The sequence below is a fragment of the Spea bombifrons genome, chromosome 11, assembly GCF_027358695.1.
Source record: "Spea bombifrons isolate aSpeBom1 chromosome 11, aSpeBom1.2.pri, whole genome shotgun sequence".
Lineage (NCBI taxonomy): Eukaryota > Metazoa > Chordata > Amphibia > Anura > Pelobatidae > Spea > Spea bombifrons.
In genome coordinates this window covers 30,786,153-30,858,241 of record NC_071097.1, presented here as the reverse complement: position 1 = coordinate 30,858,241, position 72,089 = coordinate 30,786,153, and the positions used below count along the sequence as shown (strand labels likewise).

At 41.1% G+C, this 72,089-nt stretch overlaps 1 protein-coding gene across 2 annotated transcripts; it reads right to left on the bottom strand.

Annotated features, from left to right (window-relative positions):
* Window positions 1-24,171: 24,171 nt before the first annotated feature.
* On the bottom strand, window positions 24,172-61,993 carry TRIM8 (tripartite motif containing 8). 2 transcript variants are annotated; one of them, XM_053450398.1, is made up of 7 exons: window positions 61,382-61,993; window positions 59,369-60,534; window positions 33,582-33,677; window positions 28,253-28,486; window positions 26,614-26,645; window positions 25,630-25,745; window positions 24,172-25,150 (listed from the first exon to the last, which is right to left on the bottom strand). In XM_053450398.1, the coding sequence occupies exons 2-7, from the start codon at window positions 59,936-59,938 to the stop codon at window positions 24,543-24,545; spliced, it is 1,656 nt and encodes a 551-aa protein (XP_053306373.1). In that variant the 5' UTR covers window positions 59,939-60,534; window positions 61,382-61,993; the 3' UTR covers window positions 24,172-24,542. The 2 variants fall into 2 exon arrangements, with proteins under 2 accessions (XP_053306373.1, XP_053306374.1); XM_053450399.1 differs by having other exon boundaries at window positions 59,369-60,530.
* Window positions 61,994-72,089: the final 10,096 nt, after the last annotated feature.

The following is a 72,089-nucleotide window of genomic DNA, read 5'->3' as shown; positions in this document are numbered from 1 at the left end:
CGGGGAAGACGTCGGCGGCGGAGGAGGCAGCTGAGTGCACTGTCCAAGGTCAGGCCAAGGGCATGATTATGACCATCCCCGTGACAAAGTTTTACTAACAACATTTTGTTGGCTTAGACTCCACCCCCAACCATTGTTTTATGAGCTAAATATTTTTACTTATAGATTTTTTTACCTAAGAAACAGAACCTGAAAAATAACGAAACAACTTGTTCAGCTGTTTCTCCCAAAGTATAGAAGAAGAGTTATCTGTAAATGCCGTCCTGCTGATTTATTTGAAAGAAAAGGCAAAAGGAAACCTTAGGTTCCAGATTATTGAATTAATATATCTAACGGCAGCTGGCGGCGGGGAGAAATCGCACGTCATCAGCCAATTTTTATCTGATTTCTCTTTTAATCCTGGAGCTAGAGCAGAATCTGAAGCTTTTGTAATGTGTAGCAATTCAAAAGGGTTTTTCAACGAAGCCAAGGAAGCATGCTTCAAGGCGTGCTGCCGGAGAACACGCATACACGGACAGAGAGGATAAGAAACGTGTTCTGTCTTGTACGTCCGTACGTATGCATGAATGTATGTACATATGTATATATTAATACATGCCTGGGAATTTTCCAGGGCTCGCTGCCCGGAGCTCTTTATAGGGGCAGTGAGGGGGTGTGGCCATGATAAGAGGGTGAGGCTGCTCAGAAAATAACACAGGAAGGAAATAGAAAAGGGGTGTGGCTATGAGACTGGGTGTGGCTAGTGGTGCGCGTGGGTAGGGCTAGGGAAGGGCTAGTCCCTTTTAGACTATGAAGGAGTAGGAAGTAGCCAGTGAGTGGGCGGGACCTTGGCTGGGAGTGGTTATGAACAAACGCTACTCCCCGCCCCCCCACCAGGGATTGAGGAACTAAGGGAAGTAATCTGAAGCCCTGGGAAGTAGCTTTTCACCTGGAGACTCCGGAGACCCGAGCTTTTTGTATATCTGTATTCACATCTTCCATTTATATGCCAGTTTTTGCTGCCAAGATGTCTGCCCGCCTTTGTGGTTTCACTTCGAATATGGAACGTTAAAGAGATGAGAAGTAGGCATATGAGGGAAGATCCTGGGGGTGCACCAGGTGTGAATTAGTGCCCCGGAGAATTTTCACCAGACCCCAGAGAAGGAAGTGTCACAAAAACATTCTCCTCTAGCGAAGTTACCTAACAATACCAATGGCAGAACTGGGAGAACTGACTTCTGTCAAAAAATACTGTCAATAAAAAAGGACATTACACTACATTTTGCTAATTCTTGTTATTTGTTACTCTAACCTTTAGAGACTGTTCGCCAACACCCTTTACTGTACTTTTTAACTCTAAAAAAGGGAATTTTGGCATTTAACACAGTAAGTGAGTACCAGACAATCCAACGGGAAGATAAGATGTCTGAGACGAAAGCTTGCGCATGTTCTCCACAAACAGATTAAAGACCATAATATTGCAGATAATGAACTCCTACCAATCCTATCTCACTTTGCATGCACAGGCCTTCCGTTGGGTTGTAAATCCCCAGCGGTTTTATTCAGTAGGGTTGTGTGATATGGACACGTTCACTGAACAGAACCAAGTCCCCGCGTTTGGGTGATGTTCTTTTGATTTCATTCCATCATTTGAAAGCGTTTCTGGTTATTTTGCTCAGATGTGAAGCTGTTCCCCTTGTGATAGGGAAGAGCCCTTGGTTCATGGAGGTCGGACAGAAACAGGACAATCTCTCCCCTCCTGTCCTTCTACGTCTGGCCCATTTACTCGTTGAAGATACAGGGCAGCTTTGAACCCTCCATGTGTTTTGAGTTGGCTTGGACCTGGCTCTTTCAGATAGGACTGTCTCTTGAAGGAAATGATTTATTACCGAGCTACTCCTTATTCCGAGTACATAAAACAAGTTTTTAAGATGAAGGCACTGTGTGCTTTACGCGCTGCTCATACCGGGAAGGGGAACTTAGCACACTTAAAGGAACCTCGCAGTACTGTGTGTGCATACTATTAAAATATAGAATAGTAATAAATGTCTTCAAATAAATTGACTGTAGAAGAAATGTAAGGAATTGTGGGGTTGAAAAATATAGGCAATAGATTGCAAGGCCAGGCTGGGGGTGACAAACAGCCAGGTCACATTAATACCAGAAGGAGCTACATGTGGCCGATAGCTGGACCCACGTGGCCACCGGCCGCATGCGCACGGGCATTCACCCTTACACTCTCACAGTATGCACTTGTATCCAGTTGGTGGCCTCCATAACCTAAACAGTAGGCTTTGTGGTGGATATTTCAGTAAATACCCCTAAGTCCTTTCCATAACCCTTGTCACAGAGCTTTTTCCTATCTCCGATCAGCTCTCCTTCTATTGTGGAACGAGAAGTCCCAAGACGTACACATCTGCAGAAAGCTATCTGAGAATGATTGAAGCTGTGGTCCGCAAGAGTCACGTCATCTGCGCAAGTGCCAAATATCCTAATGAGGTGGGGGCAACCAGGAGTTTGAAATCCTCAACACTTGTAGCTGTTCCTGTTGGCTGCCCTGTTACAGCTTGTATTTCTGCCATGCTTACACAGTGTAAGTATTTTTACATGCTTGATTCATTTAAAACACATGCTGAATACATTGACTCATTTGGGCTTCGTGGATCTTAGAATGGATTTCACAGAAACCTCACATCATCTGTCGGCTTTAGGTATTTAGCGGCACCCAAAGTTCTGCGCCCCCGGATGGGACAGTAAACGGAAAATATTTGTTTTATGTTTTATTCCCAGCTTTTGGTTACTAGCTTTGTTTTTGATTTTTATTATTGCCGGCAATAAAATGCTCATCGGGTTTCATTTAAAAAAAATAAAGGAAAAACGACGGCATGTATAAAAAAAAAAATCAGCAGAGGAAATTAAGGTAAAGAATGCTGTTTACCATCTTGTGGCAGAAAGCAAATAATTTCATTTGATGTAAATAAAACAAACCATTGTGCGCATCTGGAAGCCTTAAGTTGGAGACGAGACTCATTGATAAGTCATTGGTGACTCTTCCATGTGTGACTAATACATATCTCATGTATGAGTGAGGTATACACGACAGGGCCGGGTTGACTTGGCTTACTTGGCGTTTCATCTGTTTTTTCAGCTTATTATATGAATAGAAAGTCAGAACTGCACTCCAAATGTTAGTAACACACATAGAACAATGGTGCCCATAGGTGCCCTCCAAGCTCTGGTGTATCTACGGGGCTGCCGCTGCAACCCTTTTTTCCTGTCTCCTCATATCGATTCAAAATAGTTTAGAAAGGGCCCTTCTGACCTGGCCCAGACTGGTCCAGGCCGGAAGGACCCTTTCTAAATGGGAAGATAGGACCATACTGTGGTCACGTTACGTGACTGCAGGAGCAGTGAGAAGTAATCGGGGCCGAGAGGGAGATGGGAATCATGGGATGTATGTGCTTGTGTGTATGTATGTGAGCATGTGTGTGTGTGCGTACTTGTGTGTGTGAGCATGGATGTGTCATTGTGTGTGTGTGTGAAAAAGGGCTGCAAGGGTTAAGCCTTTTATAGGGTACGTGTAATTCAGATAGATGGAAAGTGGGCAGTAAAATGTTTGTGATGTGGTTGTTTAAAAGTATCACTTTGTAGCAATGCTGGCTCACAGAACACAATTAAGAAACTTGAAGGAGGAAAGTTAAAAACAAAATTCTGACACAATAAAAATAACCCTTAAAATGCTGACTCCTTTTTGCATTTTAAACATTTAATACAGGTAATTATTAGCATATTAATTATTCAAATATATATTTCTACGTGGGATTGTTCAGTGAAAATAGCCTCCATTGTGAGGAAATTTTGTGCTAAACGCTAAACATGTCCACAAAGCTGAGTGATTGGCACATATTACTTGGCTATGTGTCCTGGGAGTTGAATTATTGATTAGTGAATAATTTAACGCTCAAGCTTCCCACTCCAAGTCATTGAACGAGGCCAATGGTTTCTGCAATTTAAATGGTTATTGGGGAGACCTCTTCGGGGTCCAGGACTCATTGAGTTCAAGTTGGCAGCTGGGATTTCATCAAAGCTTTCAGCAATTTTCTTGAAAAAAAATAAAAAATCAGTCATACTTGGAGGTGTTTTACGGTCAGGTTTTATCTGAATATTAGGAGGCAGGCAGCTGTTCAGCAGCTGTTATTGAAAAACATAATATTGGTTGATTACTCATAATTCCAAGGTAACTAAACAAGTTGGGAGTCAGAGCGTGAAGGGAGCTGGGGCTTATCAAGTGTTCCTCATACTTATGACCGTCATTCGGAAAGCTGCTTTGAAAAAAGTCAGATACTTCAGACTCGACATTGCTCCTCGTCTGAATGCCCCTTTGGATTAGCGTTGTTTGCTCAATTCCACAGATAAGCGCTGGAATGTAACGTAGAAATCATGTAACATATAAATAGTTAGTGGTGGTGATATCGGAAAATGTCTGTAGCATGAGCATGGACATCCCTAGTGGGGTGCGGGTGCCCAGGGCGACTTCGGGGGGCTCCATCGGTAACGTCATGTAACGTCCACGAGTGAAACGCTGCGAGAAAAATATAATAGCATATATAAAGGATGGTCCTTGGTATTAGCCACATATATGAGGATTTTCATTGAAAATATTTAAACAAGAATTCTTTATAAGCGGCAAAGTCTTCTAAAAAAAAATGCCAGCAATGTCATTGAGCACATGTGGCGCTGTTTGCGATGTTTGGAATGCATGACAGGGTATGGTAAGAAATCCCATTGTCTAGGGGCAGAGAAGGCATGTTGGGAGGAATAAGAAGACATTGTAACACATGACAAAGCAGTACGGAACCATATGTTGCTTTGCATTCTCTCCCAAAGTCAGTTGGCTCCTGGGATTTCCCATTCTTGCGTGTTCATCACCACTTTCTAGCTCGTAATAAACTTTTGGGCAGAAGCTGGGATAGATCCGATGGCAGAATAAATAGAACAATTTGCAACGGGGTTAAAAACATACATTGTCCCATGTTTTGGCCTTCTGCTTGGCTGCTTATTCTAGTAGGAAACCCCTGAGCAACCCCATTGAATACCTTTGGGATGAACTGGAATGGAGATTGCGAGTCAGGCGTCTCGTCCAACATCAGCGCCTGACCTCACAAATACTCTACTGGATGAATGGGCAAAAATCCCACAGAAACTCCCCAAAATCTTATGGAAAGCCTTCCCAGAAGAGTGGAAGCTGTTATAGCTGCAAAGGGGGACCAACTACATATTAATGTCTATGGATTTAGAATGTGATGTCATCAAAGTCCCTGCTGGTGTGATGGTCAGGTGTCCCAATACTTTTGTCCATATGGTGCATCATGGTTCAGTGGATGGAGTCCACCTTTTATAAATTTCCAGCAGCAAAGAAAGTTTCTCTGGCAAGTGAAGTTGTAGCACAGCAGGATACGGGGAGGTGAATCCTGGGAGAGATGCGAGGTGTGAATTACACACATAATATTCCTTTACGATCATAAAACCTCCCGAAATTCTCCTTTGCAAGCATTTCTTGAAAGTAACTGCATAACTGTCTTTGTTTTATGGCAAATCTGTGAACATTTGTGCATTAAAAGGCAACCATCAAAAAATAGATTTTTGTAGGTCATTCTCTATCACCTAATTAAGAGACAAGGTTATAGTCATTTTATTATTATTATTATTGTTAATCTTTTCATTGCCAAAGAGCCAAATTACCCGCAGGTCTTTGCATGGGTAGGGATTTATGGCAAAAAGAATTCAAGACATTCGAGGCTGTTCGAAAGGCTCTATAACCCCCATTTATTCTTGGGTCAAAAAGAGGTTATTCTGGTACTTGCTCAATGAACATGCGTTTTATTGCTTTTTAAAACCTTTACCCTGGTTCCACCTTCATCGTTACTGATCCATGAAAGACATTAAGTGGCATAAGAAAATAATGCAGTTTTTGGTTGTTTTTTGGTCGGCTGTTTTAGGCTATTGTTATTTGCAGATCATAGAAGTAATCTGGCAAAGGTTAAGAAATCAGTGGCCCTTTATCACTCCCATCACTCCTGTGTTCCAATGGCTCTTTATCACTCCCATCACTCCTGTGTTCCAATGGCCCTTTATCACTCCCATCACTCCTGTGTTCCAATGGCCCTTTATCACTCCCATCACTCCTGTGTTCCAATGGCCCTTTATCACTCCCATCACTCCTGTGTTCCAATGGCCCTTTATCACTCCCATCACTCCTGTGTTCCAACGGCACCTTGTGTTTGCTGATCCAAGATTACGTTTAAAAGGCTAATTGATTGTGAAAAAACTCTTTGGCAATTATTTTATAGCTGACAATAAAACCAGCTAAGTGACCACAAACTTTTGAAAGGGAGCGCACGTATTAGTGAATGATACAAATTGTTTATTCTAACTTATGTTTGAGCTACATATTGTTAAAAGAAAACAATTAATTATTCAGTTTCATGTATTTAAGTGCTTTTAAAGGGGAACCGACACCAACTTTTCATTTATTTCTAGGTTTCATAGTTCTCCCAACTCGGAACAAAGTAACGGGCAACAGAATAGCATAAATATTTATGTCGAATGTTCCTATACACGCCACTTATTGACGCAAAAGTAACAAAATGCATCTTTATTTGCAACCCAACAAATAAATATTAAAAATACATACTAATAATAATACTAAATAAGCTGGTTTTCTTGTAATTTCCACGTAAAGATTTCCCCATAACCATTTCCCTTATTTTTTTAAGGCAAAAGTCTGATATTTTATTTCTGTGATTTATATATATATATATTTTTAATTTTTTTTGCAAAGGCTGAAGATGAACACGAGCAGTTGGTGAAATCAAAGAGGCTCTGGGGCATGCTTGTCATAGATTGGATACAGAGAGCATTGTCAAAAAAACGATAAGAAATAAGGTTTGTGTAAAATAAAGCTTCAATCAGGCGCTGCTTACTGCATGGTAGCTGTTCTGCAAGCCAAGTGCAACGCGGTCGGCACTGCGGACTCCGGCGTGGAGGTTGGATCCGAACGGAATTCCAGCTATTTTGGAAATATGCTCCTGTTAAATGGCTTCTGAATGAGTGATGGATCTTCGGCCCACTCGTTTACTGAGGCTTCTCTGTGGACCTCGGCAAAAGATCAATTCTTGCTAAGCCTTTCGCCGCTGACAGCACCGCGGTCTCAAAGAGCCTCATTCAGAAACCCTATTTACGCAATTCTTTTTTTGTTTATTATGTGATTAAAAAATATACGTTTATTTTTGGAAACCGCTGACAATAACCACTAAAAATAATTAGTTTAATATATGATATATATATATATATATATAGATATATATATGGCTGTCATATTTTAAATAACCATCTTCTTGAAGATGGGATTCTTTTCCGCTTCCTGAGCTGTTCCTCGTCGATTTGCTCCGTCATGTCAGGAAAGAACACAGATTCAAATACTTGAGATCTCCCAAAACTAAAGAAATACTAATTTTATTTATACCCAAAATATTTTTCGGCTTTGGTTTCATTCATTAGCCCAAGTAGACAACTGAGGAGCTGTTCTACCTAGATAAAATGTTACATGCATGCTGTGACGTGTGTTATAAAGACACATCAGTAGGTTTGTTACATTGCTTTTCCCAATGTATTTCTTTTTAAATAGGCCATGATGGGGTGAGGACCACAGGCTTTAAATTGTCGAAAACATATTGATAGGAGCCCTGTATAAAAAGTTATTAAATACCAGAATTCAGTCACACCAATTTTTCCACTGAGATCGCTTCTCTCGCAGGGATTTGAAAACCTGATCCCACTAGAACGGGGAGGAAATTTAATATTTCCACAGCAGAAATGAAGGCACCTATAATTAGCAGCTTCAGAGGAATTCTGTGGATATTTTGTTTCCATGAATGCTCATATTTTACATAAGTGAATTAAAATGGATTTATCTAGAAAGTTTCGCAATATGTCAAGAAGACCTATTGACGTTATTCTGTATTTACTGTATGATCCTTCTTGCTCATGGCTGTTTTTAGATATTTTCTTATAGTCCCCTGGGGAACACATGTGTATGTATGTATGTATGTATGTATGTATGTATGTATATGTATGTATGTGTATTTATAAATAAAAGATATTAACATAATCACCACCCCCCACACACACACGCACAAGTGTTACAGGTAGAAAAATACCATGAAGTTACAAAGGGATTGGAAAAAAACATTCCTGGAATAAATTGTTTAAAAGAGAAGGACAAGGTAAAGGTTACAAGAAAGGGACACAACAGTTCAGATCAATGGTATCCATGTTTATAGAGGTGAAGATTGATATCTTCTTTATAATTACCTTGGAATTACACCTCTGGAGATTATTCATACCGTCAAGGTACTGCACATCTTCAGAAACTACACACCAAGTGGGGTATTTATCAATGTTGATCTAAAGCCAGTAATGAAAGGGGTGTAACTAGAACCCATAGGGCCCTGGTGTAAAAATTGCCCCAGGGGTTATCAGTACCATCCTAACCCCCAAACAATCCATTTGTGCCATCTTTTCCTCCAGCTTGTTAGTGCCCCCAAACAGCCTATTTGTGCCATTTTTGCCCCCAAACAGATGGTATGTGCCATCCTTCCCTTACAAAACTTGTCTGTGCCATCATTCCCCCCAAACAACTTGTCTGTGCCTTCTTTGCTGCTTGCCCCCCTTTCCAACATACACTCTGGCACACAAAGGGTAACACACTTACACAAATTACACACACTCATACACACACATGCACACATTCATTCTAATTTTCTAACACACGCTTACAACACATCAATGTTAACACACACAAGTACACATCCATGCTCACACACCCATGGAATGAAATGTGAGCGCCACCTAGTTCTGTCCCTGGCTCATTCAATATTGGTCAGGCCCTACCCCTAAAACCTTTCTTTCTTTAGTTAGGATTTGGGAGTCTTGGTCCAGGCATCATTTTGGTAAATAGATGCTTTTCATCAAAAGCTGGGCAAGAGGACAGAATGGAGAGCGTAAAGCACAGGCTAATCTGTCAGGAAAACACTGTTTGAATCAGCCAACTGAAAAGGAAATTTACATTTGAGCAGAACAATGACCCGCAGAACAATGCCAAAGAATAATATTAATGATCCGGAGGGGTTCAGTCAAAACCTTGACTTCATTCCAAAATTTATAGCGCGACTGAAGTCTATGGCCAGTCCCAGCTAACCTTATCAGAACTTGAGCAATTGTCTTGTGAAGAATGGGTTAATATGTCACTGTCCTACCGTACAAAGCTAGAAGAGACCGATTCAAACAGTAACGGCCGCAAAATACACTTCAGTGAAGTACTGACTTGTAGGAGAACACCATCCCGAGCCAGGGAATGACGTTTGGGGTTTAATAGGTTGGGATCAAAAGAACGACAAATCCTTACCTAATATATTATAATTTAATATTTAATAATAAAAAAGACTAATAAACAATTATAGTTGTTGATATTAAGCACGTGCCCCATCTTCATATGGAACATTTTTTTTCCGTTTACAGCGACAGGAATGGAGACGCTGATTACAAGCTGGGTCATAAATTCATACTTTTGACCTGAAAGGAAGATCAAGGACAGTATTCATTCGCTTAATGCTCCATCGGGAATGCATGTTTCCTTTTAATAAACACAAGGCAGAATTATGAACAGGGCTTCAATCAAGCGGCTTGATTAAAACAGATAGGAACCTTCCCTAATCTCTAGATTGTACCGTTCTACATGTTAAATAGACCTATGTACTACTGTTACAGATGTAAATGGGGGGGGACTTAATTCAGGAACCCACATTATACCTATATCCCAAGATAAATTGTCATAGCTTGTGGTTTTCAGGGTCTGGCTGATTATTCCTCCCCATGAAGTCATCCCTCTTCCTTTGATAAAATACCCCTCCTTGGCTTTAAGAAGCTGATTCGGACAGCCTTGGTAAATGTGGAGCGATGATAATGTAAAGGGCATCTTAAAAACAATTACGGGAATGGAAAACCTAACATCCCAAGCTATTGTTAATGTTGGTGAATAGTTTTTTTCATTCATTTCCAGCGTACCTCGCTTTATGTATATCTTTCCATAGCCAGGTACAGAGATGTCTGTTTAATGTGCTTTATAGCAGTAATTACACTCCTGTCGCTAATCTGACAACAGAATGGACAATCCTAAACAAGGCGCCGCATCCATTTGGTTAGAAATCCATTGTTCAAGTTCAGTTACATTGTTTCCACGTCTGCAGCATCAGCACCATTCCTTCCATCACGCCGCTTTTCTATTAGCATCTCATCTTAAGATCGCGACCTTAGCATCTGGGCTCGCTGTGTCCTGTCCCGACTTCTCATCTCATTGTCCCTTCCATCACTATTCAGGAACTACACGAATAAAGGTTTTTTTTTTTGAATGTCGGCTTTGCACATGCCAGGCATACCGTTCATACGACACGTGAATGTAATAATCGCTTAATCTGGTTGGCATTTTGGGCTTTTATTTTTAAAGTGACAGAGGGAGCAGATTTAATATGTGATGAACGTCATCTGTCACCTTCTCCATATGAGCCCAAATACAGTTGTGGAGCGCAGACTATAGGGAACGTGTTTCAGAATGCATGTGGGCTTGGAAACACATATTTCTGGATTAAGCATTAAATATGTTGGAGCGTTGACTGACGTATCAATATCGCACGTGTAATAGAATCTGCGCTCATCTGTGAATACCAGTCCAGATCTGCCACTGGCCACGCAAAACTGGCTTCGATTAGACCGGAATCACGGGGCGCTGGGCAGTGGCAGCCCAGGGGAGACTGAAATCCATGTGCAATCTTTCTAGGACAACAGAACGTTTTGTGTAAACACACAATAATTATGTAAACACACAATGCTATCCGAAATAGAAAAAAAAATCAGTCCTGATCATTTAGCTGGACCAACCTCGACGTATATGTCAAAGAAGCCCATTGTGTAGTCATACACTATATGGACAAAAGTATTGGGACGCCTTACATTACACGGCAGGAGCGTTGATAACTTTGCATTCTAAATACACAGACATTCGTATGAAGCTGGTCCCCCATTTGCAGACATAAGAGCTTCCACTCTCCTGGGAAGGCTTTTCACAAGATTTTCAATGTTTCTGTAGGAATTTTTGCCCATTCATCCAGTAGATCATTTGTGGAATGGAGATTACAAGCGGGGGGGGGGGGAGGACTAAATATTAATGTCTACGTATTTAGAATGTGATGTCATAAAAGTCCCTACTGGTGTAATGGTCAGGTGTCCCAATACTTTAGTCCATATGGTTTATCAACAAACCTTTTATGTTGGGAACTGATCGACTCTGCCAGATGGCTTTTTGTTGTCATGGGGGGGGTTCATGTGAACTGTTATTTATTTTGAAATCAAATCCTTTTTCTTTGTTTATAGTCTAGCATCTGTGGTACCCATCAATCCATCTCACTTTTCCTTACTTTTTATGGGGGGCAGGTATGAAAATAAGACTGATTCCAGGACTGGCCATCTGGCCAACCAGGCAAATGCATCTCCAGTGGCAGATTTGGTGCTGCAGCTTCCAGCGGCCACACATTAGGTGCCACGGCCGCCTCGTAATCTCCACTCCAGTCCTGACGGATCCCCCGCTTTCTAGTTTTCTAATATTGTTAATCTATGTCAGAAGATCTCCACCGAATCCTATCAAGCAAGGACAGCCATGTTCGATGGTAATTAAATCCTAGTTAACCCATTATGTCCCAAATCATATGAGAAAAACAAGTCCATTCCTTTTCACTTTTATTTTAACCATTTATAACCTTCACGTATTTGAAACTACTCTGACTACAGTAAAGATGATCTTAAAAGGATCTTACAAGGGCGCTCCTTATAGCCCCTTCTTTGTGATACTATGTCTCAATAGGAACTCATTAGCAATATGTTTGGAGCCAGAAGGCAGAAGAACTTTATTTACGGTTAAGCTCTATGTTTTATAATTATTATTATTATTGAAAGGTTTCTTTATTTTCAAAACTTTCTTGTAGGTCTTCAAAGTGCTTTCATTGTGTTCCGTTTGCTCTATTATAATGTTTGTCCTCTAGTGATATCTGCTGCACCTTCAAGGAGCTTTGGCTGCAGCTGCCGATGTAGGAGACGAAGACCCTTTTTCATTCTATTGAATGCAGATCATTATATTTTATTGCATGGACTGTATTAATACACAAAATAGGAAACAATTAACTTAAGGCAGATCAGTCACTATTTTCAAATCCTATATTTTACAGTTCTGTCCACAAAATGAACCCAAATAATGCTGTTTACAAAGCAAAATAGCAATATATTTCTTATATATGTGTATACTATGTGAACAACCACCTTCATTTCCTTTTCTCTGAATATGCATAGTTTTTTCTTACCATAACTGGGTTATCTCTCCCCATTCTTAAGTTGCTGATTGTTATTGATTGGTTCAGACAGCCTTTGCAAGGCAAGGCAAGGCAACCTCAGGACACAATATTGATGAGATAATGCTGGCTCCGTGAAGTCAACTTTCAATGTAAATATTTCTTAAAAAATTATACTATAAACCCAAAGGCTACAAATAAGCTCAATATCTTAATTTTCTTATGGTTAACCCTTTGACGGCCAAAAATGCTCTTCAAATTCTAAAAGCCTAATACTCCTGCTAGTTATTACTAGATGAAGATATGGATAATTTTATCATCCATCATCTCTTTACATCTGTACATATAATGGCCACAGGATCCTAATATGGCGTGTATATATCTATCTATATACCGTATTGGCTCGAATATAGGCCGCACTTTTTTCCCCCACTTTAAGACTTTAAAGTGGGGGTGCGGCCTATATTCGGGGTCTAGCGCCAGACGCCCGGGACATGCAGTCCCGGGCGCCGGGCAGGCAGCGGGGTTAGGATACAGATCCCCCACAGCGGTGCAGGGGACCTGCATCCTACTCCCCGATACGCTCAGACAGCCTCCCCTGCCAGCATTTCCCACGGGGGGGGGGTGCACGGGAGGTTGTCTAAGCGCATCGTGCTGATGCGTTTTACCTCTGCACCCCCCCCCCCGGACTTACCGGAGCAGACTACCGGGTGTCTTGAGGGGTCGGCGGGGGACATCTACGCAATACAACTTCCGGTGCCGGCACTGGATGTGCCGGCACCGGAAGTTGTATTGCGTAGATGTCCCCCGCCGGCGCCGCAAGACACCCGGGAGTCTGCTCCGGTAAGTTGGGGAGGGGGGGGCAGAGGAGGACAGTGGCAGCGTATCTCGGGGAGGGAGGACAGCGGTAGCGTATCTCGGGGAGGGAGGACAGCGGTAGCGTATCTCGGGGAGGGAGGGACAGAGTGGCAGCATGTTTTGTGGTGCTTTTTTAAAGGGTGCGGCCTATATACGGGGGCGGCCTATATCCGAGCCAATACGGTATATATGCTACTTTCTTTCAGTTATCATTCGAAAGCAGAGAAGTACATAGATTATGCTTAGATAAGAGTGGGGCAATAAATAAAATAAATATTTAGCTGCACAGTAGTCCCATTACTGGGGGATCTATACTAAAACAATAATAATAAAGCATCATAAAAGGAAACTAGGCTTGGAAAATGCATCAGCGACTAAAGGGCTGCGAGATCTATAGCAGCATTTAATCCATAAGGGCAGCAGCTGTATCCTGGGTTTTGTTTCACTCCATCCAATCTCTTTTTCCCCCGCAGTATCTAAATTAACAGGCTTAATGCCTTTGATTTCTGTACCAGTGGGATGCTTATTATGATAAAGATAAAAAGAAGACAAAAAAAATCTCAGTTAGTGTACGTTTTTTTTTTTTTTTTTCATTTTAAAATGTAATTTTGCTATTAACCCACTTTATAGATTTCTTTACTATACTTATGAGCCGCATTCCTGTAATTACTTAGAAGACAAGATAAGATCGTATTATAAAAATCCTATTTTTATTGCACTTATTGCTTTGCCAAATATCCTGATTATTTTGTTGCCTTCACGTTGCGTTGTGGAATTGCTACCCGCGATGGAAAGTCCCACACCTTTAAATAATCCGTTTTAAAGAATGACGTTGCCTTTGTTGATGTTCTGACAATTTTCCACTAAGAAATAGTTGTTAACGAGGGTTAACGAGAGGTTTAATTACCCCTGTTCTTTTTTTTTTACTTGTGAAGAGCTGAATACCCCTCTGATACTTTAATTATAAGAGAGCCTTATCAAGGCGTAATCATTTTTGAAATATCAAACTCTGCACCAACTAATTAAACCGAACCGCTTTTTTCTGCGTGCGTAGTTATGTATAAACTGTGACGTATATCCCTGCCAATATAAAATGATAGAACCCAGGGCCAGTCTTAGTGCCAGGCAAGTCAGGCAGCCTTATGGGGGCATTATATAGAACCAATACAACCATATGCGTTTCCCTATTTAGTAGTGTGACGGTGTAAACCCCAGGGGGATGCTTAGTGTGGCATTTGGGTACAGGTGCTATCCAGATCGTAAATATGGGTTCCTTGGGGTGGAGCAATTGGAGAGCAGGGTGCGCCAATGCTCCGTTCCCCCATTCTGTGGAAAATCTATGCCGGCTTTTCCAGGAGGCTAGAAGTCTGCAGGATCCGGTCCGGGATTCCTATGGGGCCGGCATCAGGCACAGGTGCTGGACATTAGAAACCCCTGGAGCCTGATACTCAGAGAGACTGTTGGGGGAAGAGGAAGTTCCCTGCGCTCCCAGGGCAAGGAGAGGCCCTGAACAAGAGGACCATCCCGGAGCCAAGTGAGGCAATACCTGCCTGGACATTTTGTGTGCTGTCTGGGGGGAGGTTTCCCAGAGCCTGGCGTAGCTGGGTCTGGCTGGGAGGTTGAGGTACTGGGTGATTAGGCCGGTCAGTCTGGACCAGCATAGTATGGTTAGAGAGGGCTCCAATTGTGAGCTAGGTTTTGTTTTTATGATTTGGTTTTGGGGTTTGAGCAGTTAAAAAACAGTGCTTTATTTGAACTGCTCAAACCTTACCTGCCCCTGAAAATCTCCCAACGCGTTTCGTTATGGACGGTTCTCCTCCGATGAAGTCGCACGCGCTATATTGCATTTATTTATATATCACAATATGGGAGAGATGATTAATAATAACATTTACTCAGCGAGTCGGGGGTTTCCTAGGGACACTTGTGCTGGCCTGATCTTTTTGAGAGACAAATAAGAATATGTTTTTATTGTTGCTCCAGCTGCCGGGATGTATTATTATTATTATTATTATCTGGCTTTGATCATAATCTGCGGAAATCAATAGCAGCGCCATCCGCTTTCATCCTCATCATCATCACATGCTTGAGTATTCTCGTATATTCCTGTTTTTTTTTTCACTGTTGCTTTAACTCGCGATAAACCAAAAATCTGAATAATAACAGAAAATGGATGAGGAATCGTGACCCTTCGTGACCGAGTGACAGTGACAAATATTGGTCAGCGAAGCATCCGACCAGCTGGAAAGTGCAGATATAATGGAGCGTAATAATCATGGAAACGCTGCAAAGCAACCCTCTTACCTGCTGTATCTCTTCTCCGGCATTAGTTGCCCAGGGAATAAATACTGTCCGTCTGTTCCAAGATGTAGGCTTAAGAACTCTGCTTAGCTTGCTTGTTTTTGACACCTTCTATAACAAATAATGCACGCTAATTAAACGCATAATATTAATCAACTACATAAATGCAACAAGATACCGCCATGATGCGGAAAACCAAAGCCACGGATTACGTGTTTTTTTATAGGGGCAGACTTTGCAGGAGGCATGAGAAATAGCAGGTGGTAGGTATTACGTGACATTGTATATGTTCCGTGTACTCTGGTGGGGTAGATGGTATCTGTACGTGATTTGGCTGAACTTAATGAAAAATATACTCCAAGTACAGCTGTGAAGACTAAGGTGACCGGTAATCCACTCCTCGCTCCATGGCCAGCCAGGCTACGTGCCACATGTCTGCATTTAATTAATAAATGCTTTCAAGACAATGTGACCTACTGATATCCAGACTAGGCTTTTCAGAGCGGGGGACTGAGTGGAGAGAGAGAGCGTCCAGAGAAAATTACAGTTTTAGAAACAAGCTGAGAAATGGCGCAGAGGGACTTGCTCAGTAACATGCAAGCCTTAGGCACAAATGGCAATAAGCCCTAGGGTAGCACTGAGAGTGTAGAGGCCGGGCACCTACATGATGCCCCTCTAAAGGGTATGAAGATCCATGAGGCTCTGTCACATGTCCCCATGGCTTGCTCCATTGCAGTGCAGCGCAGAAACACAGAATCTGACAGCAGATAAGACCCATTCAGCCCATCAAGATGCCGTTTTAGGCCCTAAATCAGTCTTTGGTCTTGACTCTTGATTCAGGAGCCATATACATATTCCATGCATGATTAAATTCCCTTACTGTATTTACATTGGGATGTTAGGAGATACCCTGGTTCTACAGACTTGCACATATGATGGATGTTTCACTATGCATTATGAAGCATCAACCCAAGTGAGGTGCGTGTGCAAGACGGGCCAAGTTGTCCGTTCATACTTTGTAGCTAATTTGGGGAGAATTCTCACAGATTAATTTGCATTCCGTAGGGCAAACCCAACCCTTCTTAAATATTGAAGCTGCAGCTGACCTGCGAGTTAAGGTTTAGTTATGAGACCACTCTGAACAAGCAATGGAGGGGGTCGGACAGACTTATTGGCATCCAAGTCAAATACCTTTGCACCTGCCTTACCCATTTCCCAACTTTCATTTTATTGTTCAAAGGACCGGAACAATGAAAACAAAAGGCGCGCGTAAAATGAATGTTAAATCACTTAGGTTATGAGGCCTGGGCGACTTCATTCATTTCGCTTTGTCAAACAAGTTATTTGACGTTGATCAAAACTCATCGTCCATCAACCGCGATGACATTCGGCTCCAGCAATCCTTGGCCTTTATTTACTAAACCCATTTTATCTTTCAACAAGCCTTAAGGCTGAGTTCCGACCCTTCATCTGTTGTCTAAGAAGGTAAACTTTGCCAAAATGAAGGAAATCCAAACAGTATAAAAAAGCGAGCGAGAGACACACCCTGTGTACATATGAGACTGTTTAGTCAGTGGGTGTTAAGATAACAAAATTAATTACATCAAGTGAATGAGTAAAGGCTGGATTTATTTCGTCGGGGTTGTATTTTTGGAAATTGCAAAGCAACCTTGAAGAATTGCTTGCAACATTTTATTAAAACCATTATTCATTCCTGTCTTCAAGCACACATCGATTGTCTACATCTTGGCTGGATAACTGGCGTGATTGAGCCGTAGGACTTTAACTCTCATGAGCCTCAGCTACGCGGGCAGAAGATGTAAAGGCTCAAACCTTAATTAGCCCTTGGTGGTGTCCTAAAATCGGGAAAGCCTTTTGCCATGCATATTGAAATGTCCTCACTCTATTATTTCCGCTGGGAGGCTGTTCCAGTTATCCACCACCCTCTCAGAAAAGTAAAAGATATATATGTGTGGGTGTGTGTGTGAGGCCTTTGAAGGTAGCCTGTATTATAAAGAATGTGGTAATAATTTAATATTAAAAAAATTGTGGGTTATGGTCAAAAATGTGTGTACTCTTATAAGAGGACCTTTCGTCCCTGTAATGACTGTTAATTGAAACCAGCAAACAGAAAAATTCTGCCAGTCAAAAACAATGTTCCGATATCTTGTGCAAAATGTGTCAGATGACTACATTGCAACATTTTAGAATCACAAGCAGTGGAAACGCCACATTGGTTTATGAAAGTCACCTTGAGAAAACATTCATTTTCCTTTAAAACCTTAAATAAGTAGTTTAATTAAAGTCATGCAGATAGGATAAAGGAACAGTCTACAAAATGTTTGTTTCTCACACATGTTAGAGTAACCGATGCATTTTACTGCAAGCAACTCCACCCCTCTTCTGAAGCCAGGAAGTATTAGTAAGCACTCTTCTGCACATGCTCAGTAGCGCTTGGATTACAAAGATATGATTGGCTGTCGCCATCCCCATTGATTTCAAGGGAAGCTGGTCTCTCATTGATTAGAATGGGAGTGCTACTGAGCATGTGCAAGAAATGTACTGATGAATGCTCTCTGCTTCCTGTCGAAGCAACCGGGGGAGGGGTTAAATGAGACAGACGTCTCATATTCCAATTCCAGTAACTAAAGATTGCAATGGAGTCTATGCAAAATGAACCCGTGTGTGATGTCACATTAAAAAACTAATATATATATATATATATATATATATATATATATATATATATATATATATATATATATATATATATATATAGGCAAGTATCAGGTAATAAGCACAGGAACAACTCTCTTCCACTTGTTTGCCATTGAAAAACAAATGCTGCTCAGCCACATGGGGATCTGGTGATGTCCAGGAGTTCCTGGGGCCCCTCCAGCTCCGGCCCCTGATGGTTTTTTTACACGAGGTAGAAAAATGGACAAACTATATAAACCAAAGGGCCCTCATCTGCTTTTAATTTATTGTCTTATATAGCGCCATCATATTCTGCAGCGCTGTACAAGGTTTTCACATATGTAATATTTTTATATCCATTGATTGTTCACTTTTCTTTTTTAAAACTTGGGAATAAAAAATATATGCCTGAAAATTACAAAGGGCTAACATGGGGCACCAGACAACAGTGGGCACCGCACCACTGGCTTCTTCTGCATAGGAATCAACAGTATTAGCATAGTGGTCGTGCGTTATGCAGCCATCATATTCTGTAGCGCTGTACGCTGGCTGCATAACAAGTGGGACATAACAATCAGGACTTACGGGAACAAAGGCTAAAGATGGCTCTGCTCAAACAAGCTTGCAGGGGCTCGGGACTGGACTGGTAGTCCGGGGGCAGCCTGGCACTTTAAGGCCCGCAGCTGCCTGATGACAGAAGTGCGGCCAATGGCTGGATACGCGAGGCTGTACGTTACGCTTTTATGCTCACGTGGCATGCTGGAGTGGCAGATCGGATGACCCCCCCGCCATTTACCCAGCGTGCCAGATGGCCAGTCCGAGCCTGTAGGGCCTTATTTATAAAGAGAAAACTGATATAATGTTTAAAAGTGGTTTTATGTGCCTTTGCAATAAATAAATAAAATGTTACATGCCATTCTATTATTACATTTCCATTCTGTACTTGAAATATTTCCAGCGGCTCATTATTTCCGCCCCACGGGGTAACACATTGTGTCGCCATTACCCGGACTTTACGTTTCTATCACAGACCTCGGTCAGTCTAAGAATCACAATTCTTCTGTCTAAATACCAGCACATTGAATGATTCCAAAGTTTTCAACACCTCCGTCAAACGTAAACTATCTGCAATGCCAAACTGATGAGTTACGGAGACAACATTAGCAGTCGATGACAGTTGTTTTACCGTGTAACATATTAATGACGTTGCAGTAAACAAAGGCATCAATTGATATAACCATCCTAAATGTACTTGGGAGAAATTCAAATGTTTCCATTGGCCTTAAAAAAAAACATTTATTACACATTTTGTCGGGAGAATATTAAATATATGAAATAGTAGACTGTATTGTCAAAAAATGATACAGTGATATAACTAATTATAGAAATAATCATATATATGCAATTAGAGTGGCATATCGGGGGAGTGTGTGGTGCTTTTGGCCAGGGGCCCATCAGGCATTTGCCCGGTGTGGCCAGTATGGGCCTGGAAACCCATAACAGTATTAGAAACACTCTTTAAGTCTTTGGCTAGGAGGAGGTGGCTTGCTTGTAACGTTATGTACATTAGTTCCCGATGTCCTCAGCTTGTCTGGGCTATCACCTGAAACTCCCCACCGATCCATGCTGCCGACATAAAATCTTCGAGGGGGTAGGTTTTTTTCTGGAACAGAAGCGTTAGTCAAAGTCAAAGCAAAAATACTGTTTTCTGCCAAAGTAAGAATCTTTTATCAACAACGCGTACCAACGTTTGTCGTAAATCCAGAGGGAACTATCATAGCACGATGTTTTGACTTCTTCTGAATGCAACTCAACAAGGTCACGTCAATCTCCTATGAAGTCTGGATATAACTGGATAGATGGGGCCTTTTTGTTAAAATAAATCCTAAATTGGCAGTAGCCCCTAAAACTCAGTCACTAATTTAGCCTGAAGCATGAAATATTAATTCAGGACCATAAACAAACCTCCATATTTCCCTCCTCCTTTGGTAACCATTGGATATGAGAAATTATGTTCTCATGGGTGCAGATGGTTCTCATCTCAGAGTTGGTCTTGGGGTGTCTGGTGCCTGAAGCAAACTATTTCACAGATGTCTCCCTCCTCCAGCCCCATGTCCACGTTAAATCCATGTTGGAGTCAATTTTCCATGGACCCCAACATAATTTACTGCATGCAAATCGGTGCAGGCATCCTTTAGTTATTGACGTCAGAATGCGAGACTTCTTTCTCATTTAACTCCTCCCCCAGCCGCCTCTACTGAAAGTAGGGAGCATACATCAGTACACTACTTGCACATGCTCAGTAGACCTCCTATTCTGGTCAATGGGAGCAGCAGCAGCCAATCACACGGGCATTATCTGAACACTGCACAGAATTGGCTGCTGTTACAATGAATTCAGTGGGAGCGCAGTAAACGTACTTCTGGTAACAGGACGCTGAGAGATATTCAGGGTTGGAGTTCCATAAAAAAATAAAGCTCTGGTTTGTTTTTTCTTTGACAGCAGAGTCAGGCCGTGACACGCCAGGGGTTAGAAAATACGGGACTTAATGCACCCAGAGTTAGACTTATTGTTAAACTTTGTTGGCTGGAACACGTAAGCAAATGTATATATATTCCAACACAACTAACACTTCACATGCTGGAGAATCGTGTAAACCGTTACCCTCAACGGGTTAAAAAGCAGAGGACGCCTTAATTTAAAGCTACTGTCCCATTTTACTGCATTGTGTAACATGGTAAGCAAATGCATATTCTTTCCTCGAAAGGGTTAAATCTCGTAAGAACTCTTAAGAAGCATTTTAATTGTCTATGGCAACAGCCTATCGGTGTCACCTTTTTACTGGCACAGAGATGCCGGATTAAAGAGTTTCTGTGTTTCTGTGTTCTGCGGGACGAGGAATTATGGTTATTGTTGCATTTATTCTAAAAGAGTTAAATTAAAAAAAGCAGCAGCTTCTTAATGGGCTTTGTAAGAAAGAGCGGAGGTGTTTTTGACTATATTTGCACCTTGTAGATGAGGGGTTTATGATTTCGGGAAGGCAGCAGGTCTCATTAGAACAAACAGCTAAGTAATCTGTCTAGACGGTAATAATTACCAGATTTTTTTTATTCTTGCAAACACCGACATGTTCCTTCGCACCGAAGCAACCCCAAAGCTCCAGCGAACACTACTTCACTCCGAGGAGTATTTTATCTAGTCCTAGGATTACACGTTTATCTCAAACGGGCGCTCCAGTGTCCCATGCAGCCTGACCAAAAAAACAGTGCTTATTTAAGTACTTTGTAAGTAAATCGATATTTGTTTTCCGGTACAAGAATGCACACTAATAAACTTACCTTTTGGGAGAAACTGCATCTCCAGAGCTGCAGCTCACCCCGCCTCTGTGGTCCAGTTTGTCGTGCCACTGCAGGCAATCCTTCATTTGAAGTCATTGGGAGTGCTTTCTGCGCATGTGTGTATGGGGGGTCTTATTAAACCCCCTGGTGCATCTGGCTACCGGCCAGCATTTGCTCGGAGGGGGGGGCAAGTGCATATGGGGTAGTTCTACAGAATCTCTCCACGCATTTGGAACTGTGACCACCCAGCTATCATATCCACTAAAGTGCTTTTGATGGCTGGAGTGTTCTTTTAACCCTTTAATAATAATGTAAAGACCCCCCCCACACACACACTTTTGTGTGTATTTCCAACCAGACAGCCATGACAAGTACAACGTGGTACTTTAAGGGAGTAGTAGTTGCGTTGCCAGAGGTTACAAACCTTTTGAAGGCGACGTCTGGCATCGACAATGCGCCGGCGCGTTCTCGGCTCTCGGCAGCAGGAAGTAACGTTTTAAATGTGTGTGTAATGGGCTGCTAATGAGATCCATTTTTCTGAAACATCCGGTAAAAATACTACTACTTTTAACACTTTCAGTGCCACTGTATTGTACCAAAAAAAAACAAAAAAAAAACTAATTGTAACACTCAATGTTTTAACCGGTTTCAAATATTTTTTTTCCCCTCAAACTCACACTGAGCAGGTAAACCAGTCGGACGGGTTTACTTTTTCAGTGAATATAGGGTTTTATGAATAGAGGGGTTCACCCCCCCAAAGTGGAGCAATCGCTATGGAAACCAATGGAATATCCCTGAATTTGCACCTGCTCTGCATCCATAACGTCCATCTACATAGAATGCATTCAGCTAACGTAGTAATGTTAGAAGATCTGTGCATTTATTCTTTATACATAACACGGCGGCTCCCACGCCGCGGAGAAGTCGCCATTCATGAAACAAAGAGCTTTTGTTACCCTCCTCCCTACTCTCTCTCATTCAGAATTGGGATGGGACACGAATGCACCTTTTGATCTGTAAAATGGATTATATATAGAGTTACCAAGTATAATGTGCTATGAAAACCGAGATTTTGGGACCACAGGACACATATAGACGATAGAAAGAAGACCTTAAGTCAACAGACACTCCCGTGACCCAAAGTTTCCCGTTAGTGACCCGGAGAAGCGGCGCTCCGGAGAGCTGCCTTATAATATACCCAGCAAGAGTGCTACAGGGGCCATGTCTGCTTAGCACAGAAGCACCCGGGTTGCTGCTCGTTCCCAAACTCCGTTCCCATAATCGCGCAGGAGCTTTTTTGCTCTTTCAACAAAACAATGGAACCAAGGTTACGAAAGCAACGTTACACTTTATAAAAAAGAAATTTTTATTATTTTTTTTTGTTTGTTTGCTTGTTTTTTTAACTGAGTAAGCAGAACTGTTGCTTAAAGAGGAGAGATATTACCCCCAACACTGTAATAAAAGGCAAGGCCAAAAAGTAGATAGAAGCCCGTTACCGCACCTCTGCTGTCCGGCATGCAGTACTTCCCGTATCCCAGATGTCCAAACAGAATAGCAATACCTTCGTTAACGTTAATCCTTAGCAACATACAGTACAAAGTCTTATTGCTGTAAAATTACAATATGGCATTAAATGGATTATTACGTAATGATGCAGTAAAAAAAAAAAAAAAAGAGGAAAAAAGTGCTTGGACCTTATTCTGTACATAGATACATTTTGTTTAATTTTTTTTGTCCTTTTTTTATTATTTTTTATTTATTTTTTTATTACGGTTGTGGCACTCCAGAAATTATACCTTTTGTTTCGTCATGTAAAGCAAAATATTTGTTTAATGAAAAAAAAAAAATTGAATTGCACTTTTTTTTTTTTTTTTGGAATGTTAAAAATATTGTAAATAAAAAAAAAAAAGTTTAAGAAATGATTCCTTTAACTGTTCTTTTTAAGATAAAAGACCATTTACCATTTTCTGGTAGTTATATATAGCTTTTTAATTATAACCTTGGTCCTTAATTGGAAAAGGAGAGGGGGGGGTGGTAATGGACATAAATTTCAATTCGTTTTGCTGTTCGCCCATTTGGAAATTTTTACATTAAGATTCAAAAGTACAAAGCATTACCCTGTATTTGTCTTCTAGCTTTATATACAATGTGTTTTTAAAAACACAATCTCCGCGTCCCTGCATTTTTTTTAATTTTTTTTTTAATTTCCGACATTTGCAAAAAAAATAGAAAATATTTTATTTGACGGGTTTGTTCTCTATTTCTGCACTCATGGGCTGAATAATCTGTTTTTTTTTCACAATAAATGATCATCAGTTTTATTTTGTGTTCCATCCTAAAAATCTATCATTTTGGGTCTTATTATTTTGCTAGGTTCCATAATGGAACAGGCGGAATATTCCCGTACAAGCAATATATTACATCCCTTTTTTTTTTCTGTACTTTGCTGTATTCTATGATCACGGTGTATTTACATTGCTCTGAAAACTTAAAAAAAAAAAAAAAGTGTTTGCATGATAAGTGGCCTTTTAACTTAAAACTCATTCTATCACATATGAAAGTTTGTTTATTTCTAAAGCAACAAAGTAAACCGACAACAAAGGAATAAAAGAAATACACACAGGAAACATCAAGAGCAGTTTGCATCAAATGATAGAAATCGGCAGAAACTACAAAGCATTAAGAGAGGGAAAAAAAAGTAAAGTTCTTTTGGTAGATGGGGGGAGGGGGCAACACAAAAAACAGGGCATACATCATCTCCAAAATAACTGGAATCAAAGAAAAAGAAAAAAAATCCAATGTTAACCATATTCAGTAGCGGATTGGGTTTTCCGTAACTAAAGAGGTTAAGGTTGTTCCATTTCAGAGGGTTGTCCTCTGAATGCATATGTAGCAAGGCTAACTCACGCTGTGGTTAACTGGTAACATAATGCTTAGTGGCAGGCTGCCCATAGACCCTATAGAAATCTTGGCGACCATGCTGCTGGGAAGCATCAATCCAATCTCTGACAGCGAGTCCGGGAAGAGATTGAGTTACTGAAGGGGTGGGTGGAAGAGGATGAGAATACTCTTGAGAAGAGACTGTCCAAGGGAAGTGGCCAGACCTAGGATAGGGTTGGTGGCCACCATGGTTGGACACAGAGGAACAATAACAGTTGTCCACTGAACAGACAAGGATCTTGCGTCCTCCGTACTGGGAGAGGACAGATTGTTGAGATGATGTGCTGTTCGGATAGTGAGAGGGATTGAAGACCGAATTGGAGTGGACAGGCTGTGGTCCACTAGGAAGTCCTACGATGTGCTGGGTGGAGCTGCAAGGCACCATGGGTTGTGCAGACTGGCCTTCACCAGTGGAAGATCCCTGGCTCATATACTGGCCTGTAACAGTTCCGGATGCTGCGTCAAGGAAGCTACCTTCAGGGAAGGCGGCCGAATGCTTGCGCTTCTCTGCCCCTGAGCTGCTGACATTGCAGGCGTACATAGGGATGCTCTGGAGGAACGGCACAGGGGTGCTGAACGGACCTAACAGGAGAAGAAAGCAAACATGCTTACAATGTCCACACATAGTTTCAAAATAGAATCGGATATATTTAATGTTGTGAGGGAGAACGTCTTAATGACGAACACTTGGAGACAACAGCTGGTCTATGGCCTAGTATGCATGTCACGTGATGAAGAGAAGTTTCATCTCTGAACTACACAAACTCCATGCCCCTGTGGACGTGCCTTTTGGTGCAGGCAAGAAGAGGGCAGCTGGGGGTGCATGGAAGGTAAATACGTTGCAGACTGTGGGATTTCTCATTCATTACTAGGATTTGTGTCAAAGCCATTGCCAGAGCAGCAGCCCTCATCTCTTTCAAAACTATTAACCATTCCTATAGGTGTTCTGACAAGAAATAACGACACTGTTCAGCCCCTTGTGCACCAGTTGATGCACACTTCAATGCAAAGACATATTTCAACTCTACGGATTACAATGTAGGCGATTGTTAGTAACATACCTTCTAGCATTTTCCTCAGCTGCTTCTCCTTCTTGGCAATCTCATTCAGGAAGAGTTTGGAGTTCAGGTGTCCAATTTTAGGTGGAGGGAGGCTGCCCCCAGTGCAGTTTTGAGTTCTGTGATACCAAAAAAAAGCATTTAACAAGAAGTTAACATTTTTAATAGCATCATCTCACATTTTCCCCAAATACAAGTCAAAATAAATACAATGTGCTTTGTAACATTGTAATGAGTCTACACTCATCAGCATGCCTGCATCAGAAAGCCAATGGAAAAATTGAGTGGAGAACAACACAACATCAGCTTCATGAATTTTTGGAGAAGTTCAAGAACACCAGTTTGCCATGACCACCTCCTCTGGAGGTTCTAGAAGTAGTTCCTTCGATGACATACTAGGCAACAATGTAGCTTGGTGAGCACCTAAGTTGGAGCACGATGCTTGGGTTGGCTGGTGAAACGGGAAGAGTCAAAACTAAAATGCCTCCTCTCATCCAAACCGAGCAGAGCTTGGGGTCTGACAGGACACCACTTAGCTTGTGCTCTGGAAGGCTGGCTTGCCCACAGCTAAGATGCTCATGTCAGATTCTGAGATTTATTTAAATCTCTATGACGCATATCCTGTTTGTTTCACTTTTTATAATGTTCGACCTAGGCCGTTTCATTTCTGTGGATCTTTTTTTTTTTTTTTTTTTTTTAAACATGCATGGGCTTGAAAAGAGGGTGCTGTGGCTAGTTACAGAAACACAAAACGCAGACAATTAAAAATAAAATTCTGCCTTTTTCTGTTACCTGTGAGTCACAAGATAATATATATATATATATATATATATATATATATATATATAGTTTATTTACTCTTGATCATTCTTTGCCCTCTGTTCCTATCCACGCCATCATTCAGACTAAACAAACTGCCGAGGAAACAGCCGCCGAGCAAATAAAAAAAATAGAACAACACGAGCTGACCGGGAACGGCAATCTTACCTGTCCATCAGGATTTTCACAGACTTGGTATTCTAGGAAACAAACAAAAAGCTAGTTAGTGATGAAACCGCGCATGTACAGCGTGCATTATCCTGATGACAACTGGCTCGCTAGGAGGATTCTGCCTAAGAATAACATATAGATTAGGTGTATGTATATATATATATTATTTTTTTATTTTTTTTATTTTCTTTAAGACTGTTGTCAAAAGTGAACAAAAACAATCAGGACAGGAAGAACTAGAATTCCCTTTTGTTCAATACTTAATGACAAGTTGAATATTTTCTATATCAAGAAAAACAGCTTGCATTTCTTTTTTGTTTTTCAGCAGAAAAAATAACAACCGTCTAACAAAACAGAGAAAGGGTTGGGTCCCGGCTGGGGCAGAAGGAAGAAGAGCCAGAGGCCGTGTATAGAATACATTGTAGATAAGGCATGCAAGTTTGAGCTTGTGCTGTGATTCTACTTGCTCCAGATGTCGCTGACCAGCGTAGACAGCACTAAAAGAAGATACAGTCATGCATATAGCGCAAGTTTCTGTATGCAGTGCTGCACCTAAAAAATAAATACAATAAATCCAAGCGTGGCATTCACAATCTTAATAATTAGGCTTCAATCTGTAAAATACAACAAAAGGAGTGGAAGAGAACTACCACTCAGTGGTCCTTCGGTTGTGTAGGAGCTAAATTGGACTGTAAGAGTTGGAGTTAAACAGCTGGAGGGCCCCAGTTGGCTGGAGGGTCCCAGTTGGGTGGAGGGCCCCAGTTGGCTGGAGGGCCCCAGTTGCAGTTATTCTAGTTCCAGTTTATAGTTGGGAACTTTTCTGATCCAGCTTTTGCTAAATGAGACACCTAAACATAATATTATCAGCGGTGCTGGTGAAACTTGGTAAAACAATCAACAGTAGATGACATTATCAAGGAATTGGTGACCATAAATAAAATGTTCATCCTTCTTGTTTTGGATCCAAGTCTGGGAACTCTGCATCTTTGTCTCACCTCTCTGAATCCCCCTGGCTCCCGATATTCAGGCACCATATAACATAAAGTAACAATTCATGGGGTTTGTTTCCACATAGGAACATATATTGTGATAGCAGAAATCATTTTTATTTATTCTTACTTTATGCACAAAACAGGATTTCTTCTATTCCTTCACTGTTCTTCCACTAAAGGTTTCCCCCATACTTCTACCACCCTCGTTACATGCTCTATTTAGATTCTGCATTTTTATACATTAATACAAAGACATGAGACATGGCAATTGTCCACAAGACCACTTCCAAACTTTGCATCAGAGCAACCGTTCAGATGTAACCTACAATGTATCTCTACAAGCATCTTGAGTGTAACAAACCATATTGAAATGGGGGGCACCAAGGAAGCAAAACCCCAATTACTGATTGTCTGATGTACTCCCTTGGGTATACTACCCTTCTGGGGAGTCGGTTAATGATGGGACAGGGCTAGCTGTGTGTCAAGAACAGCCCCAGGGTGTCTTTAATGGGTGGTGATTGGGAGGGAAGTGGGCAGATGGTGGCCATGGAGGAAAAAAAGTACAAAATGGCACAGTCCCAGAGTAGGGCTTCATCTGGAGACTCGGGGTTAAATCCAGAAGACCTCCAGGCATGCATACATACCTTCATGAAGTTGATATCCTCTGTTTTGTCAAACATGACCTGCACAGAGCTCAGTAGTTTTTTGGCCTCTTGCATACGTTCATTCAGCTGCAGAATCTGTGCTGCGTTGTCATTGCAGAACTTGGCCTGAGCTTTATCCAGAATGTCCATTGTTTTCCTCAGGTCCTCATCCAAAATTTGGTGCAACTTCTCGTACTGCAGACGGACCTCGTCCTTCAGCTGATTGACTTTTTCCTGGAAGATAAAACAGAAACAGAGTTCGATTGTACTCCGAAAAGAAAATATTACGTTGGGGACCGAACTCACGGGATCGGTGGCAGAGGGTCTGGTAAATTGCAAGGTTCTAGATTGTAAGATCTAGAAATAAGCTTCTGTTGAAGTCAATGGACAAAGAAGCGACAAGCGAACTTTAAAATCACAAAACATATTTAAGTCATTTCGAGTCTTTTTTGGTTTTCTGATATATTTTTGCAGTTCATGGCACACATGGCAGGGTCGGATATTGGGAGGAAAGGTAGGACCTCTGATTTATTTTTTTGGCCTTTAAAATTTAAGATTAAGCAAAATGTTTGGAATCACAGGAACAAAAACCTATTCAGGGCAGACTTTTTGTTTTTTTTCCTGGCATTCAGCACCTGAAGAGCTGCTGTAATGAAAACATCCATTAAACAAAGAGCGTGATCTGAGCGCTCTAAACCACATTGTCCGTTCCTACCACGGCGATAAATCCCGAGCGGTGGAAACTGCGTATCTTGCGTAAGGTTTGTAACTAGATTCACGACAGAACAGGTCCCACGCATTCCGCCAGATTCTGAAAAATCGGGCAAATCTCTATGAATGTGTTATAAGACAGACTGTTTATTTAGTGCACACCATTAGAAATCATGGAAAACATCAAATTTATTAAGGTATGCCAGCATTCAATTCAGTAACATTGAAGGACAAAGTAGTCATCATGAAAGGGAAGGGTTCTAGAACAGGTTGGCATTGATTTTTATGTGGAGGTAGAAGATGGAAGACATATTGTACAAAAAGTTCTGTTTCTTATCAGATTCTATTCCTTCTGTACCTAGTCTAGGGCCAGGATCGGGTAATGGGAGTTGTACAGAAAGATATTTCCGGAATCACGCGTCAGCTTATAGCTCCAAGCTTTACACAAAGCGGGGCAGGACGAGCGTCATTGTGCAGTCTGTCATACCATCTGCATGCGCATACAAGAATGACAATGGCGTTCATGGCTCAAGGCCTAAGCATGCACAGAGCTCTTCCGGAAGAAAGCGACTACTTACAAGATTTGCTCCCAAGTAAAATTATTATGATTTATTGTTTTATATAGCGCCATCAAATTCCATAGCGCTGTACAATGGGTAGACAGAACATAACAAGTAGTATGTAACATAACAATATGACTTACAGAAACAACAGGTGAGGTAAAATGTTCTGGACTTCATACATTCATGCCTAAATTAGACCTACAGCCATGATTTCGCTACAGTCTGGTAGAACCTATTTGGTAGCAGAGCTCAGTGAAACTTCTGAATTTGAACCAAATTCCATCCAGGAACTAATAATTGGATTGACATCATTTAAAGAGCTTTTGCTGTATTCGGGCATTGACAAAAAAACAGGTTTTATCAGGTTTCAATAAACCTCATTCATCTGCAGACCTGGAGGACGCAATTGTTGTCAGTCATGTGCAGGCCCGGACTGGGACAAAAAATAGGCCCGGGCATTTAAGCCTGAGCAGCCCATATTTATTTATTTATTTATTTATTGTTACAGCCCACCCTTCATGTACCACCTTTGCATTTAATCATTCAGACAAATCATTAACACATTCATTAATGCAGTCTCACAAATCAAGCAATTCATCCTCACATAAATTCATTGTCATACGCATTCACACAACTCCTCCACACATTTATTCATTCATTCTCATTCGCATTCACACTACCCCCTCTCTTCATCTTATCTGCCCCTTCTCACTATGTAACCCCCTTCCCCACTTCTCAATATGTACCGCCTCTATCTATCCCCTCCCCCTTTCTCACTATCTAACCCCCCTCTGCCCCTTTTCACTGCACCCCCCTCCCTCACCCTACTTACCTTGTTGCCGGAGCAAGCAGCAACTGCGACCGCGCCTGTGCCAGGGCAGGATTGACTTAGGGGCTGATGGAGCTGCAGCTCCAGGCCCCCACCTTAAAATAGGCCCAGTCAGGACTGGACTGACTGGTCCTACATGGCCGCATTAACGCAGAGCCCCTTAAGCCCGCCGCAACTACCCCCTCCTAACTATCTACCCTCTCCCTCTTTGAAGTTCACTTACCTTTCAGGAGTCCTGCGGTGGGGGTGCAAGGCCTCTGCTTCCCAGCTCTGCCACTGTATGGAACAGTATAGAGTGATGGGAGTTATGATGTACTTTTAGAGCATAATTATATAATGAAAAATACATTGGAAATGGTACAGCATAACACCCATCACTCTCACACACTTACCAATCCACACGTATACCAATCCACACATATATACCAATCCACACACATATACCAATCCACACATATACACCAATCCACACACATACACCAATCCACACATATACACCAATCCACACGTATACACCAATCCACACATATATACCAATCCACACACATATACCAATCCACACACATATACCAATCCACACGTATACACCAATCCACACGTATACACCAATCCACACACACATACCAATCCACACGTATACACCAATCCACACACACATACCAATCCACACGTACACACCAATCCACACACACATACCAATCCACACACACATACCAATCCACACACATACACCAATCCACACACATACACCAATCCACACACATACACCAATCCACACACATACACACCAATCCACACGTATATACCAATCCACACATATATACCAATCCACACACATGTACCAATCCACACACATACACCAATCCACACACATACACCAATCCACACACATACACCAATCCACACACATACACCAATCCACACGTATACACCAATCCACACGTATACACCAATCCACACGTATACACCAATCCACACGTATACACCAATCCACACACATACAACAATCCACACATATATACCAATCCACACATATATACTGATCCACACACATACCAATCCACTCTCACTTAATGCTTTCCTACCTTTCCTTTCTTCTTTCAGCTTCTTTTCCTCTTCTTCAGTTCTTCTGTCTTCTCTGTCTTCTTCCGGGTCAGAGGGCACGGACAGCGGTGGGCGCGGCTTCAGTGTTGTGCGCCGGGACCTGAAAACAAACCCCGGCGTACAACAGCTGTTGCCGCGCGGATCACAAGGGAGCGGTATCGGAGGTCTTTAACAGACCTCCGGCTCCCTTGAGTGATTTTAAGCCGGGTTGAACCCGGCTTAAAATCACTCAAGGGAACCGGAGGTCTGTTAAAGACCTCCGATACCGTTCCCTTGCGAGCCTGCTCCTCCAGCGGCGGACATTACTGTCCGTCTCTGGAGGGGTGCCGGGTGCCGCAAGTTAGCACCCCCTGATGAGCGGCCGCCCCCTGGAGTGTGGCGCCCTGTGCGCTCGCACACCCCAAAGGTCGGCCCTGCCCTAAGGGGCCGGGAAGCCCCCACCAGGGCCGTCCTTACGGGTCTGCGGCCGCACAGGGTTTAAATTAAAACATCGGGGTTTTTTTTTTCCAACTTTATTTAAAAGCCTCCATGTTAAATAAAGTAGAAAAAAAAACCCCGATGTTTTAATTTAAGCCCTGTGCGGCCGCAGACCCGTAAGGCCGGCCTTGGTGGGGACTTCCCGGCCCCTTAGAGTGGCGGACCCGGTCGCAGTTGGTAGGGTAGGGGCCTGGAGCTGCAGCTCCATCAGCCCCTATGTCAATGCGGCCCTGCCGTGGACCGGCCCACCGGGCAAATGCCCGGTGTGCCCGATGGCCAGTCCGGGCCTGGTCATGTGATGTTTTGAGTGACTTTCGCTGTTCAAACACCACACTGAGCCAGTTCTTTATGGCAAAGCTAATGAAGTCCGTTAATCTATAGACTTTCATTAGTCAAAGTGTACGGCTGGGTGATTTAGATTCAGCCATTCTATTGTTTCTCACAGGCAGTATGATAAGGAGTCCGGGTATTTGTCTAGTAGATTGGGGCTCAGATAACCGAGCGAGAACTCATACAAGTAGCCGACATGCAGCTGTCCGAAAACATTAATTAAAATCTTACTCTTTTTGTTATACACTAATCAGAATACCAATAACAGTCAGTATGTTGACTGTAAAAAATGTGTATTTGCATTTTCTGCCTCTTACATCCACATGATGATGTCATTCAGTATGCAGTTGATCTCCCCCTTCCTGATTGGTTGCTTACTCAAGTTTAAATCGCTGTTAATGTATTATATAGCACCCAATGCTCAGGGCTTAAACTTCATTGGGGGGTCCCCCCCCCCGATTTTGAAATCTTTCTACTGTCATTATTTTTCATAATTAATTCTATCGCATAAATTCCACCACAAGCAGGTTGACTTCTCAGGCTTTTCTCCAGCACACTGGGTTTTCCTTCGGCCATTAGGTGCCATGATTTCCCCAGTTTGGTTGCGTGAAGATTTTTTTTCTTTCTGCCTATTCAGATCACATCATTGTATCGGTGACAGCTGAAATTAATTGCTTTTCACCAATTCACATTAATTTAAATAGCAAATTTGGTGATGCCCTATTTCTGTTCCTGTAGATAATAGTCTCTAGCTCAAACCGTCGTCAATTATGGATGATAATGACAGTTGCCGAGGAACGCGTCCTGGAAGTTAACAATGGAGAAAATGTAGGCAGTGGATGGAAATGGATGCTTTTCTTTGTGTGCGCGGTTTCCTTAGGGTCAGGTACGACAGCAGAGGAGCCCTTAAGAAAGATTTGTTTCACTTGGGAAAGTAGCTGAACTACACAGATTGCATAAACACTGCTGGCCCTGCGGCTAATAGCCGAAACATGTGAATTCTAAGTATGTCCCAACTTGGTCACCGTTACCATCCGAGACATTAGATACTTTTAATAGAATTTTGACTTGGTGATCATTTTTTTTTAGCTGATAATCTCTGAATAAATTGCCAAATCATTTTCTCTATTGAGCGTGAAGAATCCCATTGGAATCCCCGTATCGGCTCAAGCAGTAAGTTGTAACAAACTTCCCGGACTCTATCGGACTTTGGTTGTAATTGGTTTCAGCTGGAGCAGATATGGTGGGCCAAGCAGAAATGGGGAGATGACCCTCCCCATAACAAGAGACGCTGTCGTTATCGAAGGGCACATACCTCCACAAGTCTCTTGTCAGATTCCAGTTTGTAGAGCTGATCTTCGATGTCCTGCTCCCGTTCTTCCAGACGATCCTGCTGCTTCATTAGCATTTTCTGCGAAAGAATGAAAAGACGCATACGTAAAAATAAAGCTAAGCAAAATGCGTGCCCCCAAACCAAGTGATAACGTCCCAGCCGTAACAGGACTACAAAGTACCCTATCCTCCGGTCTGAAGGTGGCTAAAATAATTGTATTTTACACGGACATCATTTAAAAGAAATAACCAACAAGTTCTACAGGCCAATTTTTTGGTGTGTTTTTGCAGGGCAGAGGTAATATTACATTAGTACAACATTCACGTCACACTAATATTATCATGGTTTCTGGATGACAAATTAGGCCTGGCTGAGTCAGAACGAAAAACGGCGTTAAAAACAGCCGTTGGCCCATGAGCTATGTGCCCGTCACATCAGCCGACGCAAGCGGCAGGTTTTTTTTTAACTTTTCAATTGTTTTTGAACATGTTAATCTTCAATATGATCCTCGTAGGGTGAAAAAAAAAAAAAAAAAAGCACCCAGAACGCCTTGAGCCAACTACAAATTCTGTATCCTCACATCTGCTCATGATATTCGCAGCCAGCGATCTGGAGATACCAAACCCTTGCCGTACTCCTATATTCTCTAGTATCTACATTAACATTTAGCATTACAGCCGCTGCGGATTGCAACTCTCATGAGTCTAGCCAGCCTAATAGGCTCGTTCCAGTAGACCGGCTTTGTCGCATGCGAGTCGCAGTCCACAGCTGCTGGAATCCCAGTTGTATTCTCTGCTTTTCGTTAAGGGACAGGCAACAAGTGACCTTTTTGAATGACTGATTGCACCCTTGAAATGGCAATTTTGACATCCTGCCAACCCCCCGGGGATTTTATCATTCATCTGCAAACTCCAGGTGCACAGAAACTGCAAAAAAAAAAAAAGAACCGTTTCACATGATTGTCCGCACCTATCTGCGAACACCAGCTGTGGTACGGCATCACCCACTTTTACGTATAAAAAGCAGGACGGAGGAAGACTTCTTTGCAGCATTCTACATTCCTAGTTCTTATTAAAGTCCAAGCATCACATTTTGCCTCATTCATAACCCATAACCATGACACACAATCATGCACTGATAGGCTGTTGCCATAGAAACTGTCAATGCTAAATAAAACATAAAAGTGTTACCAAAATAAAGCTCTGTTAAACAGTTGCTCTATCTTTTAGAAGACTTTGGAGAGAAACCGATGCCGACGCATCTCGTATTCCAAGTGCCCCTAAATAATTTGTGAGTCTACTAAGAAGGCTGAAAGAAGAAAATAAAAAGATCGGTTTCAAGCTGGGCAAACTATATAGACCAAGCCGCGTATAAAAAGTATATCGCAGCGTTCCGAGTTCAGGAAGGAGGAGGCATCAAAACACAGACGAGAACAAAGAGAATTGGGTTCGAAACAAAGGTTTATATAAACAGGAATACTCGGGATGTTTGTTGGTGGCTCTCATAGAAGCCATTTCCAAATGTACTCAATGACCTCTACAGTAGCTTATAGGCATCTAGGAACTCTCCGGGTATTGTCCGGTGACTCTGGGAGAAGTGTCCCTTCTCCGGTTCACCCCCGAATCTTTTGGGTTGTGAGACCAGGGTGCAGACATGCCTCACTCCCCCTTAAACCGGGGTGTTTCCACTGACGTCTGCGGGTAGTCCTGGCCGCGTGATGTACAGTTAGGCTCCGGGTAGCCGGAGTCCAAAAGTTCCCAGGTATTCACTTTCTACAAACGAGAAGGGGAACCGCCTCCTTCTAACCCTAGAAACATCATTTAAAGCAGGGCTGTCAAACTCCAGGCCTCAAGGGCCAGAACCAGAACAGATTTTCCAGTTATCCCAGCATGAGCTCTGGCAGCTCAATCACAACGGTTTGAGCCGATAAATCACTTTGCGCTCAAAGCATGGATTTACCGCAATACTGGTTGGGGCCCCGTGGTCCTCAAGGCCCGGAATTCGACACTCCTGATTCAAAAGCGCTCTGTCCAATCTACTAAAAACGCTGCAAGGTCCCTTATGATATAGAAGCCATGCACCGTCTAACCTCTAAGATCTGCAAACACAGACGCAAGGAAATGTATTCTCCTTATTTACATAATGACAATTTACAATTTCATCTCAAGAGTCCTTCCTATGATTTATTTCTCTCCGGAGGAAGCCATGCTCAGATGATCACTGCTAAGAATAATGGATACCTTAGTCAGCTTTATTTAGATCATTTTGATTATGCACATCTGAAGATAGCCTTGGCTGACTGTACCTTTTATCTTTTAACTCCTTTGTATGCCAGACGAGTCTTCTAGATTGTAAGCTCATTTGAGTAGGGCCCTCCTTACCTTTTGTTACAATAAAGTGAAAATTGTTATGTTACGAACTATTTTTTATGTCTTACCAAACTATTTACTTTTGGGCTGGTACAACAAATGGATAATTTTATTGATTTTGATATGAGGAGGAAAAAGTCATAATACTGGGGATAATCTTGGAAAAAAAATATGTAAAGCCAGTACTGTTTTGACTTTGAGGCCAATAATAAAACTTTACCAGCAATAACAAGTTCAAGATATAGAGACTGTTCTTAGAAATCCTTGACAGTTTCCCAGCAGAGCACCACTTACATACACAACCGTTCAAAGGTTTGCAGTCGCTTGGCTGTTTATTTTCCATGGAAAACAAGGACATTTCTAACTGTAACATAATTGCCAAAGGTTTTTCTGATGATCAATTAGCTTTTTAAACTTAAACTTGGATCAACGAACACAACATGCTATTGGAACACAGGAGTGATGGGAGTGATAAAGGGCCATTGGAACACAGGAGTGATGGGAGTGATAAAGGGCCATTGGAACACGGGAGTGATAGGAGTGATAAAGGGCCATTGGAACACGGGAGTGATAGGAGTGATAAAGGGCCATTGGAGCACAGGAGTGATGGGAGTGATAAAGGGCCTCTGTACGCCTATGAAGATATTTCATTAAAATCAGCCATTTCCAGCTACAATAGTCATTTACAACATTAACCCTGTCTGCGCTTGATTTCTGATCCATGTTATTTTATTGGACAAAATTTGCTTTTCTTTTAAAAACAAGGACATTTTTAAGTGACCCCAATCTTTTGAGCGATATCACTCCTTTATTCAACTTTATTCTTTGACTATAAAAAAAAAAAGAAAAAAAGAAAAAAAGGCCAGTGCCAGAGATTTATTTTTTTAGATCTCATTCAATTTGACGAAATTAAAGCGAGTAGGGCACAGTTGTGATGCATATCTGCCGAAGCCAAAGCGTGTCAGGGCACGATGCCCACAGCAGATTCTGAGCAGATCTGCTGTAAAGTGCTCAGCCTTAATCCCGGCAGAAAGCAGCTGCCTCCTCCGGATGTTAGCAGCAAAAAGTAAAATGGAGAAGAGGAAAAACAACAAACAAAAAAAAAACAAAACAATTGAGCATCAATTTTGAGATTATTACGAAAAAAAAGGCTAAACAGATTAATAAAGAAGGAAGTCTCTTTTTTTGAGGTCTAAGCCAAGTATGTCATGAAAACCCAATTTAGACATCAAAGATCTAGCAAAAAAAAAATTATCAGTTTTGTTTTTGTATAAAAGGCCGAACAAACTTATGGGGATGAAACAAGCCATTTTAACTGCTGGCGGAGGGGGGGCATTAAGAAAAGGAACTGCGGCACAGGGGTGGGGGGTGTTATATGATCATTTGTATCAGCTAGCTTTGTTGCAACCCTCAACATCTGACACCATGGCCCTAGAAAAAAAAATGCTGGCAGGAAAGCATGTTTGGAAAGCAGTCCTTTCCATGGTACAGATGGGGCTTGCAGATGTGTGATGTGCAATGGCAGCAATGTGCGCTCTCATTTATAAAAAGAAGCTGTGATTTGATTTCAGACAATGCTATCAAAAACCTTTTATTACCGAGGTGCTAGTGGCGAGGATTTCGAAAGCTCTGACCTTGTCTGCCAGATGTGTTCTCCATGGAAAGGGTTCTCGGTCGCACATAAAAATGTATTTTGACAAGCTCCGCTAGAACGAAAGGGCCTGGCAGGGTGGGACGTGCCAGAAGTCATTTATTTTGTCATCTGGGAAAGTAGCTCCCTGCGAGGGAGGAGAGTGGATTGAGTTTCCAAAATATGCAGCCTTTGCAACATGTACAGATGGGCCAGGGTGTATACACACACCCTATACTGTACGTATGTGCCATATACTGCAAGAAAGGAGGAAACCCAATCATCAAGCTGCATATCGGATATTTGCCATATAAATGGTACAATCAGAAAGTCCAATTTAAAGGGCAGCATATATCTGCTCAGGCAGGGTATTTAATATACGATTAAATGTCATGCAACATATCAGGAAGTTAACTGTATCTTGCCGTGTACAGGGCATCAAAATGCTAAACAGGTGATGCAGCGTGCCGTAGGCATGATACTGAATCATACAATATCACATTATACAATGTGCAATATAACAGATAGGCAATCGTTTATTAAAGTAAGCCGGATACTCTATAGGTGATCGTTTATACAGCGAACTGGATACTAGATAGGTGATCGTTTATTACAGCAAGCAGGATATTAGATAGGTGATCGTTTATTACAGTAAGCAGGATACTAGATAGGTGATCGTTTGTTACAGTGAGAATATTGGATAGGTGATCGTTTGTACAGTAAGCAGGATACTAGATAGGTGATCGTTTGTACGGTAAGCAGGATATTAGATAGGTGATCGTTTGTACGGTAAGCAGGATATTAGATAGGTGATCGTTTATTACAGTGAGGATATTGGATAGGTGATTGTTTGTACAGTAAGCAGATTAGATAGGTGATCGTTTGTACAGTAAGCAGGATACTAGATAGGTGATCGTTTGTACAGTAAGCAGGATATTAGATAGGTGATCGTTTATAAAGTAAGCAGGATATTAGATAGGGGATCGTTTATTACAGTGAGGATATTGGATAGGTGATCGTTTGTACATTAAGCAGGATACTAGAAAGGTGATCCTTTAGATTGTAAGCAAGGCTCTCTTAACCTAATGTAACGATTCACCTTGGTTATTATAGTTTATTACCATAAACTGGACACTGAAGTGAGCTCTATCTTGCTACTTAGTATTCATTGTAACTTAATGTATTCCGGAAAGAAGGGCCCAGCAGATCAGTCAACGGTGATAAAGGCAATGGCGCCGAAGGTTAAATTAGGGGATCGGATTAAACATCTCACCCATTTCTACCATGATAGGTATGTTCTGTAAAACTGTGCAGCTGTTTATAAATGTAAAACTGGCGTGTACCAGGCCTTCTGCTATCCAAAATGCTTCATATAGCGAGCCATAAATATTTAAGGTTCATATATCCAAAGGGAGGGTGGAACCTCGTAATACATGATGATGTAATACATTTATGCAATAACACAAGAGTCATATCCCGCTGGAGGGCTTTCTGCTGAAAGTGTCTGATTTATCCCACAGGCAATTACTATTTAAATGTAGCATATTTTACGTCGAAGTCATGGGATTAGAATTTAGTGTATGTGCCAACGACGGTAAATAGCTAATTTCTTTTTGAGGGAGAGTTCAAATGTTAAAGTGTCAGTAAAGTTGTTTTTTTTTCTCCTCCTTTTACTTAAGAAAACCATAAAGCAAGCCTACTTATATTAAAAGTGTTATTTTTATATCATTGTTCTACAGACATTAAGTGAATAAAGTTGCTTTACTGAACTCGCATGCCTTCTTGTTCTTCAGTGCACAACCTATCACTGGCGATGTATTTTGGCCTAGGGCGGCAGATCCATGGGGGACGGAAGCCCCTCTGCAACATAACAGGAACCCTCAGGCTCCTTGCAGCACCACTACTCAGTGTGTCGATTAAAGGGGAGATCACTGATCTCCCATTAATAGTATGGAGGTCTGTGCTGAGCCGATACAGTCCTTCCGCACTATGGAGGGGCGGCAGGCGACAATGCCCAGGTAGAAAATCTATGATATGTATGCACAGACCTTATGGTTTTCTTCCTAACCCACCCCTAAACATGTAAGAGAATAATAATAATAATAATACCAAATAGTTATTCTAGCACGTGGTTAGACTTCACTTATATAAGAGAATTAGAATGTTACTTTGTAGGGAGTATTAAAAAAATACTAAATCGGAGTTATTGATGGATGTTAAATGGAAAGACATATGGCCTAAATGTTAACTACCAATAAAGACTGCCATTTATTAAAGTAGAAAAGGTTTAAGTCTTTTACCTCTAGCAACACATTTGTCTATTATAAATGTGTGTTTATAATTTATATATATATACACACACACACACACACACACACACACACACACACACAAAGGTAAGCGCCATCTACCCCAGTCCCAACGGGGAGGAATAATCATGCAGGTCGAAAGAATAGGGTTCAGACAGCCTACTATTAGAGGTGAGATTAATGGAGAGGAATAATCATGCAGATGAAATGAACAGGGAGCTATGATGCCTGAACCCCTAAACACATGCAATGGGATTCTTAATAGATACTTTTTATATTTGCTAATATTATTACATGGTTTACTTGAAGATCTGCTGTAATAGAGAGACCATTTGACTTCTCGGAGTTTATACATACAGCAGGGACGCGCTTTACACGCGCCGGTCAGCAATACATGAAAATTGCATATGTCCTGGAAAAAGAAATGTTGGGATCCTGCTTAGCGGACGATTTAACACAATGGGGGTTATGTATAAAGAGCAATGCAAAGTGGTATAAGTGGAGCAATCAGCGGGGATATTCCACCGGTTGCTATAGTAACTGGCCACTTTGCACCTGAAATGCCCTTTATACATAAGCCTCCAATATTCCTAATTGAAAAATAGATAATAGAGATTTTATTTCTTCATTATACATTATGGACAATGCCCTTTGAGAAGAGAAGCCCCTTCCCCAGACCAGACACATTTGGCCTGTTTCACAGGCTTATATCACAAGATTTATTCACCGGATTTATTTACGCGTTATGATGTATGATGTATGATGTATGGTGAGCTTCCCTTGTGGAAAGGTCGGGCTGGTCCTGCATAATGCAGCGAGATTGTCTAAAGCCAGTTGGTTAACACAAGAAAGCAAGGATCTCATAGTTCCAAAGGTTGCTTCATTTAGAGAATTTTCCCAGATTTGTCAGCGGCTTGACAAAAAAAAATCAATAAATGAAATCCATGAGCCAGACAGCCCCTTTACTAGTCTTTGGCTGCAAGATTTTCCACGCTTCTATTATAATAAAGAAAAAGTGTCTGGAAAAATCCTAGAAAAAAACATTTTGAGAGGTGGGTAAGCAATTTAGGTGGGCAAGTAACTTAATCATTTGATGTTAATGCATAATTTTACTAGATATCAGATTCTGTACTATGCTTAAAATGTCATTATTAATGTCTATGTACTTAGTGCGATGTCATAAAAGTAACTGTTGGTGTAATGGTCAAGTGTCCCAATACTTTTGTCCATATAGTATAGATGACATTGAACCAAGGGAAATATTCTACCTATACATGGAGGATGGACATCCGTTTCTGGATCCTACAACTGTCTGGCCCCCAAGATGCAAACCTCATCATCATGAACTTAACTGCCAACACGTGAGCACCAACAGATTCTGGATCTTTATACCCATAACCTACCAAGCCGAAGCACATTAGCCTGTATGGTTTGACTCATTAATTGTGCTGTCCTTCTAGCATGTCCATGAGAAGCAATGGGTCATGGGTATGGAAGCTCAGAAGTAACAGGGTGGTATGGTTTCGTTCCCATGGGGAAGCCAGCTGGACCCAATGTCTTAAGTAAAATTCATGAAACTTGAGAATTATACATAATGTGTATGATCACAAGATATATCGTAGTGATATACAGTGAAAAATATATGCCTCGCCCTTTCTATAGCCTTTGAGGGGGTCTTTATAAAAACAGAGGCCCTAAGCAGCTGCTTATATGAAAGGGCCACCCCTGCCTCCACTGAACAAAGCAACAAAGATCCTACTAAGCACATGGAATCCAGCAAGGCTAAACACAGTTTAATTCCCGTGATGTATGTCGTGTTATAAAATGGCATTCTGCTGTGTTGAGCTGTGTCCACTCTGTCCCACCCGCTGTAGGAAGATCCACAGGGCATATTCCAAGCCGTTTACCAACCATTGCTTCTGGTAGATGCCATTTATACTACTAAGCAAGCACTAAACATAAGGTAAACGCTCTTCGGTTGCTACGACACTTGGCAATCTATACAAAAACTTAAGAATAGTTATGACACATTTAACTTTAAATGATACATAAGCACCCATGGAATGTACCGATATACGGTTTCAACCAAAGCAACGACTGAACGTGTCCAGATCCCGTTTCAATTGAATATAAGCTCTTGGGAAGAGTTCCCTCATCACGTTACACGACGAGAATGTGATTATACTCCTTTCCAGAATCCTTTTCTGGAGCTCATCCATTATATGTGTACATACAGTAAGCAGACAGGTTTTACATACGTATAATTGGCAGCGTATTTCTCATGTTGCTTTGCAGAAGTACGCTCATTTTGTTGTTTGCATTTGACATCACACGCTATGGATGCCAATATGATGCACTTGGTCACGTCATCGGAGGTGAATCTACTCAGTGTGTTCTAACCTCATGGGAGGAAAAACAGTTCCGGCAATGGTAAAGTTTCCCAAATTTCTGCTGCTCCAATAGAAAGAGGTAGGTCGCGGCCGTACTGGAAACCGGCCATGGTTTACATCACTGCTTGAAGCGTTCCCTTTCAGTAAGCCAAAAGAGCACATCTGACTTTCTAATCAGCTACAGAATTGCCTCAAGACACCTCAGCTGGCCTCTCATCTGAAGTCCCTGTCTTATGCTATTCCACAAGAGAAGCATTCCACAGCAGGGAGGGCGAGGGTGCCAGACGAAGCCAAGCCTCTCCTCCTGTCCTGGATACTCGCTTATACCGCACATCAGTCATCCCTTTACTACTTACAGACAAATATTAAACAAGAAGCAGTTTACAGAGGAGGAAAAGATAACCCTACAGTAATACTTCAGCATTTTTATGAGGCAGGGAACTGTTGGGTTTGGACCCAGGAGAAGCATGGTCAGGGAGGGACCAAGGAACCCGAAGAACCAACTTGTGGAGCTCAGCTACTGAGCCTTCCAAGGTGGCCACGTGGGAGCTTCTGTAGGTCTAATTTGACAGCAGAGATCTTCATTGATTTTACCGCTGCCTGGGCTGGGGGATCAGACCCCAACCGGTCCATGATGACTGCTGCCCACTAAAGAGGGACAGCTGCACCGGACAGTGCCTTAAAACTGGGACTGCACCGTGAAAAAAAATCAGAAACACTTGATTATAGGAAGAAATGATATAAAAGCAAGCTGTGAAAGGTTGTTGGCCTAGAAACCGAAGGAAAAACTTAAGTTTCTATGTGATTAAACATCCAGAGAAAATAATATAAATAACAGGTGCACCAAGGTGTATCTCTTTAGCACCGCAGATCTACTGGCACTCTAAATAAAATGTAAGGTTTAACATGTCGAGGGCTGAATTAATTAAATGGAGTCTCGTCCCCCTTTTTTTAGGGGGTGAGACTCCACTTAATTTGTTGAGCTCTCGACATTGGAGTCCAGATATTAATGATCAGTTAGCAAACTATCATAAAGTTACCCTTTAATACCAAGGGATGTTTCACACATACATATAGCTGGAGCTTGAATTTAAGCAGAAAGAAAAAAAAAACTTCAGTTAGGTTCATTTTCCTACCTGTATCAAAATAATATTGTGAAGATTTACATTGTATATTCTAAATACAATTTAACCCCTTAAGGACATTGGTCTCTAAACCCATTGAAAACAATGAATTTGAGCCCGTACATGTACGGGCTTTGTCATTAAGGGGTTAAAGGGTCTGTAACAACCTGGTAAGTTATTTATTATTGCGGGTGACTTAATCTTCAAAAGCCCATTGTATTTGAATTAAAAATATAAGGCAATAGAATCCATCGTTCTTTTCTTTATTCCCTACGGTTGAATAAGAATAAAAACAACATCCAAAGCACGACACAAGATACACAGTCACTTGCTTTTCACATGATCCATTATTATTGTGCCGTGGCTCGCCCGTAACAAAAGAGAAGTACATTTGCAAACACAACAGGCTACCAGTTTTCCTTAAAAACAAAAATTAAACATGTACTGTCTCGCCAAACGGCCCCACTATTGCACTTTAGGAGGTAGTGGGTATCACTGACCGGTTGGGTAGGTCAAAGGATCCTTCCGACCACTAACTGAATTGCAAGAGGTTGAACCGCATTCAAATCTATTGGAAATTTGAAAACGCAGTAGGGAAAGCGTTCATTTTTTACAGTTGTCTTGCAATTGTAAGGGGTTCTTGTCCAAATTAGCACAAGTCTGTTGCTACTACCTATATGTATCTTCCATGTGCCCGGTCATTCTATGACAGAGACAATCTCTTACTTAATACAGGCTTTCCCCGACGTACCAGACTGCCAAGTCTGCTATCGATGTAGCCGCATCTGGACTCTTGGCAGTGCAGTTTCTAGTTTACTCACTGGCTTAGGTCAGATGAAGACGCAAAACGCCAAACTCAAATCAGCTTGGGTCCATGGATAGGAACAGCATGTCATAGGCTGGTGTCCTTTTCATTTTTAGGCCATGGGGTAAGAATCTTTTGCTCTAGAGGAATGTCACAAGAAGCGATAGAGTTCTTAACATCTGCAGGAGGTAGGTTAGCTTGGAAACGTTAGGGTTTGTTGTGTGAAGTGATGAAATCCAAAAGAAATTGTGTAACAGATTTCCAAATCCTACTTATCATAGCAGCAACTGTGAATAGGTTTCAAAAGAAGATAAAATGTCATAATTAATGGTATGCTGTGCCATGAACAGTTGATGCTTTGGTGATGAGTGATTCATATGCATTTTCTCAGCTCCTCTGATCCTCAAAACTCAACAGGACTCTACACCTGAAAGTTTTCAAATAGGAAACCTCAAGATAATAAATTTATAGATTTTCATTTTAAAAAAATCTCTCACGTAAGGTCTTTGTTAATATCTTGCTTAGACAACAGAAGCTTAAACCATAAAGGCCATACTTCGCCATACTTTGCCATACCCCCACACACTATATACAAGTGAATTCTGTTGCCAAAAATGCATGAATTTTAACTTCTTTATTTTATGTTGATGGCTTGTTCAAAATTGCAAGGCAAATGTGATCTTTAGGAATACCATAATTCGAGCTGCCCGAACATTTTTCAGTAACAGCTGCTCACTGTTACTGCCAACGGCATCTGCCTACTGCAGGCAAAACGGAAAAATAGAAGAAAAAAATGTTTTTAACATTGTTCAAAATTAAACCAGCTTCCAGGAGAAGAGGAGGGAGTATGTTTGATGAAATAAATGTTAGCCTAACCATATAATACACAGCAGCATTTGGGTCCTTACAAATATGTATGCAGAGGAATACGGACAGGTAAACGAATACAAACGTTTAACTCCTCGGCTATGTCTGACCAGTCCAGGGATTGGAAAAAGTCACCATATTAAAGAATTTATACACCGAACTTCAAGTGTTCGTTTTTTTATGCCTCTTAAAAATAAAAGTTGGCACTCACTGCAGAATATTAGGTAACCGCTGTACTGCTTAGCTCTGTGCCAACATAAAACTCCATGAGCTTTTAGCATAAATTATTTATTAACCCACCTATAGCTTGTGATTTTTTTCTTGCCAGTGTAAGCGTTTTGGAGAGATTTAAACATTAACCTCGTTGAAGTGGCGATTGGTGACAGAGGCAGCATTATCTGCTCTTCCCAAATTAAACACACGGGGTGGAATTTTAATACAATAATAATAAGAAAAAAAAAAACACAATTACATGGGTTTACTTGGTGTACATAAAAAAAAGTGCGATTCTGGGAAGCGGTATGTGCTTCAGACCCTTAAAATATATATTTATGAGTATTTAGAAATCAGCAATGTATAAGATAGGCATTACGTGGAATAAAGTACAGGAGTGCCGAGGGGCAGATTGTGTTGCATACGTCTTTGCCAACCAAGGGGCTACATTTGTTAACCCCTTCTTGCAGGCGGACTCAGGAGAACCATCCCTACACTAGTACAGGCACCAGGAATTCATTGGTCCCATCAACTTCCTGGTAACACCATTCGGAAGCAATGGAAGATCCGTTAAATAAAAGATAGCAGGCTGTTCTACATGGCTTCAAAGCCTTGAGCTGCTTTCAGGACTGTATGTCTAGAGGACACGTTCAGAAATCATAGTTGGAAAGCATTAGCACAGCGGCAGACTTCAAACGTTAATTTCAAACACAAATAAATGAAGACACACGTGTCAGATACAATTACCCAAGATTATAAAAGTTCTATTATATATTATATGTTTTTCAGCCATTCTACTATATTCTGTGGAGATGTATGCCAGAAAAAACATATCAACGTGGCTTCTAGATATGTCCAAGAGCCAGCATCAGGTACACCCCCTAATGATCAATTTAAAATGGCATAACGAGCCATACCTAGTCATGACTACCTGGCTCCTGGGATTTGCAAGTCACCAATTAACAGCATACAGCTTCTGGCGACAAAAATACCTCCAGTAACTAAATTCAGAAGGGTGCCATGAAAGTAATGCAGATTTTTAGCAGGGTCAACTAGGCAAGGGCTGCACCTGAAGGACATTATAGTCATTCCCTGCAGCCATGCTAGGGAGTCACACATGCTCCTCATGTATCAGGACTTATGCAAAACTCTAAAGTGTCCAATACCCAGTTTTCAAGTATTGTTGAACTCAGTTGCCCTACTATCCCACTTTTGCAGGCAGCAGGGCAATCATGGGCCGGTTAGGAATATCAACCTGCCCACCAAGCTGTGAAAGTGATATAGATCTGTGTTTCGCTGCACAGAACTCAAATCACAGCTTCCATGTGGCCACCTGGCAATGTTTTTTGAAGCAGAGCTGCAATATGATGTCATATCCTAGCGTTCTTCTTTAATGCATCGAGGTGGCTTGACGGGTAGATATGTAAATAGTCCAGGGCCGAGGCCGCCTTTAACCATATCTCTTAAAGGTGTGTCACTTATGGCATGTAAAATGTTGGGGGGTAGGCTCATTTGGGGCATTTATGAGCCAGTGGGCATAAATAAATGTTGACTGTATAGTTTTAACCCCTTAAGGACAATGGGCGGTCCCTAAACCCATTGAAAACAATGCATTTTGAGCCCGTACATGTACGGGCTTTGTCATTAAGGGGTTAATCCCTCTGAAGAGGAAATCGCAGGACACTCCTTTCTATATTGAACATTGTATCCAATAAGAAACTTAAATAAAACCCACACAAAAAGTTGCAACATCTAAACCAAGTGAAAGCCTACTCTGCATTTGCAACACCACATAAAAGGTTTAATTCACTTCTGTAATTGGAGCCGGCTTTTACCATGACATTTAAAACGTATTGTTTACATTTATCAATTAAAATAAACTATCCGCAGGAAAAAGGGAACAAAAAAACCTAGGTCATAGTTTTTGTAGTTAGGCTGCTGCGGAAGCTAGATTAGGGGGAAGAGGAAATCCATTTTTGGCTTCCTTAGAATAATATGAAATCCCGCTGGCCGATTGCAGCTCTCCCGGCAGGATCAGGAAGCCTTGGTCCTTCTAGATCCTCTTCCGTTTCTATTGCTATAGATCCGAAGCACGTGGTCGCTTCAAGTGTTGTATGTTGTACGGCACCACGACGGGGGAACATTTATTATTATTTTTTGAATTGAATAATTTAAGAATTTTTCCAACAATATACTTTGCGCCATCTAGTTCCATCCACCATTTGTAGTAGTCGGGGTAAATGTTCCTGTAGTTACTGTAAGTCCTTTACCTTGTTTTTTGTATACAATTCTCAAGGTTAATCATTTTATTTTATTTATTTATTTTTTTGGATAACACCATGCTTTAACACACATTCATACTTGCCTTCTCCCCCCCCCTTTAAATATATATATATATTTATATTTAAAGGGGGGGAATAGAGAAAGCGAGTATGAATGTGTGTTAAAGTATGGTGTTATAAAAAATAAATAAAAAAAATAAGAAAAAAAATATGTGATTAACCTTGAGAATTCTATACAAAAACAAGGTTAAGGACTACAGCTGCCGCATACATATTAAACCATTTCCTGGTTTGGCGTAGTCAGATGAACAGTTAAAGAGGTTAGAAAACATGCCACGTCATTTAGTAGAACAATATCCTTCGCATAATGAAGCAATGTTATTGGTATCACAAAATAAGGTGTCTGAAGTATTGAAGGTAAAATCTGAAGAGGTCACTCCCCAAAAATACTAAAGAAAAAGGCCAATTCTCTGCGTGGAACAAGGACTATATAGCACGTGATCTAAAGTAAGAAAGATGGAAGCCCAAAATAAAAAAAATAAGGAAATAAAGTTTGTTTACGAAATAAAGGTTTATGAGCTTCTCAAGACTCCTTGGCCTTCTGAAGCGGATATTAATCGTATCTTTATTACCAGACAGGTGTTTACTGTTATTCTACCGGCTTTTTTTTTTTTTTTTTTTTTTTAATTAAAAATAAATAAAATGAAATTTAATTCAGTTCCACACGTGTTCTGCAGACCAGGGGAACCATCAGGGTTTGGCCCAGAATCTGAGGGTTTTTGCTACAATCTCAGGTTCTCAGGGTGAAAGATCACAATCTCAGGGTCACATGGCCTGATCTAAGACTCTCAATTAGTATTTTTTCTAACAGTATATTATGGTTGATATCCCTGCTTGAATGCAGGTGATTAAATTAAGTGTATCTTCTAATAACGACAAGTCAAGGCTTCCATGAGGACTGGTACTAGAGTCATTTGGTTAACACATTTGGCGAGTCGTTACACAGAATCTGCATGATGGGCCATTAAAGGGTTAACATTTAAAGAGCTTCAGGGTCAGCTCGCTTTGAAGGCTTCCAGGTATGTGTTCAGTGACGTTCTGAGACATAGATTGCAAGCTCCTAAGGAGGGTCCACCTCAGATCTATCTAACAGCACACAGAGTCCAGAATTTTGCATTATGCAAGGTTTTTTTTCCCATGACTGTCGATTTGCCATGACCCCCGAGCGCAGATCGCGTTTAAATCATCCCATCGGCCCATGTGGAAAGTTTTAACACACTTCCTGTGCTCTGCGTGCAGTTTCGGTATGCTGTGTGCGGCGCCTCCATCACCGGAGATTGTCACATTCTTACAGCTCCTCTACGAAGGAAGATGGTGGCCACACAACCCCATGCCATGTATATATAATATCTCTGTGTATATCCATGCCTGGGAACTTTCTAAATCAGCTGACCCTGAACCTGGAAACATTAACCCTTTCATAACCCATTGTGAAGATTCTACATAATGGCTCGCCAAGTGTGTAACCCAAATGGCTCCAATGCCAGTCCTCATGGAAACCATGACTTGTCATTATTTTAAAAAGATACTCTCAATTGAGTCACCTGCATTCAAGCAGTGATATCAATCAATCATAACATACTGAAAGCAAAAGCACCAATTAGGAGTCTTAGATATGATCGGCAGCGCTGAATAGGAAGGACCCATCTCCAGGCTTTGTGACCCTGAGAATCTGCCCCTTTATCCTTAGATCGGGGCAAATCCCTGGGAGTTCCTGACCAGAGAGCTGGAATCTGTTATTGTTAGCATATTAAAAAAAACTTAAGAAAATCGTTTTTTTTTTGTTTGTTTGTTTTGTGATCCTTTCATGATACCCTTTAAACAAAAACCAGACCGATCAACTCCTTGGCCGAGGAGGATGAAAATGAAGCCGCGCAGGTTTAAAAGTTTCTATGGTTAACATACAAATCAAACATTAACTTTATAATCTGGTTTATTGCTCGCTGGTACAATCATGGAAACCTGGTATGACTGCGTGGCTAGAGGATAGGAAATAAAACACAGATTTCTAACGCTTAGAGCACATGTAATATACAGAGTCCGGGTTGGGGGGGTGAAAAGGGTCTTTGCGTTTCCCTTGGGGGTTTGCCGCATTGAAGCATGTCGTTACTGCGAGCGTCCATGTTGCAATAACTCAATAAGCCCTTAATCGGCAGTGACACCCTTTCCGCGGTGACTGCACTTTCAGGAAACAGAAGTTCTCTTATTATGTCATAAGGAATTACTCTGCATTACACACACTTCCTGATCGTTCCCTGCTCAGAGTCAGACTGGCGTATCCATGGAAACAGCAACGTGGCCTACATATGTTAAAAACCCACAGTCATAACATGAGCGAGGAGGCAAATTACAAGATGAAGAGCCATCATTTAACGGGACTATTGGGGGGGGTGGCAGGAAGTCTCTGTGGCGAGAGAATAATTAAGGAGTTATTTTTGCACTCACATGTAATAAAATAGTCCGAGTAACCTGTTGGATTTGAAATTTAGAGAGGAGATTACAAAGAAATTGCTCTAATAAGCGTCTCTCCCACGGCTTTATCGTTTAAGCGTAAGGCATTTAGAGCCCTACATGCAAAACGAGACCTAGGAAAGGCTGGGTTAGGGGGAGGAAAAAAGAAAACGCATGTATTTACATGGCCCCCGTAATGGGTTACCCACAATAATGCTATGGGCCGCACAAAGCGTTATGGGGTCAGGCCCTCTCGCTTCATACCCCATGCTGTATATTACATAGGCTCCACAAAATATTCACAGCAATATATTTTAGGCTACTTATAAAGTTACATTTTAACAAATTTTGTCAAATATTCAGCAACAAGTATTCTTTTATATTTAAAAAAGCTTAAATCCTACAAAAAAAAATAAAAAAATGAATGCGTGATGGGGAGAGATGGGGTCATGGGAACAATGATTACTCCAGGTCAGAGTTTAAAAGGTTGACTTTTACCATAGCAACCTAGAGAGATCTGCTAATGTGCCTACTGGATGGATCATTGAATTGGTTGCTATGGCAATAACAGAACTCTTTAAACTTTGCATCACTTTAGTATTTATGATACAGAGCCCCCAGTGTGCACCCATCTTTTTTTTTGTTGGCCTGGCAGATCTGAGCGATTTGGCCCATCGAGTGTGACCATTTTTTTTTTGTCTGCTATAAAACCTCAAACCTTAATAACAGCTAAAGGCTACCTTTAGACTACCTCAAAGACTTTAAAAAAGCCATCAAGAGGGCAAAATAACTATACATTTTTCATGGACGCACAAATTTTATTTATACGACGCCAATAATTTACGCCAGGTCTGGCTCCTTTAACTGCGACAGGAACAAATTTTGTAGAAATTGCATTGCTTTACTTCTCATTTAAAGTTTCTCTTTTGAGAAGAAACAAAAAGAAGACAAAGCTTCCGTACGTCCTTCTGTCGGTTACTAGGTTAGCCAACTATGTGGGGAGTGGGAGAGATCCTTCTAGTTCCCCCAAGCATTTTTCTACCTTAGTCACACAGGACCCTTTGCCTCCGTGTCCAACAGTTCTCAAAAGTAGACAGAAAAATCCCTGGAGCGTAATACGAAGGAGTTCACCCTGCTTTATTTACAAATGACTCAACGGAGAACGAGAAAGTAAATTTTGTTTTTACTTCTTTTTTAGTATTACCCTAACATAGCCTGCAGAGCTCTTCAGGGAGCGTTTCTTCCGCTTAGATTATGCAATTATCAAATCATCCCCTTTCTGTATGTTTAAGGGGCATTTTCTTCTATTGCTATATGGGAAGGAAATCTGTGTGACAGAGAGCGAGGGGGGGTGCAAGTTTGTACATGCGTGTATACGTGTACAAGTTTAACCCAAACTCCAAGCAGGGTGCTGGGTTGTATGGTCGGTGGCATTAATAGCAGGAAGAGGGAGGAGGTTCTGGCACCTTCTAGATCTCTGATCAGACCTCATCTAGAGTATTGTGTTCAGTTCTGTAGACCTCATCTCCAGAAGGATATGGACACTTTGGAGAGAGTTTAGAGGAGGGCGATTACAATGGTAAGTGGTTTGCAAGATAGAAATTATCAGGAAAGACGAAGGGACGGCTCAGAGGAAGGAAGAGAGAGAGAGAGGATGGGATAAAAACATTTAAATACTTAAAGGAATTTAACAGAACACAGGAGAAGCTTATTTAAAAGGAGAAGCAACGTTGGAACGAGAGATCATTAATATTCTCGGTATGACTATGGTTTTGGCTACCCTGAGCCCCCCCTTGTGGGATGCGAGTGGACAGTCCCCACCAATGGAGCAATCTAGGAAGAAGCCATTGGTTTAGGGGAAGTGGGGCGCGCTACAACGCCAGCCCCAAGACCTAGAGTTTTCCCATGGTGACCTGGAGAAGTGGCACTTCATTTTCCAGGATTAGATGTAAGGAAGTTTACTTAGAGAGGGGATGTAAATAAATGGAACCATCTCCCAGCAGACTAGATGGGCCAAATGGTTCTTTACCTGCCGTCAGATTCTATGGCATTTAGAGGTAACTGTTGAAATCCCTAAGAAACTGGACGTTACTATTTTCATGTGCGCATAAGTAACCACCAAGAACAAATAAAAATAGTCAGCCTTGATGGGCCAAATGGCAGGTTTTGGTTTCTAAGAATACAACAGGATCCGTCTTCTCAGCTCAATGCTAAGTGAAGATGGACGTGGGAAGTCTCGCATGTAGCTCCTCTACAGAGCTGCCATGGGGGCTCTACTCTAGAAATCACGGCCTAGACCGGAGTACAGAATAAGGATTATTTCAGCAGGAGGACAACTAACATCTACATTTATATTAAAATCACTAAAACTCAGGACACCCTACACAGAAGTTACTAGATGGTTAAATCCTAATTTTTGTATAGGGTCAAGGAACAAAACCAGGTCATTTTTGCTTATGAAAACGAAATTAAGAAAACAAATTCCAACTCAGGCCGTACGTCATTTTCACTTCGCAGACATGAATTTTCCAGGTTCTATGCAACTCTTCAGTCTCATGTTTTTCGGTCAGTCATATGATAGAAATTGGAACTTGACAAACAGCTTTACCTGCCCCAATCCTCATTCCAAAAAAACTGACTCACAAAAGGGGTTTTTTATTATTATTGAAGGAGTTGGAGATATCCCAGGCAAATTTATCTGCAAGAATAGCCAGGTCCCACATAAATCAATCAACAAGACGACCTTTAAGAAGCGATTTAATTATGCTCCAGCCATGCTATTCACAGAGCAGAAGATCACCGGTTTTGGCCTTTTATAATATAAAGTGAAATCAGTGAGATGAAACTGCATTTCTCCCGTTGACTCCCTCTTTAGCAAATAAACCCCACATCGAGACATTCTATGCTTGTAACATAAAAATGTTTAACATTGCAACGTTCTCTCTATTCCTTGTTGTATTTGTATTTTGAAGGAAAACCCAAAAAGAACTGCAGCATGAACTGGGTCCTCCTTATAAAAAAATAAAAATATATCGCCAACACAGATTTTAATCACAGCACTTTTTATGTAAAAAAAAACAAAAAAAAAAACCTCCTGTACCCTACATGAACCTTTGAGTACCTACAGGATCATGGGGCATCTACCCTTTTGGCCAGTTCAACAGCCTATCCTAGTGACCATTAACTGCGTTATTCTTAAGTGAATCTGCAGTGCAGTGTAATCGGGTTATGGCTCAATAACATTCGTCGGCACTAATACAGCAGGTTACAAAGTTATCCTCAGAAAATGCATATAGGAGAAGACATACATGCTATAGATAGGACATTTACACATCAGGGAACACTACAGAGCTCTATCAGGTATCATGACGCACTTAGCCTGATGGCAGCAACACATCTCAAAGCTCTGACCTCACCATATAATGTCTCAAAGCTCTGACCTTATCATATAATGTCTCAAAGCTCTGACCTCATCATATAATGTCTCAAAGCTCTGACCTCATATATACTCATAATCCTACGGCTGCCTTCAGCAAGGTTTTTTTTTACCGTCTCATTCTAATGCAGGCAAAGTGTTAGCTTCACATTTGTTTCTTCTCTAGAGGTTTAGGAAAACTCTGATGGGATGTGTCCGACAAAAAAAAAAAAAATAAGCGGATAAAATTGATTATACTCACAAAATAAACCTTGTTAATAAACCAAAACCTTATTCTGAAACTACAGATTAAACAGGATTCTAGCTGGAATATATATATATATATATATATATATATATATATATATATACACACACAGAGATATATATATACACACACACACACATACATACATATATATATATATACACATACACACACAGTCTGAGGTAGTTAAGAACAAACTAGATAAGCCCATGCACCTGAAAAATGTATAAATGAAAAGAGGCTTTTGTTTTATGTAGAATATAAACCAACAAAAGATTTTTGTTTCCTCTCTTTTTATTAAAACAAAATTGCAGAGAAACATATGAAATTTACAAAATATCTTAAGAAAAGCCAGTTTCAAAGCCAAGCTAAATTAAAACTTCCACCATCAAAAACACTGTGCTGGTACTGGAGAACAAAGGAATATTAACGCAGAAAGAATCCCTTTGTCTCGGTGAAACAGGACTTGGCCATTCGCTCGGATTTCATGGAACGAGCTAGGTTTTTATTATGCGCCGGCTTCTTTATGAACAATGAGCAAGTCACAAAAAAAAAAAAAAAAAAAAAAAATTAAAGGATGAAGGCGGCTCGGTAGTTTAGTGACAGAGCCTGAAAGCTGAACGTATAAGATATTACGTTTAATATTTCATAGGAGCAGAGGGTCAATGAGAACACTCCTCCTTGTTCAATTCCACCAGCGCATGCATACACACAATACACAGACACGCACACACATAGGCTGCCGACGGCTCAGAAGGCATGTTTCACTACAGAGGGCAAATTAGGGTAATTTCAGATTCTGCCATCAACAAAATAATGGTCAGACAAACAATCAAAAAGGATTCAACATACCAGTACTTACAGAATAGATATTATATGCTTTTAACCTTCAGAGAGGGGGGGGGATAAAAATTGATGAGAAATATTAGAAGTGGGGGTCGTTATATTATTAGGCTGCAAATGGAGGAATGGAGGAATCACTGTAACATTTATGATTCCAATGACATGTTCCAGAAACCTACAGCATTCCATCTACAATAGAATATGATGTGTGTATCATTCATGCGCATCAGTTGGGTTTTATCATATCATAAAAACCCACCAAAAATTCTGATATGACTGAAACATTCACACACAAGGCCATGTTAGAATCGTAGCCAACTGACATACATTTATAGCAGTCAATAAAGTCAAATAAGCTGTAAGCAAATGCATGGATGTTGTCAGTGAGGATTTAAATATAAAGCCATACACCTGCCATTCTGCATTCTTGTTTATGCGCACACACACGTACATTCACTCACATACACGTACATTCACTCACATACACGTACATTCACTCACACACACACACAGGGATGTCAAAAAAAGACAGCAAATTAAAATATTTTTTCTTAGTGTGTTGTACGCAATGTATAATATATATGTAGTGATAAAATTGATGAAAAATATTTAAAGATCAAATTTGGTGAAATAGCCAACACAAATGAAAAAGTATTTACTATACAGCCTCGTCTTCTTTTCCTATTAGCAAGTTATATAGACCTTCAAGTATTGCTGGACCACAATTCCCATTATTCATCAGTGTTCTAGCCCCGCAACATCTGTTTATTTTTATGGGGACAACAAGGTTGTTAGAGGACGGTATTTCATTATTGATAAAGGGGACACGTTTTTCCTCCCCATGGAACTCCACAGCTATCTTGTACTGAACGAGTAAATCTCACGCAGAGGGCAGATCACGGATCAGGATATCCCTGCATGAACGGCATCACGTGAAAGGAGCACATATGTGATCCTGCAGATTTACAGGGGTAAAGGAAACAAAGTCTGGTTTCCTGTGGTAACTGTACATGCAAAACGCTCTGCTTTAATTACAGAGTTCTAAATATATCTGTCCAGCAGATTTAGAGATTTTTCCCTATCCTTCCCTTTGCATACGTGTAAAAATATACGTTAAAAAAAAAGGGGTCTTTACAGAACATGTCCATTTACAGTAATGGGGAGCTTTGTGTGGTTTTATTGTTTATAGGACACTTCTATTTAATCATGAAAATATTAAAATGGAAAAAATATATATAATATGTAGTACCAAAAAACATTCACAGAAATGTAAGAAAAATGCATTAAGTCTCAGGTTTCATTCGTTCATCACCATCCGCTCTTTTGGATTCCCAAGACATTAACTCTATTGATCGCTCCCACCGCCCACAGCTTCTGCCCTCCAACCCTAACTTTCCTCTCTCACCTCTGCCTTTGACCCCGAAACACAAATCAATCCTTACAATTCGAGCCATTCCTCCAAATTCCAACCATTGTCTCTCTGCACCTTTTACCTCTAAGCCCCCTAAACCCTGCTCCTTCCATGGTCCACTCCACTGGAGAAATACCCCACACACGGAGAGAGGATTTGTTTTTTTTCTTTTTTAATTGTCTCCAGTCTGCTCCACTTGCTATATACCACAACCGCTCTAATTACTCTCTGATCCGCTCTCTTCTAGCTCTTTTGAGGCTCCCAGTCATTCATTTGTTAGAGTCTCCCCCGCCTTACCATTTGCTCTTTTGAACCTAATCCCCATCACATCCTTAGGCCTCTTACTGAATTCCAAAACCTATTCTGACTTCCCTCAGCTCTTCCCAACTTCCTTGAGGCACACAGTTGTCAAAATACCCCCTACTACATTATTCTGCTGGTCAGCCTTTTTAAAAGATCTTTTTCCTCTTGTTCGGTATTTCAGCTTGTACTTTTTTCTGTAGATTTCAGAAACTCTAGAACAAAAACTCCCCCCAAAAATACCCCCAAAAACCCGATTCTCCACTGGTGAAGGGTCATTTGTTGGTGGTTCTTGTACTCTCTGCATCACCCTCAGTCTGGTGAAACTGATGACTCAAAACGTTCTTCAAAAACCTATATAGGCTATACCAGAGCTTTCCTTTGGATTTATCCATTCATGGCGCTGACCTCGCGAGCGTCAGATACGAGCATCATGCAGGGACCATCCAAATGAGCTCAAACACTCTAGAGTGCTTGAGGTCATTTAGTTAGTTAGTGTGGTTGTGATGAGTGTATGAGAAGTTTGCTCTTGGTCAGGTTTAATGATGGCAGGAGGCACCTCTTAAATTTTGATAGGAGACCATTTTAAATTCAAGAGGAGTCTCCTACCACCACTAAACCTAGCCAAGAACAAACTTCTCACACCTCATTTTAGTATCGTGGTGGTTATGAAAGACGATCACACTTTTTTTTACCGACTTCTAACATTTTGTGCCGTTTTTATACCGATCTCCAGAAATGGGTTCTCTCTCTTACCAGGAGGCATCCGAACTTAAACCATTAAAATACCCAAGGCCTGTAATGACAAAAATGCCATTCATGGAACGTTTTTGTCTTGAAGGACACAAGGTCTGCATGGCTTTGTGCAAAAGCACAGGTCTCAGCCAATTTCGCAGCTCAACGGGCAGCCACGGGAGAGCCTTTGATCTCTCTAACCGGCCCATGATCTCTACTGCCCGCAAAAAGCAGGACAAAGTGCCCAAAATCAAGACACTTGGGAGATATGAATACTTGAGAGCGCTATCCATGTTTTCATTTTCTCTCCTTTGTTTTTGGTTTTTAAGTGGAACTGCGCCTGCACGACTCAAGCTCTAAAGCAGGTTGTTTTGTTCAGAGAAGGATTTGAACTGCTTGATCTGCAAAGCAGCTTTCAGCTACCTTCCATCACACAAATGAAATTTCCTGTGTTCAAATTCCTGCTAGTTAGCCAACACGTTACACACATTTACAACACATTATGCAAAACGCCAACGTTGCACACGCAGAGGTCGAACAACAATATACCCAACACCTTTCCCTTTTAACGGGCCCTGGATCCGGTGGGAACGTTCTAAGCAGACAAATACCAGAACATGTAGCTTTTAGTTAGCCAAGAGGCTATTGTCAGTGTCTCCTTGTTCATGAAGCACGGCTCAACATCTTCTCCAGAATCCATTCCAGATATCATAAAAAAACCACTATCCTCCCTTCACAAAGCACTGCAGGCAACTGGAATACGGGTTCCCTTTATTTCACAAATCAAAACTTTTCTTTGAAATTCCTGCAAGGCAGAAACTCGATCATTTCCCTCAATTGTGCCAAGGCAAACAAGTTAATATTTGACGTGACTTCGTAATGCAAGTGAAGTCAACTTACAAATTGGTAACTGCCTATGTTTGCATAAAGATACTTGCAACATGGCAACCCTCATCAAGAGGCTCCATCTCCTGTCACATTTCTGTTGCATTTAATTGACTTCCGAATCTCCTTTGTGATTTTATATTTCCAACCGGAACAATAGGCCTAGAGATATAACAATTCTTAATCATGGCCAAACACATCTATCACCTTGTACCAGGCTACACGGTTATTCAGAAAGTATTGGCATCCAGCAAAAAAACGAAACTGGGAGAAATACCCAAACCACAAGAGTCACCATTTGGGAAGGTGGCAGATCTTCTATAAACGGTCACACAAAAAAATATATATATATATATATATGTTTCTCTAGATCTTTCTAGCATATGATAAAGATCCAGCTCAACAAATATCAAAAGGTAATATGGTGGACGTGACCCAAATGGAAAATGGCTTTCATTGTCTAGCAGATTTCTAGATTTATCCAAAAACACAAGAGAAAAGTCTAGTTCTGCCGGTCTAAAGGTTTGCACAAGTAATAATGGGGGGGGTAATAATAGTGTTATAGAAGCATGTATACATTTGTTTCGGGTGCTGACATCAAAGGGCAAAAAATGGGCTATGGGCAGGAACAATCCTATGTAGCACACAAGTAGCTAGTACTAACCAAAAAAATAAATACATTGTTACTTAGCGGTGCATTTTACAGCTATCTGTTTTTGCATCATTTTCAGAAACATAAGCAGGGGCACCCAAGGTCAGGCCTGGGGTCCATCCATGGGCAAACCTAACAGAGCTAAGGCAAAACCACGCATCGTTCCATTCAGCATTAATTGATCTGTAGTTCAAGAATCATTGGAGATGCTAAGCAGGTTCTAGGTATATTAGATGAAAACATTGACTTTTTGAAGAAGCCAGTTATTTCTTCAATCGCCCTTAATTTATGTCCCAAGCTGCTTTTTCAGGGCCAGCCAATAATTTTTTTTTTTTTTTTTAACCAAGATTAGTAGATGGGAACCTAAACTAGATCCCCTCTACCTCTGGTGAACCAAAACAAGGGATACATTGCGCTGCCAACATCTAGTCTCAGCTGATTGGGTGAGAGGTGTGCTGACATCATTAGAATGCGTCTCCAGCCCATCAACTGCCAGTAGGACAACTGCAGAAAATGCAGGGTTTATTATAACATTCCAAAAGTAAAAAATATATAAAATGTGGCTTCCATCATAGATGCCAAGTTCAATGAAACGTTAACTGGCTAAAGATATTGATTTTATAGATTAAAAAAATTAATTTAGCAAATTAAATAGCCTTGGTCCAACCAGTAGAAACATGTTTGTGGCAACTGCTATAAAAGTCTCCACTTTGCCCCAAAAGGAACACCCATAAGTAAAGAATTCATGAAGTCCACTTACCCGGATCTCATTCCTTCGGATCTCAACATCACACACAGAATGACCTTGATGGGCACCACTATAGTAACAGCAGAACTGGCACACGGCGACTTGCTCTGCCTCACAGTGGTACAGCCGGTAGGCGTTGTGTTGAGGACAACTCCAAGCTCTAACGTCTTCGGCTTCCACCAAAAGATGGCCTCGGGCTGTGGAAGGTTGCTGTAGATGAGTTTGGACGTGGGACTGGCAGCAAGGTGCTTCACACCTCAAACAGATTTTCTGGGCAGGAAGCGGGGGTCCTCGTCTGCAGAACACGCAGTGTAGGACAGAGGGCGGCTTGTCTACGTTGAGAGAGTTGAACTTTTCCACGATGTTTGTGAGTTTCAGGTTTTTTTCGAGGCTAGGTTTTTGGTTGTAGGCCTGGTTGCATTCAGGGCACCTAACCAAGCCGCTCTCTTTAGCCCAGGCCTCGCTAATACACCCTCGGCAAAAATTGTGCTTACAAGGGAGTTGAACAGGTTCCATAAAAACGTGCAGGCAAATGGGGCATATCAGCTCCTCCTCAAAACAGTTTTTCCAATTTTCTGCCATTTTCTGCCAATGACACGAAGTGAATACAGACTTTGTAGCGGAATTCAGCAGGTCACAGAAATTCAATTACTAAAGCAAGTGCCACAAATAACCAGTCCTTTTATATATATTTATATATATATAGAAAAATGTTTTAGTTGAAATATAGAATAAGAGTTTATCTTAACAAAATATATTATTATTCTCTATTTTTTTTTCTTGTCCCGGATAAATCAATCAGTGACCAGAATTTTCAGATACTGAAATCCTTAATGCTGAAAAGAAGCAGTTTATACGGTTTCCACTGTAGGTTCACCGAACAAATTCCATTAATAAAAAAAGGGATTTGTTTCAAAATGAAGGCGAAACAACTGCACCTCGCGACGGGTTCGGAAAGAAGAATAGAAATAAAAGGAAGCCACATTGATTTTATACAACGCGCTAGCAAACGAAAGGGGATAATAAAACCGAAAAGATTTAAAATTTGCCAAGCAACAAAATTCATGAGGTTGTTTCCATAGAGCGCAATCCCGGATCTGTCCGTAAGGAGAGACGGTTCAGTCCTGCAGATCGAATTCCAGCCTGGAGCGAGAGGAGAAAAGTCCTGCCACTTCTTCCTTGTTTTGCATATAAGAGAAAAAAAAATAAAAAAATAAAAAAGAAAATACAGTTAAAAAGGAAGAATTCAGCACAACCAGAACATTTAGATTTCCTGAATTTCATACGTCATGTAAACCTACGATTAAAAAAAAATTAAATAAAATTTAAAAAAATTACAAGAAAGGGTGGAAATCTAGAAAGTTACGGTTGGAATCAGTGTATAAAGGCTTTGAAGAACAGCATGCCTTGATCAAACTGAAAAGGAATTTCTCAACTGCTAATCACTACCCTCCCCCGCTCCTGACATGAAAGCTATTTCTGCTTTTGCATTCAATATGCAAGGGCAGTGACAGAGGGCCCAATAAGGGAAACCAAGAGAAAATTAACACATTTATTTCCTCCAGGATCAGCTCCTTGGAAGAAGCTCGTTACTGTTACCTCCAAGTGCGAAATCTGACATATACGTGTAATTAAATATACATTTTTTTTAAAAAAAAATCATTAAATTTTTTTTTTATTTTTTTTTGCTGTTTCAGACAAACTTTAAACTACATCTTGCAGCTGTTTTGTCTTTATCACCAGATAAAAAAAAAGCCACCTTCAGCCATCTTGCCTTTTAAACCATTTAATAAAAATGTATCAACCCCCTTTAGATTATATACAAAGTAAACATCTCCTGCTTTAGATCCTTTACCCAAATTGTTTTAAAAACAATCACAAAAGAACAGATACATGTCTAAACACACATTGCTAGAAAACACAATAAACATATACATTATCTGTGCTGTATAGATATAGTTCCTTTAAAAAAAAAAAAAGACTGATCATGCAATATTGAAATTCCCAACGCCCTTCTTGAGTTACCTAAATCTGCAATTTTATATACGGAACACAGATCTCGGTTTGCTGATCCCCCTTTTTCTGTAGGTATTTTGTTGATGATGATAATGATGATGGTGATTCAATATTCCAGGAAATAGCCAGAAATTCACGTATGGAATCTTTAAAATAACATGATTCTAAGATAATTCACAGAGTAATGCAAAGATAATATGTATTAATCCGTCCCCAGCGATCGGAAGCCAATCAGCACTGCCAGCTCTCTGTGCTTTTCTTTAAAGGTATTGAGGAGGTGGTGGTGGGGTAGGAATAGTCCTGATCCCTCCTGTTTCATGCCCCCAGCCTCGATCCTCTTTTTTTTAAATGCCCCCAGTCCACAGCCACGCAGTGACCCCCCCTTGATCTACAGCCAAATCCCGGACAATAATCCACCTCTGTCTCTAGGGCAAGAGTTCGGTTTCCTCTGAACAGACGTTGCGAGCTGAAGACCCCCCTGGAGATGATCCTGGAAGAAGACCCCCCTCCCAGGCTGGTGGCAAATGAATCCAGAGAAAGGGGGGGTTGGGGGAATCGAACCCGTGTCGCCTCCTCTGCCTGTCTGTACAGATCCGAGATCCCAGGCAGCAGACTGATTCTCCGCTGGCCCCGCCCAACCCTTCTCCTGATGGCCCAACCCTTCTCCTGATGGCCCCGCCCACTCCTGCCTGCGTCACTTCTTTCTTTTCTTCCTATTTCTGCAATCCCCGTCGTGGGATGTACTGCAGATTAGCAGCGCCCCCTACCTGTGCTTTCATTATTACCGGCTCTTATGGCCGCATCTCAGGCCATTTAAATTCACTAAACCAGGCACGATTCACAAGTAAATTCATCGAATGACCGGCCTGATTATCTCTGGGAAAAACAAAACTATGGGTGAAGCGGAGAGCTTCTTGTGGCCGGAGGTTTGGGGGCGCGCTATAGTCTGATGGACCCCCGAACACTGGAACGCGAAATAAATTCTGGCACATACGGCATGTTGCTCCACTTAACCCCAAGCTTTTATTGTTAGGCCGGTAAAGCGGGTGCAGGATCTTCGGGGGAGGGCTGGCGCCTTTTGGACCAGGAGACAGGAAAGCCACGGCCCTTCTGCCCCTTGAACCCCACCTCCAAGGCAACAACATATGCGCTAGCAAACCCATTTACACTCTCATACTAACACACATGTACAAATACTAATGCACACATTCATGCTAACATTAACACAGTGACACTAGCACACACACTTACACAAACACATGCTAACACACACACACACAGTTACACATTTATGCTAACACAAACGCACACTAACTTACACATGCACATTCAAGCTAACACATTCACACTAACACATACATACACTTTCATGCTAATAGAAACACACACATGCTAACACAGTTACACATACGCATTTATGCTAACACAAACACACGCACTCATTTACATATACATATTCATGCTAACACACACATTCACAATAAAACACATACACACTAACATACACAGATACACATCCATGCTAATACAAACACACATGCTCATGCTAATACATATACACACTCATTCTAACACAAACACATAAATACTCATGCTAACACAAACATGCGATGCTGTCTACAAATTTAAATAAGTAAAATGTTTGTTTTAGAAACCAACCTTTTGTGTACATCAACTTAAGTGAATTTTTGTGGCCCTTAATGACTGGGGAGGTGCTCCACTCCCTTAATTTATCCAGATTTCACTTTCAAACTCAGTTTTATTCTGTTTTATGGAAAATTGAGCAGTCATGTGAATATGAGTTCACATTAAAAGGTGTGACATAGAGGACTTGCGAAGGACTGGACGAGCCACGATTGCATCATAGGTCCAGAGGGGTTAAGACTAGTACCCCTCCCAAATACTGCATTGAACCAGCAGTAACACCTTTTTTTATTGAACAATAGAGCGGAATTGTCAAACAAACGTTTCTTAGGTAACCAGTGGAATGTGTGAATTTAATGTAAACAATTCTAATGTATACATTCTATATAACACCAAAGGGATGGAATGACTACACTGTATGATGTAAAAGTCCAAAAAGGAGAATGTCGTGGGTGTGAACAAGGAAATACAGCATGTCTGTTAACAAGTGAATGGAAATAATAATGAGAGATATCCTTAAGGGTTTGTGAAGTGAGTCATTTACTAAACATGGTTAATCATCAGGGGTTTCCAGGAAACCGGTCTGAATCTCAAAAAAAGATCACAGACTTATTATATTGTTTCTTTTTCCTGTAATGTACAATCACTGTATCCAAACTCATGGATTTTTAAGGGACATCAAAAGATGATACAGAAATATTTGCATTCATTTATTCTAAAATCAGATGGGTCCTGGGGGCAGATGGGACGAAAAGAATCAAGACTTTGTTTATAATAATATCAGCTAAATAAAACAAAAAAATAGCATTCATTGTACCAGCAATCAGGGTCATATCATACAGCCCTAAATTTTTAATATACATTTAACCAACAGCCGCCACTGGGACTCACCTCCACTTCCACCGCCCTCACTTCTGACTATATGAGATATGTCATCATACCCCCCCCCACACCACCTCACAAAGAAGCGTGGCGTCGGATACAGCATGGATACGGTGACCTCCATAATTAAATGGGCCAGTTGGTGAGATCAGAGCTCAATCTTCTAACTGACCTATTGATCAGCGGTGCGCCAAGGAGTCTGAGAGGCAGCTACTCCCCGGATCTGACGCCCTAGGCCTAACTGTCCTAGGCTGGAACGCGGCCTACCATGACAAACCAAGCACAAGTTTTGATCCCAAATTTCTTTTTTATTTTCTTGGGAGGAGGAATTAAAGAAAAGTGGAGACTCGGGCTTTTCATCCTGCGTGACGCATCCTTTTGCGTTCCAGTTACCTTCATTATTGTGATTGCTGTTGCTTGCTATACCGTTCGTGCTGACCTCGATGTACTAAGCCGGATTCTCCGACCATTCTGGAATTCTATGACTGCTGACCATGACCATGACTACCGACCATGACTTTTTAAGTGCTTGCTAATGTCAAGTTATCCTGACTCCTGCGTACCAACCAGAATCAGAGAAGAAGAAACATTGCAACCGCTGGCTATTTCAGTACACGTTCCACATAGTATATTAACAGAATTTAACCCATTGAGTGCTATATATGCTTTGTAAATCACCGGTACTTAAAGAAGTTTAACTTCATGGGGCAATTTAATTAGCTTCATACACAGTGGGTTTCTGTGTTCATGCAGGGCAAGATTTTAGCTCTACATACAGTATATCTCCAGCATGTGTTTTGAACTTAGCCAAAAACAGAAAAATAAACCTTGTATGAAGAAAACCAGGTCCACCATGGTTCAAATCAATTCCAGCAGACCTTCTTCTTTATATACATTTATTGTACAGTCAATACATGCTAAGTCTCTGCGTTTTCAACGTTATCTCTTACTCATACTTACTCATTACTCTAGGAGTAAGAGCTAATGCTCAAAATGCATTAGGCTATGAAGCTTCCAGACACTTGGCATGTATTGACTGCACAATAAATGGTACTAAGGAAGAAGGTCTCCTGGAATTAATTTGAGCCCTGATGGACTCGGTTCTCTTCATTCCAGGTTTTTCCAGTTTTTTTCCAGTTTGGGACACAGTGAGGACTGAGCCATTGACCGCATACATTGGCGGGCAGGGTAACGCCAGCCAGTTTATTTCTTTATGACACCTGGGTCTGCGCCATTGTTTTATTACGGATGTGTTTTGAGCTGCCAGCTTTTCTTGCAGGACAAGTTTCATGGGGTAGGTTGTCCATAATACATAGTGAGGTCAATGAGGAAACTCACCTGAAAATCCCACTTTAGCAAATTCAATAATTGTAAGCTTGTAGTCAGATCCCCTTCTAACCTTAGATGTATATTGTGTCAAATTGTGTTTAAAAGATGAGCTTTTGTAGTTAATTACATTTTCAGCACCATTACCCAAACCCCTGAGAACACATCAGGCTGAATTTATGGACAGTTATTTAGAGCTTTTACACAGAGGTCAGTGTTTAGAAGAGGCCTCATATATTCATGTGATGCCTATAGACATGGTGCTTAATAGACCCAGAGACTTAATTGTTTGCTGTAATGGACTAACACAAGATTTGATATGGTTTTCTGAGCAGGCTGAATGAAATGACGACCTCCAAACACAACTATCCTGACCTTACCTGTTAAACGGGCGACTAGATGGGCCGAATGGTTCTTGTCTGCCGTCAGATTCTATGTTTCTATGTAAAACCTACATTGGCTAATGAAACATTTTCAGAACATGGTCGTTTTAACACATCGTACAAGGTGAATCTGTAAGCTGCTTGCTTAGTGATAGACATATAGTTGGGAATGAATGAGTTACAGATCTCCAACACAAAATGAACAGCATGGTCTTTTGCGATTGGTTTGAAAACCACCATCCAAATATGTGCACCATCTGGAGCATAAATCCTCACTCGTCTGCTTACTCTTTCCTCTTCTGTTTAGCTGGATATCATTCTCCGTGCACTTTTTACCCCCTCACTCCGACACAGTACACAAGTTCCTTTATGTAGGAGAATCCTGAAGAAGATCTTTCTGCTAAGGTCGAAACATGGAGAGCTTTCTCTTTACCTAACACTTGCATACAACTTTCTCCTTAATTTTCTTCCAGTCTTTATAATCTCACCCACATTAATGTTCCCACAAGTACGTCAGGAGGCTTGGCTGAGATCATATGTGAAGGATCACATAAAGGTCCTTTGTTGAAGGTTATATGGAGTAAAGTCCACTGGCTGAGGTGGGTAGGCTTTGTTGGTTAAGCATGCAGGCTGTATCTCCTATACATACCATCCTTGGGCTTCAGCCTTGGATCTTTGCCTTGGCGCAAGTCCTCTTTGTGTTTAGACATTGCCGTTATTTTTACTTTTAATTCGTATTTTATTATTTGGGCATACATGTGAATATGTATGTATATTTTATCAATATATTTCCATGTGTATATTTTTTTTATTCTCCTTATTTAACTTCAATGCTCCAAAGTATTAATAAGCATGTGTGTTCTTTTATAATTAATATAATTTTATTGACCAGGGGATAAAATAAAAAACAGGAATCAGTAAATGGTCATAGGCTGATTGCCTATCCTACACAATTTTCTCTTTCTGGCTTACAGATGACATAATGTAGTTGCCATTGGTGGGTGATCTCCATCACTAAGGCTTCATGTTATGGTACATGGTGTTCTGCACAGAGGTTCTTATCACCCATAATAAGTCTAGGTTTTAACATAAACTACTCTATAGTGCTGTAAAATGCACCCTTCTCCCACTAGCCTCATAAAAAATAAGTGGGTCTAATGCAGAAACATTAGAATTTGACAATGATTATAAGAATCACTTATGGGTCAGCCCATCAAGGACGTTTTCTCCATGCGGTTTTATCAGCTCCACGTATTCTGCTTACCGCATTCTGCTGGTATATTTAAAGAGATAGGAAAGTCTCAAGCCATTTCTAGAATAAGAGGGCTTGGTTGTCAATAGTTTAGTTATTGACAATCAAGAGAGGGAGAATACAAATGTGGACCTCACAGGTACCCTAAAAATCAGCAACATACTTTGGCCCAACTATATCTTAGAGATTTTTTTGCAAAATGATACCTCAATTTTTTCAAAAGGCTTTCATATCCCTTTATGGTGGGATATCAAGGGGTAGCAGCGTGTGTGTGGAGAGGTAGCTGGGAAATACAACCCAGTACAGTAAATATTTCTCAGTTCCTTAAAGAACATTATTCCTAATAACCCAATGATGGGAAGTCCATGGGAAAATGTACAAAGCACCACCGCCATCCTTGTTACATTCAATTGAACTGGAGGCATCCCATTGTTGCCAAAGTCATCTCTATTACCCACCTTTGGGGAGATGAGCCTGAGCTTGGGGTCACTGTTGGCAAGTTTACAGATAGGGTCACAGTAGACGCCCTCTTTAAAATGTCACGTATTGCTTAACTGTAATGAGTAGCGTTAATGTTTAAATCCCAGAAATTGGCTATAACTCTCCATTAAGCTTTTTTTAATCCATTCCTATAAATATCCTTTATTTAAGAACGTTCTCTTCAGAAAACCAAATAGAACAAATAGGCCCAAAACCACTAAGACATTTCAGTTTTTAATTTTTACTGATTATTCTTGTACGCTCCCAAGAGCAGGTCCATCTTCTTCAGAGCCAGCTTGTCTTAATGTGCGTAACTCATGACTGTGACCTTCAAATTGGAAGAACATGGAACGATAGAAAAGAGAAAGATGTTTAATGATTACAACTCTCACAATACAAACATCACTGTAATATATCATGTGAGCATAGGTTGCAGAGGTTTTGGTATTAATATTACTTTAAATTGACACGAGTCACATGAAAGAGGCAATGGAATCCATAAGCTACAGACTTTGGCCAACGTCAGCTTTTCTTGGCTGGAGCACAATAATTAAATTGTGCAATTTCTGTATTCCCTTAATCAAAGAAAACAGAAAAACAAATCACAGGGTCCTGCCTTTTTGCACTTCCCCAGGCCGATCTGTATTCTACAGCGATTCTTCCCGTTATCCGGCTGCTACAGACACTGCCCTGCAAATCCTAGTGGCCTTTCCAAAAAATCATTCAGTTGGCACATATGATGGGAACCACATCCAGACACCGTGCTCTCTGAGAAGCAATGCAGCGAGTCTGTGATTTGTAGGAAGCTTCACACTATGTAAAAACGCACAGATATTTTTATCACAGTATAGCGCTGTTGCCAAGTATTCAATATCAAATAAGTTGGGCTTGCAAATGTAATGAAAATTGTAAAGAGAAATACACCATATAGACAAAAGTATTGGGACACCTGGCGATTTCCTTTCACTGGAAGTAAGAGGGTCACCCCCCCAAAAAAAACAGCCCCAGACCATTATCCCTCCTCCACCAAACTTTACATTTGGCAGAATGCAGTCAGGCAGGTAACGTTCTCCAGGCATCCGCCAAACCCATGAGTTAGCAGCTTTTCATGATGCAGGAGCACCGGAAGGGGTTTAATGCCTATACCGGCAGAAAATAGCCCAAAAAGGGTACGTGAACATAAAAGAACCCAGCCTTTTATTTAAGAAAATTGTGGTTTTGAGATTCCATCACAACAAAGCATACCGTTTACACAAAATACAATATAAAAACAACTGCTCAATTGAAGCCGGTGTTGTGTCTACCCCTAGGAGTAATCTTTGAAAGTAAGTTATCCCAGCATGGCATGTTCTCCTGCCTTAATGGACAACGTGCCCTTGAAGAATATGACTGCTCTCAAAAGCTGGCTTCTCAAACACATGTTGTTTGTCTTAAATTTTGAGAAAGAGAGAGAGAGAGAGAAAGAGAGAGAGAGAGAGAGAAAGAGAGAGAGACAGGCAGTGGTCCACCATGGTCATATCCTGGAGCTCTGCAGAGAGGATGAGAAGGCTAGGGGTGCTGCCCTGAGGCAGGCCTAGGGTAGTGCCCAGGGTAAATTTCTCACTGTACATATATATACATATATATAGAGAAGGGGGGGTACTGTAAAATTATGATTGTTTTTATTATTTCATCCAATTACTTAACATTTATATTTTGTAGTTTTATTATTGACAGATGTAAAGTTGCCAAGGCATTGGTGCAAAGGTTCTGCGTCTTTTCTCTTTCTTTCCCAGCCGCTGCTCAGAAGCATCGGCTTTAAGAGAAATTCCACCACCTTCACAAGTCTCCAGGGGTGAGCCGTTTCTTTGTAGTAAGGAATACGGGCCCTGAGAGAAGGATTCTGTGAGCTCGGAAAGCATTACAGAAAGGCGTTAGTTCTTTTGCTGTGAAGCCTACGTAAAACATGATCATACTTACATGCTTACAGTCTTTGAGGTTTTATGGATGGCCATCACCCCATAAACATTCTCCCCTAAGCAATATCATTTCAGCAATTCTGTCACTCAATTTAAAGAGTTATATCCTTCTAGCACAACCAGGGGTCGGCACCAACCATGCTCATGGTGGACATTTACAGGTGTTTGTGGTGGACAATGTAGTGATGTTCTATGGACCTACAACAAACCTTGCCATGGACACTGGTGCTCTTCTACAAACATTTTGCCGATCCCTGAGCCCAATGTGACATGGACAGTACTAGATTTTGACCCTCCCGGGCCCCAAGGCACATGGATATTGGGGTCCCCCAAATGAAAGACAAACAAACACTTTTGTGTAAGATCCCATGCATAATGCAACCTGCTGGTGTCATGGAGCAAACCGAAGAAGAATGATAGCCTTCATTCATCCGCTGGATTATCCACTAAAGCACTCAGGGCCCCCCCAGTCCCTTTTCATGGGTAATATACAATAAAATAACAAATACAACAATAAACACAATTTTATTAGCAGTGATAAATATGTAGTGATGTTGCAGGCAAAATGTAGTAAGTAGTGGAAAAGGGTGAAGCAATAAGGTGGAATTTCCTAGTAAGAAAAATGTAACAGCAAATATCCGTTGGGTTCTGTCTACATTCTTAGGGGTTGGCAAATTCCAACATTAAAGTAACAACAAAGGATTCTTTTATATACAATGCTGTTACATTTTGAGTAGCATGTTACAGAACTTGGTGTGCAATGCAAAGAGTGTGGCTAGACAATTACTAATTCACGTAGTATTGCAGGTGTGGTATGGATTCATTATGTAATATGACAGGAGTATCAATACTTCCTTATACATGGAGGGACTGGAGAGAGGAGTCAGGGGATTAAATGCCCCTTAACCTGGGGCAGACTGGGCAGCTGTCCCCCAAGCTAGGCACACCGATGGGCCACGGGGCCGCTCCCTTCTGCCATTGATCAGTCCCTCGGTGAGCAGTAACTGAATGGAGAGACCGAGCGATATAGGTGAGCATGGCCACGGGGCAAACCCATATACAAAGTCATTGGGTTCAGACACAAGAAGGAGGGCCGGCTGGGGATGATGTCACCAGAGAGTGCCAGAGACCACTAAGTGACGTAAGTGTGGCAGCTGGTTGGATATGCGAAGCCGCACGTTATATATTTTTATGCCTGCGCAGTGTGCGTCACTGACATATTCAGCTGGAGGTTGCACATTACAATTGCCCAACGAGCCAAATTAAAAATTGCATCTACCCGAAAGCTGTCTTTTTTATTTGAAACTCCTGTAGAAGCAGCGAGGAGCGTGAAGATCTAAGTACTTTAATGTAGATGCTTTATCTGTAATAAAAAATGGTGATATAATACTGCAGGCTATGCGTTTGTCCATTTATGACATCCTAGGTCTTAGGTGTGTGGCTCCTGCAGGGGTATGCATGTATGGCAACAGATCAGCTTGGGTGAAATACTTAAAGCTTAACAAATAATGAAAGTAGTTTTATAGCAAAACCATATCATATGTCATTTTTAAAATTATTTATGTGTATTCGAAAGAAAAAAATGGATAACAGGAATAAAACCCCAGATTGTAAGCTTGCGAGCCGAGTCTCTCCACCTAATGTCTCGGTTTGTCTTAGTCTGTCGATTCTCGTCTTGTCAGACCCCTTGAATATATGGATTGTATGAAGCGCTGCGTACATTTTGCACTGCAAATACATTTGAATTTATTTGTCTGATTTGTCATGCTTTGCTGGTACTTCAATGGTTAATGTTCCCTGGAGGAGGTATATAATAATACCTCCGTACAAACAACAGGGTCATATAAACAGCCAGATCATAATAGGTGGGAGACCCAGACATGTTTAAATGTCTTGAGACCCAGGTGTTGGAGGAGGGGGGCGCCCAATTTCAAGGACAGCTAAAATTATGATTGCAAGACGAAGAGAGAATCTACGCAGCTGTGTTTGATCTATATATGCACCAAGTGATTGGCCGTATATAAAAAAAAAATCTATAAAATAAAAAAATCTATAAAATAAAAAATATATTAAATAAAAATATATATATATAGAAAAATAAAAAATAGCACATTTGTGCAAATCTCCAGGATCCAACCAATGCAAGGATGCTTGATATATCACTTGGCTTTAATTAAAAAAAAATGTAAAAAAAATACATTCTATTGTTTCTTTAAGAAAATCAAAATGCATTCTGTATCGCAGACCCTGGGCGCGTTTGTATGGATCATCTTGCAGTGCACTGCATGACACAGGTATCGATCAAACTCACGCAGTCTGTCATTCCAAATGATCTGGAACAGTTTCTCCAGGACACGGAAGGATCCGTTGTGCTGATGTCTATACGGGCTGCAGATTCCTTACCTTCCGTATTGTGGTGTTGCATTCATTGTACGGTATTGTGGGAACGACCATGAACTGAAAGATACTTTACCTAACGGTGTCCATTACACAGCTGCGATACACGATGAGATCATATCGCCTTCATTATCAAAAGATTCGGCGGGGTTTTGCATCATTCTGGGGCTGATTGTTTTGAAAAGGAAGTAATAAAACAATATTAGGGATATTAAAAAATGTTCCACGCAACCTACTGTCAATCACAAGAGCATTAATAAAACATTATTATAGATGAAACCCTTCCGACGGCTCCATGTCAATCTGTTTTGTTCCAGAAGATTCTTCCGAGGGTACTCCTCGGTTCTTTGTACTCTGATCATGCCTGCCTCATGTCAATGGAACCAAGGCCAGAT

Coding starts and splice junctions, on each gene's coding strand:
- TRIM8 (XM_053450398.1), bottom strand. CDS start 59,938: ATGGCAGAAAATTGGAAAAACTGTTTTGAGGAGGAGCTGATATGCCCC. Junction 26,646..28,252: donor AGGATATCAACTTCATGAAG/GTATGTATGCAT, acceptor TTTGTTTCCTAG/AATACCAAGTCTGTGAAAAT. Junction 25,746..26,613: donor GTGAAAATCCTGATGGACAG/GTAAGATTGCCG, acceptor TTGGTATCACAG/AACTCAAAACTGCACTGGGG.